This window comes from Schistocerca americana, chromosome 5 (assembly GCF_021461395.2).
Source record: "Schistocerca americana isolate TAMUIC-IGC-003095 chromosome 5, iqSchAmer2.1, whole genome shotgun sequence".
Classification (NCBI taxonomy): domain Eukaryota; kingdom Metazoa; phylum Arthropoda; class Insecta; order Orthoptera; family Acrididae; genus Schistocerca; species Schistocerca americana.
In genome coordinates, this window is record NC_060123.1 from 577,304,287 (window position 1) to 577,376,375 (window position 72,089).

The 72,089-nt window shown below is 40.2% G+C and overlaps 1 protein-coding gene across 1 annotated transcript; it reads right to left on the reverse strand.

Annotated features, from left to right (window-relative positions):
• Positions 1–31,474: 31,474 nt before the first annotated feature.
• Positions 31,475–59,662, reverse strand: LOC124615661 (store-operated calcium entry regulator STIMATE-like). The gene is made up of 5 exons (XM_047143689.1): positions 59,326–59,662; positions 37,471–37,615; positions 33,278–33,399; positions 33,003–33,199; positions 31,475–32,898 (listed from the first exon to the last, which is right to left on the reverse strand). Exons 1-5 carry the CDS (start codon positions 59,447–59,449, stop codon positions 32,674–32,676), a joined length of 813 nt encoding a protein of 270 aa, XP_046999645.1. The 5' UTR covers positions 59,450–59,662; the 3' UTR covers positions 31,475–32,673.
• Positions 59,663–72,089: the final 12,427 nt, after the last annotated feature.

Sequence of the window (72,089 nt, forward strand, 5' to 3'; positions counted from 1 at the left end):
CCGGATTGTGATCCCTCGGCTATCTCGAATGAGAATGTCCGCCAAGTTCCAACGTTGCAGGAGTCACAGCTGTGTGCGGTCGGCCGGCACGCAGGAGATGGGACAGATTTGAGCGGCCTCGTTGCGATGATGACAGACGCCTCCCCAAATACACACCCTGCTTTTGTTCACTGCCAGATCTCCATAGACGTTCTAAAAGCGCCTATGAATATCTGCGATGCTCTGGTTTTCCGCCAAAAGAAACCCATTGACAGCTCTCTCTTTGGAACGATCCTTCGTTGCAGACGCCACCTGTGGGAAATTCATGAAACTAAAGAGGGGCTGAAGGGGAATATTTCACAATGTCCCACAGCAAATTTCGCATTATTTCATCCGAAATTGACAGAGGAAAAAAACGTATTGCATCACTTATTGAACGCTGCTCGTATTATAAGACAGTGGCTATTACGTTCGTTATATGTAACGAAGTGATTTTGGATAAAATATCGTTTAAAAAACGAGAATTATAAAATTATGAAAATGTGATGTTTTGTTTTGGTTTGTTTCTCGCACTCAGTTTAGCACAGAACCTGTAAACGGGAACGGCACTAATTCAAAGTGTTTTCCGAAATTTTCCGATCAGAACCAAGATGGCTGGGCATTTAAAACATTAGGCCCTATACAGATTATTTCCTTACACTGATCACGTACTTACGGATTTCACGCCCTCTGCCTGCTGACACTCACATGAGGCTATTACTGCAAGAGTCAAGCGATACTCGATGGAAGCCTTTTCACCTCATTATTTGCGGTTGTTAAACGTACGGGAAAGAAATAAGATGCAGTACTGGTCACAGAACCAGAGCTTTCATCAAACCAACGTACGAGATCCCTGGTAATTTCATGAAAACATAAGAGTAGCCTATTTTGTTCCCGATGATGTCACATCAGTAATTCTTCGTTCTCACAAAACTTATTCAAATTTCCTTTTTTTATATAATTCCATGTCTGAAGTGTTGTACTTTGGAATACCTATAAATATTTTGTAGGCCTATTCAGTCAAAAAAAATGGGGGCCAGCAATGATCACTGTTGTTTTGATGACCACGGTTTAAAGGTCACTGAAGGAGAAATACCGGAAAATTAATTTTTCAAAATTTCACACTCTAAATGTAAAAAATGTTATTGTAGTGTACCTAAAGTGCAAATGAAGGCTCAAAGAAAGAATCTTCAAAGAGGCCTGTTGAACAAATTAAAAAAAAAATAATAACTTTGGTGGCTTTCTGTAGTCTTCAACGGTGCGAAGCAGCATAGCTGCCAACGCACGTGGCAGAATTATGTACTGAAGTGTCCAATCGCTACGTTCTTAGTATCCTCAAACGTACTAGACAGTAATTAATAACTTTACAGCTAAGTTGTTTTTGCAGCTTTTTAAAAACGTTTCGCCAACGTTTCTACTTACACCTGTCGTTTTTACCGTTGTGATCTAACGTAAGAAACAGAAGTGATTCAAGAAATCCCATACCAAGATGTAACATGAAACACAGGGGTTTTCCTATTTTTGTAATAGTAAATAATGACCCATAATTCTATTGTTGTTGTTGTTGTTGCTGTGGTCTTCAGTCCTGAGACTGGTTTGATGCAGCTCTCCATGCTACCCTATCCTGTGCAAGCTTCTTCATCTCCCAATACCTACTGCAACCTACACCCTTCTGAATCTGCTTGGTGTATTCATCTCTCGATCTCCCTCTACGATTTTTACCCTCCACGCTGCCCTCCAATACTAAATTGGTGATCCCTCGATGTCTCAGAACATGTCCTACCAACCGATCCCGTCTTCTAGTCAAATTGTGCCATAAATTCCTCTTCTCTCCAATTCTATTCAATACCTCCTCATCAGTTACGTGATCTACCCATCTAATCTTCAGCGTTCTTCTGTAGCACAACATTTCGAAAGCTTCTATTCTCTTCTTGTCCAAACTATTTATCGTCCACGTTTCACTTCCATACATGGCTACACTCCATACAAATACTTTCAGAAACGATTTCCTGACACTTAAATCTATACTCGATGTTAACAAATTTCTCTTCTTCAGAAACACTTTCCTTGCCATTGCCAGTCTACATTTTATATCCTCTCTACTTCGACCATCATCAGTTGTTTGCTCTCCAAATAGCAAAACTCCTTTACTACTTCAAGTGTCTCATTTCCTAATCTAATTCCCTCAGCATCACCCGACTTAATTTGACAACATTCCATTATCCTCGTTTTGCTTTGTTGATGCTCATCTTACATCCTCCTTTCCAGGCACTGTCCATCCGTTCAACTGCTCTTCCAAGTCCTTTGCTGTCTCTGACAGAATTACAATGTCATCGGCGAACTTCAAAGTTTTTATTTCTTCTCCATGGATTTTAATACCTACTCCAAATGTTTCTTTTGTTTCCTTTACTGCTTGCTGAATATACAGATTGAACAGCATCGGGGAGAGGCTACAACCCTGTCACACTCCCTTCCCAACCACTGCTTCCCTTTCATGTCCCTCGACTCTTTTAACTGCCATCTGCTTTCTGTACAAATTGTAAATAGCCTTTCGCTCCCTGTATTTTACCCCTGCCACATTCAGAATTTGAAAGAGGGTATTCCAGTCAACTCTGTCAAAAGCTTTCTCTAAGTCTACAATTGCTAGAAATGTAGGTTTGCCTTTCCTTAATCTATTTTCTAAGATAAGTCTTATGGTCAGTGTTGCTTCACGTGTTCCCACATTTCTACGGAATCCAAACTGATCTTCCCCGAGGTCGACTTCTACCAGTTTTTTCATTCGTCTATAAAGAATTCGTGTTAGTATTTTGCAGCTGTGACTTATTAAACTGATAGTTCGGTAATATTCACATCTGTCAACACCTGCTTTCTTTGGGATTGGAATTATTATATTCATCTTGAAGTCTGAGGGTATTTCGTCTGTTTCATACATCTTGCTCACCAGATGGTAGAGTTTTGTCAGGACTGGCTCTCCCAAGGCCGTCAGTAGTTCCAATGGAATGTTGTCTATTCCCGGGGCCTTGTTTCGACTCAGGTCTTTCAGTGCTCTGTCAAACTCTTCACGCAGTATCGTATCTCCCAATTCATCTTCATCTACATCCTCTTCCATTTCCATAATATTGTCCTCAAGTACATCGCCCTTGTATAGACACTCTATATACTCCTTCCACCTTTCTGCTTTCCCTTCTTTGCTTAGAACTGGGTTTCCATCTGAGCTCTTGATATTCATACAAGTGGCTCTCTTTTCTCCAAAGGTCTCTTTAATTTTCCTGTAGGCAGTATCTATCTTACCTCTAGTGAGAAGCCTCTACATCCTTACATTTGTCCTCTAGCCATCCCTGCTTAGCCATTTTGCAATTTCTGTCGATCTCATTTTTGAGACATTTGTATTCCTTTTTGCCTGCTTCATTTACTGCGTTTTTATATTTTCTCCTTTCATCAATTAAATTCGATATTTCTTCTGTTACCCAAGGATTTCTACTAGCCCTCGTGTTTTTACCTACTTGATCCTACCCCCATTACTGTCAATTGTTCCCTTATGCTCTCCCTGAAACTCTGTACAACCTCTGGTTCTTTCAGTTTATCCAGTCCCATCTCCTTAAATTTAGTTTCTTCAGTTTTAATCTACAGTCCATAACCAATAGCTTGTGGTCAGAGTCCACATCTGCCTCTGGAAATGTCTTACAATTTAAAACCTGGTTCCTAAATCTGTGTCTTACCATTATATAATCTATCTGATACCTTTTAGTATCTCCAGGATTTTCCATGTATACTACCTTCTTTTATGATTCTTGAACCAAGTGTTAGCTCTGATTAAGTTGTGCTCTGTGCAAAGATCTACCAGGCGGCTTCCTCTTTCACTTCTTAGCCCCAATCCATATTCACCTACTACGTTTCCTTCTCTCCCTTTTCCTACTCTCGAATTCCAGTCACCCATGACTATTAAATTTTCGTCTCCCTTCACTACCTGAATAATTTCTTTTATCTCATCATACATTTCATCAATTTCTTCATCATAGGCAGAGCTAGTTGGCATATAAACTTGTACTACTGTAGTAGGCGTGGGCTTCGTGTCTATCTTGGCCACAATAATACGTTCACTATGCTGTTTGTAGTAGCTTACCCGTACTCCTATTTTTTTATTCATTATTAAACCTACTCCTGCATTACCCCTATTTGATTTTGTATTTACAACCCTGTATTCACCTGACCAAAAGTCTTGTTCCTCCTGCCACCGAACTTCACTAATTCCCACTATATCTAACTTTAACCTATCCATTTCCCTTTTTGAATTTTCTAGCCTACCTGCCCAATTAAGGGATCTGACATTCCACTCTCCGATCCGTAGAACGCCAGTTTTCTTTCTCCTGATAACGACGTCGTCCTCTTGAGTAGTCCCCGCCCGGAGATCCGAATGGGGGACTATTTTACCTCCGGAATGTTTTACCCAAGATGACGCCATCATCATTTAAGCATAAATTAAAGCTGCATGCCCTCGGGAAAAATTACGGCTGTAGTTTCCCCTTGCTTTCAGCCGTTCGCAGTACCAGCACAGCAAGGCCGTTTTGGTTAGTGTTACAAGTCCAGATCAGTCAATCATCCAGACTGTTGCCCCTGCAACTACTGAAAAGGCTGCTGCCCCTCTTTAGGAACCACACGTTTTTCTGGCCTCTCAACAGATACCCCTCCGTTGTGGTTGCACCTGCGGTACGGCTATCTGTATCGCTGAGGCACGCAAGCCTCCCCACCAACGGCAAGGTCCGTGGTTCATAATTCTATTACATATTGGAAAACTCAGATGGAGAAGCCTCAAAATCTGAAATACATTTTATTGTTTTTCCATTCATAGCTATGATGCAGGATGGTTTCAAAGTTTAAAGTGTTCCAAGTAACCTCAAAAGGTAGTAGCTTTTTTTCTGTATAAGGTTACATACGCACCGAGTCTACGATAGGTAAGTACGATCACACATGCTCGCGAATGTACGGGGGGTATCCTACAATCATCACTGTTGAAATAATGGAGGCGAAGACAATTTTGGTCGAATAGTATGAACTTCTGGCACTTCATATCACTTTCATATTTAGTTCTTCATTTTTAGCACCGTGGGGCTTCCAAATAGACCCTACGTGGTGCTAGTGATCATATACTGCAGCCTAAGGATTCTACTTTTTCGAAGTTAGGCGGCTATATATACAGTGTGATCAAAAGTATCCGGACACACCAAAAAACATACGTTTTTCATATTAGGTACATTGTGCTGCCTCCTACTGCCAGGTACTCCGTATTAGCGGCTTCAGTAGTCATTAGACATCGTGAGAGAGCAGAATGGGGCGCTCCGCGGAACTCATGGACTTCGAACATGGTCAGGTGATTGGGTGTCACTTGTGTCATACAGTATGTCTGTACGCAGGATTTCCACACTCCTAAACATCCCTAGTTCCACTGTTTCCTATGTGATAGTGAAATGACACATGAAGGGACACGTACAGTACAAAAGCGTACAGGCCGACCTCGTCTGTTGACTGACCGAGACCGCCGACATTTGAAGAGAGTCGTAATGTGTAATAGGCAGACATCTACCCAGACCATCACACAGGAATTCCAAACTGCGTCAGGATCCACTGCAAGTACTATGACAGTTGGCAGGAGGTGAGATGTGAGAAAACTTGGATTTCATGGGCGAGCAGCTACTCATAAGCCATACATCACACCGGTAAATGCCAAACGGCGCCTCGCTTGGTGTAAGGAGCGTAAACATTGGACTATTGAACAGTGGAAACACGTTGTGTGGAGTGACAAACCCAGTACACAAGCCGATGGCAGGGTGTGGATATGACGAATGCCCAGTGAACGTCATCTGCTAGCGTGTGTAGTTCCAATAGTAAAATTCGGAGGCGGTGATGTTTCGGTGTGGTCGTGTTTTTCATGGAGGGGACTTGCAGCCCTTGTTCTTTTGCGTGGCACTATCACAGCACAGGTCTACATTGATGTTTTAAGCACCTTCTTGCTTCCCACTGTTGAAGAGCAATTTGGGGATGGCGATTGCATCTTTAACACAATCGAGCACCTGTTCATAATGCACGGCCTGTGGCGGAATGGTTACACGACATTAACATCCCAGTAATGGACTTGGCTGCACGAAGTACTGACCTGAATCATACAGAACACCTTTGGGATGTTTTGGGACGCCGACTTGGTGCCAGGCCTCACCGACCGACATCGATACCTCTCCTCTGTGCTGCACTCCGTGAAGTATGGTCTGCCATCCCCCAAAGAACCTTCCAGCACCTGATTCAACGTATGCCTGCGAGGATGGAAGCTGTCATCAAGGCTAAGGGTGGGCCAACACCGTACTGAATTCCAGCATTATCGATGGAGGGCGCCACGAACTTGTAAGTTATTTTCAGCTAGGTGTCCGTATGCTTTTGATCACATAGTATACATAGTTATTGGTTTCTGGAGTAAAGTTCTTAAATTTCTCTTCCCAAAGGCGGATCAGAGCTGGTATTAGTGTATCTTGGCTGAGGAGTGCCTTACGCACTTCCTGCTCTGTTTCTGTGACCAGTAATGTGTCTTATTTCTGTATACAGGGTGTACATAAAGTCCGCAAACACTTTCAATTATTTATTGCAAAAAAATGTGTGTGCAATCTTATGGGACTTAACTGCTAAGGTCATCAGTCCCTAAGCTTATACACTACTTAACCTAAACTATCCTAAGGACAAACTCCGAAAGTTTTTTTTTTTCCCTCCCGGAGCTCTGCTTCATCACGTGGTAGATGCGGTTCATACACCAGATTTTTAATGTGTCCCCACAGAGAAAAGTCACACGGAGTGAGATCTGGTGATCAAAGAGGCCATTTCATGAAACAGCTGTCCCCTCCTGTAGCATGGCCGATCTATCGATGCAGCCGCTCTGTGTTCAGGTACCCACGAATTTCACGATGAAACTGGGCTGGAGCCCCATCCTGCTGAAAGATGAATGGAGAGTCCGATTGCATTTGAGGCATCAGCCATTGCTGCAACATGTCCAAGTAGGAATATCCTTATGAATGTCTCTTGTACGCGCTCCACATTCACTTCACTCACATTGGGACATCCGCTTCTCTTGCCGGGCGTAAGCAGCCCGCCGTAACGAATTTGTTGTGCCAGTGGTAAGTAGCCTTCCTTGTTGGTGGCTTCATACGGTACTTGGTTCTAAACACCCGTGGACAGCTGTAGCACACTTATTTCTGTCGAACTCCAACACATAGAAAGCTCGCTCTGCACGTGAGCTCGCTATGTTTGCGACTAGCGCTGATTATCGGCAAATTAGCAGACTCCGCTGTGGCGGTATACATGAATAAAAATTCTCAGGGTTCCTCTTCAAAATGACATATGTACGATATCTGTACAATTGTTGGTTCTTGTGTAATAAATAATTTAAAGTGTTCCCAGACTTTATGTACACCCTGTATTTCCCTTATGCTTATCAATCGCTAATAATGAGGTGGTGAAAAGACTTCCATCGAATATCATGCACTAGACTCTTGCAGTAATGGTAAATCTCTTGCTTCAGGTCAGTGTTAGCAGGCAAAGGGCATTAAATCCGGAAATCCGTGATCAGTATAAGTAAACAATCTGTACAATGTTTTAAACCCCCTGACATGCGGATTCTGATGCGCTGATTTCAGAAAAAAACTCCGAGTTCGTGCGGTTGCCATTTTCTGTTAAAACTAACTGCGAGAAATAAAGAAAAACATATTTTCATAACATTATAATCACAGTTTTTTAAAAAGATTTTTTTATCAAAATCGTCACATCATATACACTTCTGGAAATTGAAATAAGAACACCGTGAATTCATTGTCCCAGGAAGGGGAAACTTTATTGACACATTCCTGGGGTCAGATACATCACATGATCACACTGACAGAACCACAGGCACATAGACACAGGCAACAGAGCATGCACAATGTCGGCACTAGTACAGTGTATATCCACCTTTCGCAGCAATGCAGGCTGCTATTCTCCCATGGAGACGATCGTAGAGATGCTGGATGTAGTCCTGTGGAACGGCTTGCCATGCCATTTCCACCTGGCGCCTCAGTTGGACCAGCGTTCGTGCTGGACGTGCAGACCGCGTGAGACGACGCTTCATCCAGTCCCAAACATGCTCAATGGGGGACAGATCCGGAGATCTTGCTGGCCAGGGTAGTTGACTTACACCTTCTAGAGCACGTTGGGTGGCACGGGATACATGCGGACGTGCATTGTCCTGTTGGAACAGCAAGTTCCCTTGCCGGTCTAGGAATGGTAGAACGATGGGTTCGATGACGGTTTGGATGTACCGTGCACTATTCAGTGTCCCCTCGACGATCACCAGTGGTGTACGGCCAGTGTAGGAGATCGCTCCCCACACCATGATGCCGGGTGTTGGCCCTGTGTGCCTGTGGCGCTCACCTGCACGGCGCCAAACACGCATACGACCATCATTGGCACCAAGGCAGAAGCGACTCTCATCGCTGAAGACGACACGTCTCCATTCGTCCCTCCATTCACGCCTGTCGCGACACCACTGGAGGCGGGCTGCACGATGTTGGGGCGTGAGCGGAAGACGGCCTAACGGTGTGCGGGACCGTAGCCCAGCTTCATGGAGACGGTTGCGAATGGTCCTCGCCGATACCCCAGGAGCAACAGTGTCCCTAATTTGCTGGGAAGTGGCGGTGCGGTCCCCTACGGCACTGCGTAGGATCCTACGGTCTTGGCGTGCATCCGTGCGTCGCTGCGGTCCGGTCCCAGGTCGACGGGCACGTGCACCTTCCGCCGACCACTGGCGACAACATCGATGTACTGTGGAGACCTCACGCCCCACGTGTTGAGCAATTCGGCGGTACGTCCACCCGGCCTCCCGCATGCCCACTATACGCCCTCGCTCAAAGTCCGTCAACTGCACATACGGTTCACGTCCACGCTGTCGCGGCATGCTACCAGTGTTAAAGACTGCGATGGAGCTCCGTATGCCACGGCAAACTGGCTGACACTGACGGCGGCGGTGCACAAATGCTGCGCAGCTAGCGCCATTCGACGGCCAACACCGCGGTTCCTGGTGTGTCCGCTGTGCCGTGCGTGTGATCATTGCTTGTACAGCCCTCTCGCAGTGTCCGGAGCAAGTATGGTGGGTCTGACACACCGGTGTCAATGTGTTCTTTTTTCCATTTCCAGGAGTGTATAAACTATATAATATCGAGTGTTTTCGAATACAGAAAACAGTTTTGTTTCCCCATGATTATTTCTGAATTATGAAATATAACGAACCTGCGTCCGTGGCAGAAGACGTGTACAGACTTGAAATTCCAAGTGACACTATTGCCACTCGAGTGGCAATATCAACTGCCATATTCTAACCTCCTTAATTAATTTATTCCATCAACTAAGAATTATTCTGTGCACAGGGTCAACACATATTCTATCATGCGAATGACGAGACAAAATTAAGATATTGTGCGAATTTCAGAGTTAAAAGCTTTGTTGCTATCTAAAATATTTTTTTAAAAAAAACTTAAAAATTTACTTGGTTCTTTCATTATTTTGTTGCTGTCTGTAACCTGGTTGTCTTTCGTTGATAGTTGGAGTATGCTGACTGTTTAAGTTTTCAGGCCCATTGCGCCTCGTAGAGGAAGACATTTTATTCTTGTGTCGTTCGACACGCTTAATCCGCCAGTGTTTCGTCCTTTTACATTACAAACCAATCAACCAATCAACCGCCTCGCATTTTACGCGTCGTCCCCCACAACAATCATGCTGCTCGAATTTCACGCTGATCGGCACGCACCATGCAGCTTTAAGAGTTCTACCGCACTGGGATCCAGGGGAGGTCTCCTGGCAGAGACACGAGACAGAAGCGTGGGATGCAATGGCGCCTCCCGCACCTGGCACCTACCTGAGCGTGGCAGCTCTGCCAGCCTGGGGGCGCTGCCAGTGGAGTTCATGGCGGCTTACGGCCACTCCAGCACCTCGACGCGGGTAGCATTCATTTCACGCTAGGTGAGGAGAGCGCTACGTCAGCGTGACGTAGGCACGCGTCATCATGAGTTTCACGAGCTGTCCTATCGACTGTTGTGTGCGTCTTGAATCTGCACTGTTCATTGTTCTTAGTTGATTTACAACATGAGGGCAAAATTAAATGGAACTAGATGGTTTAATATTTGCAGCAACATTCGAAATTACTTCGAACTTAAGTTTCTCAGTTTAACGTTTCTGCCCACATGAATTATGTACAATTCATTGGCTTTTATAAAAATACGAAACACTTTAATTTCTCCCTATATCACGTTTTTATCCACATGATTTATGCACTATTAATCGGACTAAAAAATGCCTAGACACTTTCGTTATGGTTATGGTTCCTTCATTCAGATATTCTTTATATTCATGAAACACACAATAACATCCCACATTCTTTGCATTGCAGATTAATAATTAATTATTTCATGTTCCTATCCACAGGATTTAGACACGATTCATCGGATTTTTTTAAATAAAATGGGGTAGCATTCATTTCGGGCTACAAAAATAACAAGACACTTTCGTTATTGTTATGATTCCTTCATTCAGATATTCGTTATGTTCATGAAACACACAATAAATCCCACATTCTTTGGATTGCAGCTTAATAATTAATTATTTCACGTTTCTATCCACACGATTTATGCACGATTCATCGGATTAAAAAAAAAAAAATTGATCAAAGCTTTTTTTTTACTTTCGTTATGGTTCCTTCGTTCAGACATTCATTATGTTCCTGAAACACAAAATACCATCCTAAATTGTTGGGATTACAGCTTAATAATTAATTCAACTGGGAATTCGTTTGTACACATGTGTTTACATTTAGCTTTGACGTTATCGGTACAACCGCAAAGATCGATATACGCACTCATGTAGTCGATTTAGGTTATTTACGTCACGATGACGTAGTGTTACGACACTATGAAATAGGGTTCTCCTCACCTAGCGTGAGATGAATGCTACCCCCTGGACGCCAGCAGAGCTGCCGAGCGCTACCTGCCGCTGACCCGTACCTAGTTTTGTCCGCCCACAAGAGCTCTATGGATAGTTTTGACACCGAAACTTTTGTCTGTGAGGTTCAGATGAGATCAGCAACTTGGGACACTCCATCTCAGAATTATTCAAAGCGTGAACCGGAAAAAAAGTATTGGGAATTACGAGGGTTATAAATAAAGCTCAGTTCGAAGAATATTCCTTTCCACATTACAATCATGTTCAAACTACTTGCGATGGCTCACTTTGTGGAACCTGGCTGACTGGAGACCGTGGAAGTTATCGATCCTCAATTTCTTCACAACCTGTTCCTGATGCTCCACTCCAGCCGCAAGAGCTTTACACGACAGACAAAGAACGTTTGCTATCCGAGCTATACAGGGTGGTCCATTGATCGTGACCGGGCCAAATATCTCACGAAATAAGCGACAAACGAAAAAACTACAAAGAACGAAACTTGTCTAGCATGAAGGAGGAAACCAGATGGCGCTATGGTCGGCCCGCTAGATGGCGCTGCCATTGGTCAAACAGATATCAACTGCGTTTTTTAAAATAGGAACCCCCATTTTTATTACATATTCGTGTAGTACGTAAAGAAACATGAATGTTTTAGTTGGACCACTTTTTTCGCTTTGTGATAGATGACGCTGTAATAGTCACAAACATATGTCTCACAATTTTAGACGAACAGTTGGTAACAGGTAGGTTTTTTAAATTAAAACACGGAACGTAGGTACGTTTGAACATTTTATTTCGGTTGTTCCAATGTGACACATGTACCTTTGGGAACTTATCATTTCTGAGAACGCATGCTGTTACAGCGTGATTACCTGTAAATACCACATTAATGCAATAAATGCTCAAAATGATGTCCGTCAACCTCAATGCAATACGTGTAACGACATTCCTCTCAACACTAGTTCGCCTTCCGTAATGTTTGCACATGCATTGACAATGCGCTGACGCATGTTGTCAGGCGTTCTCGGTGGATCACGATAGCAAATATCCTTCAACTTTCCCCACAGAAAGAAATCCGGGGACGTCAGATCCGGTAAACGTGCGGGCCAATCCACCTGTCATGAAATATGCTATTCAATACCGCTTCAACCGCATGTGAGCTATGTGCCGGACATCCATAATGTTGGAAGTACATCGCCATTCTGTTATGCAGTGAAACATCTTGTAGTAGCATCGGTAGAACATTACGTAGGAAATCAGTATACATTGTACCATTTACATTGCCATCGATTAAATGGGGGCCAATTATCCTTCCTCTCATAATGCCGCACCATACATTAACTCCCCAAGGTCGCTAATGTTCTACCTGTCGCAGCCATCGTGGATTTTCAGTTGCCCAATAGTGCATATTATACCGGTTTACGTTACCGCTGTTGGTAAATGACGCTTCGTCGCTAAACAGAATGCGTGCAAAAAATCTGTCATCGTCCTGTAATTTCTCTTGTGCCCAGTGGCAGAACTGTACACGAAGTTCAAATGATAAGTGCACAGAGGTACATGTATCACATTGGAACAACCGAAATAAAATGTTCAAACGTACGTACGTTCCGTATTTTAATTTAAAAAACCTACCTGTTATCAACTGTTCATCTAAAATTGTGAGCCATGTTTGTGACTATTACAGCGCCATCAATCACAAAGCGAAAAAAGTGGTCCAACTAAAACATTCATATTTCTTTAAGTACTACACGAATATGTAATAAAAATGGGGGTTCCTATTTTAAAAAATCGCAGTTAATATCCGTTTAACCTATGGCAGCGCCATCTAGCGGGCCAACCATAGCGCCATCTGTTTTCCCCCTTTAAGCTAGACTAGTTTCGTTCTTTGTAGTTTTTTCGTTTGATGCTTATTTCGCGAGATATTGGCCCGGTCACTATCAATGTACCACCCTGTATAAGTTTTCCTCGAAAACTACTTTCATACCGAAATGGCACAGCCACATCTCCTGCTGCAGTAACAGATGCTAATGGGCCAGATACCTCAGACAGGCTAGAAATATTTTAGACCGATTTCCGACTTCTTGTCTAAAACTTTTATAATTTTAATTTCAGTTTATAATAACGTACTTTTCAAATAAAAACTGAAGAGCACTTCTATGTATAGTTTACAGTTACGACTAAAACTGTAAATATCGCTGCAGAAAACAAATAGCTACCGAGTACACAGGTCACAAAAATCTTTCCCTCTGATGAGATTACTTTCCTTAAAACCATGACTTTTTTCGTCAGTTAATTGCGGGAGATCTCCACTACCTCTTCAAATGAACAGTATGACGTTCTCGGGATATTGGAAAATTTAGCACTGTAGTTTCTTCAATCATTATAAAGCGAGTCGAATAACCCATTAATTTCACGATCAGCAATTAAGGAATGTGCCCAGAACTTCTTTTCCTGCATTCCCTTTTTATTTCGAGCTTGCACACAAAACATGTAGCTCTTCTACTGAGCGGAGACTGAAGGCATTCCTCTGGCGTCTCATGCTGCCAGACGTGAGCACTGCCAGCAGACCCACAGTGGTGTCACAGTGCGGTAGGGCCCTTAGCGCACGCGTTCTGCAGAGAATAAGACAAAGCGATACGTGCGGCTCTTGCAGTACGCTCCAATGAATGCACTCTACATCGCAGGCCTTTCGCTTGACTCGTTATTTGATTAATAGTCTGCGCAAGCACGGTGGAACTCGTGGCTGAGACGTATTCGCTACTTTGGTCTTCAGTAATACACACCTCAAAAAAAGCTTTGCATCACCTCGAATGCCGGCCGAAGTGGCCGTGCGGTTAAAGGCGCTGCAGTCTGGAACCGCAAGACCGCTACGGTCGCAGGTTCGAATCCTGCCTCGGGCATGGATGTTTGTGATGTCCTTAGGTTAGTTAGGTTTAACTAGTTCTAAGTTCTAGGGGACTAATGACCTCAGCAGTTGAGTCCCATAGTGCTCAGAGCCATTTGAACCATTTTTTTCACCTCGAATCCGAGAGTTCCGGAACCTGTACAGAAAACTGGAATAGAGGTCAACATAAACATCATTTCCGTCCTTTCCATTGCTCATGAAAACCACACATTGCATGTGGTACCACCATTGAGACCTTCAGAGGTGGTGGTCAAGATTGCTGTACGCACCCGTACCTCTAATACCCAATAGCACGTCCTGTTGCATTGATGCATGCCTGTATTCATTGTGACATACTATCCACAAGTTCCTCAAGGCACTGTTGGTCCAGATTGTCCCATTCCTCAATGGCGATTCGGCGTAGATTCCTCAGAGTGGTTGGTTGGTCACGTCGTCCATAAACAGCCCTTTTCAATCTATCCCAGGCATGTTCGATACGGTTCATGTCTGGAGAACATGCTGGCCACTCTAGTCGAGTAATGTCGTTATCCTGAAGAAAGTCATTCACAAGACGTGCACGATGGGGACACGAATTGTTGTCCATGAAGACGAATGCCTCGCCAATTTCCTGCCGATATGGTTGCACTATCAGTTGGATGATGGCATTCACGTATCGTACAGCCATTACGGCACCTTCCATGACCACCAGCGGCGTACGTCGGCCCCACATAATGCCTCCCCAAAAAAGCAGGGAACCTCCACCTTGCTGCACTCGCTGGACAGGCTGTGTAAGGCGTTCAGCCTGACCGGGTTACCTCCAAACATGTCTCCGACAATTGTCTGGTTGAAGCCATATGCGACACTCATTGCTGAAGAGAACGTGATGCCAATCCTGAGCGGTCCATTCGGCATGTTGTTGGGCCCGTCTGTACCGTGCCGCATGGTATCGTGGTTGCAAAAATGGATCTCTCCATGGACGTTGGGAGTTAAGTAGCGCATCTTGCAGCCTATTGCGCACATTTTGAGTCGTAAACGACGTCCTGTGGCTGCACAAAAAGCATTGTTCAACGTGGTGGCGTTGCTGTCAGGGTTCCTCTGAGCCATAATCCATAGGTAGCGGTCATCCACTGCAATAGTAGCCCTTGGGCGGCCTGAGCGAGGCATGTCATCGACAGTTCCAGTCTCTCTCTGTTATCTCCTCCATGTCCGAACAAATCGCTTTGGTTCGCTCCGAGACGCCTGGACACTTCCCTTGTTGAGAGCTCTTCCTGGCACAAAGTAACAATGCAGATGCGATCGAACCACGGTATTTGTCGTCTAGGCATGGTTGAACTACAGACAACACGAGATGTGTACCTCCTTCCTGGTGGAATGACTGGAACTGATTGGCTGTCGGACCCCCTCCGTCTAATAGGCGCTGCTCGTGTAATGTTGTTTACACATTTGGGCGGGTTTAGTGACATCTCTGAAAAGTCAAACGGACTGTCTGGAAAACTTTTTTCGATGTGTGTAGTTAACGGTGGCTTGCATTTCGGATGCACTATTCTTTCCTATTATTTTTCCACTATTTTTATTGCTACCGAAAAATTGAATGAATATTGACATAAATTACTACGTGATAGGCCTCTATATTACGACGCCACTTATATAATCAAGGAATTCATAATATGGTCGTAAAACATGACATGTTAAAGAACAAAACTCTACAGGCATAGGCACATTAATCATAGCAGCTCACTTTTCATACTTCCCGAGTCATAACGTTCTTCCCTCCAATAATATTTGAGTCAATATTGGAAAATGGTGAATTTTAATTTTAATCAATATGGCTGTCATGATTCCGGTTGATGTTTTTGATGTGGGAGTCAAAGTCTACGGCAGTGCTCTATTTTTTTCGAAATTATTTAAAAATTTCCAGTTCTTTGAAATGCGTCACTATTTTATAAGAATGCTTTGAGGTATGAAATATAAAACAACTAAAATATGAGTTAAAACTAACAATTAACTTCTTGCCAGTTCTACTTTCCACAAAACGTTCTCCCTCCCCCTACCCTCCGCCGGCCGCGGTGCCCGAGCGGTTCTAGGCGCTTCAGTCTGGAACCACGCGACTGCTATGGTCGCCCTTGGATGTGTGTGATGTCCATAGGTTAGTTAGGTTTACATAGTTCTAAGTTCTAGGGGACTGATGACCTCAGATGTTAAGTCCCATAGTGCTCAGAGCCATTTAAACCCTACCCTCCTTGTTTGTGTATACTAAATATGGGAGTTTATTTCTTTCCTCTCCTTTTCATTTTTCAGCATTTGTTTGACTGAGAGTTGGCTCCCAAAATGGCAAAACTCCAAACCGCAATAAGGCTGAAGCAACTACATCATCTGGTTTTCCCCTAAGCCAACCACAACACGGTTCACTATCTGGCTTGTGAATCAGAAATATCTGCTGTGTTGGAAAAACAGCACAACTATTCCTATCGTTAAGATGAATGAAAGAGTACTAGCAGGTAATCAGACCCTGATATGGTCATTGGTGTGACAATTGCTTTCAGAATGTGCAAGACACTTGATATCAGTGCATTTTATCACCATCAGATTGTAGCTACCTAATGCGTGAACAGTCTGTCTTTGAGGGCAAGCCAGGAAGATTTTCATTTACCATGTTAGGGTTTACATAGATGCTGTACTGTGAGTGTCTCAACTTGGGAAAACTGCCACTGCAAGAGATGACTGTGACTGGCAACAAGGAGTAGGCGACATATGTCATTTACTACCACAGATTGTAACCAGGGGTAGATGAATCACAGTGAAGCAAATCATGTGTCAGTTCAATTCTGGACAACAGTAATTGGTGAGGAGCCTTACTATTCACAACAAAATTCTCAGTAAAGGTACAAGACATCACTGCACCATAGGTGAATATCTGCCCACTGTGTGTAACTGAGCACAAACTCTAACTAAATTTATATAGAAAAACTGTCACTGGATGCTCAGAGCATAGGAAAAGGTCACCTGGATTGAAAAATTAGGTACACATTGTAGCATGCCAATGAGTATATAGAAAACCACATAAGTTTATGTATCCCACTCATCAAAAGGAGACTGCTCTCTATATGCTCATGCTCAACTGGAACAGAAACTACGCCATATTGGAAGGGGGGGGGGGGGCACTTCTGTCACCACAGCAAATGAAATAGTTCAGTATGTCATGTAACTGCAATGTTGCCACACCTTGCACTGGCTGTTGACATGATAGCAGAGTTCAGGATGGTCACTGTGTGTGTGTGTGTGTGTGTGTGTGTGTGTGTGATGTGAGCATATTTAGTATCTGCCAGATCATCAGTGCATGATATAACAATGTGTTCAATGTGCTTGTCATAGTAGTTTTTCCACATTCCTATTTTCTTATTCATTATTAGTTTTGTTCCTGCATGCCCTCTAACTGGTTTTGTATTTATAACCCTTTATTCACCTGACAAGAAGTTCCGCTCCTTCTGCCACTGCACATTGCTGATTCCCACTATGAATAACTTCAACCTATCCATTTCCCTATTTAAATTGTGGAACCTACATATCCGATTAAGGTATATAGCATTCCATGCTCCGACATGCAGAATGCCAGTTTTGTTTCACCTGATGATGACACCCTCCAGAGTAGCCCCATTTGGAGATCCAAATGGTGGACCATTTAAGCTTTGAAATATTTTACCAAACAGTAGAGCTGCAGGCCTCGGGGAAAATAACAGCTGTAGTTTTCCCTTGCTTTCAGCCATTTGCAGTACCAGTGCAGCAAAGCCATGTTCACATATACTGCAAGGTGAGGTTAAACCATGATCCAGAATGTAGCTCGTGCAATCAGTGAAAAGGTTGCTGCCCCTTTACAGGTGAATCTGGTCTCTTTACAGACACTCCTCCATTATGGTAGCATCTACAATAGAGCTACCTCTATTGTTGAAGCATTCAAGACAGCTTTGCAATTTCTATGGTTCAGGGGTCAGTAGGAACATTGCTGTAATGTTGATAAATGAATTACATAAATTATTAAATAAAGAATGTTAGTGCCTCATACAAGATCCACATGGTATGATTTTTTTTAACCTCAAATACAGGAAATCTTTTACAATATGGGAATTTTGGCAACCTGTTTACGTGCCTTCCATTAATAAGTTAAAGCAAATGCCAAGATGGTTCCAAATCTGGCTTTTGTTCTGTCTAATGAGTCAGTTATTAACAGGACATTAAACTTAACATTCCTTCCTATTTTGCATTAGTTCAGTTACTGCACTCCACAGGTGATATGCATCTTCAGAAATACAATGCACCAAGCTCATCACTCTGAACAGTGTAAGAATGGTTTGAGGAGCTTGTGTGGGACCCCAGATCACCTTACCTGTCATAATGAGGACATCTGGGACACCAAACAAGATGTGTGCAAACTAAACACAGCTACAATTAATCTCTATAAGTTATGGGTAGTAGTCGAGTGCTCATGGATCAGGATGACTCCTCGGCAGTCACATAGCATTCATGCCATGGTGTGTCGCCACTAGTTTTTTATGCAGTATGTTACACCAGTGTTACATCAAATCATTGCAACCATCAAAATCACATCTGACCAACTACATGCTGCTACATAGATGTGTCTAGCTCAACTGCTTATGAGTGTATAGTGGAAGAACGCATAAAGTGTATTCTTTCATTACATGGACTGATACATATAAATATTGCAGTCACCATCAGATCTACGTCATATAGTCCTGCTTCTTAACACACATTACACTCTATTATTGTCACTGTTTCAACTGTAAAAGGGAGAACAACCATATTTATTAAAAATTCTACAATTCTAATTCAACCAGTTCATTTTACTTCATTATTTAACACATATTTGAACCAGCAAGGTTAGGGCCTTCAGGCCCTCTCTAACATCTAACCAGACTTCCTCAGTAAGTAAACATTCCAGTATGTGTGATATATGTGCAATATATAATTATAATGATAGTACAGGTAAAGCAGTAGTAGTAACAATAATGACAATATAATGTAAGAAATGTCAGTCTTATTAACATTAAGCAATTTCCTCATTACATTCTTGCCAATGTGGGTAGTCACATCTAACAGAACCAAAAAAATAAATGTTGAGAAGAAGTTGACTGGTCAGAGGAAGAGCATGAAATAGTAGGATAAGAATAGCAGTTGAGATGGAAAGAAGAAAACAGAAGTAGTAAGGGATGAGAAAAATAGAGACTGGTGCCATGCCAATGGTAAGAGAGAAATCCTTGATCTTATCTTGAACGCAGAGCAGTTTTGCATAAGGTGCAAGTTACAGAGTGATTTGTTCCATAGTCATATGGCTGAAATGGAGGAGTTGGAGAAAGATTGAGTGTTGTGCAAAGGTAGAGCCAAGATGCTAGACATATCTGATCTGGTATTGCAAGTGTAGAATGACAGGTATTAGATATGTTAGGATAGGCACTGAGTACTCAAGTGACTAAGAAGCTGATGAATAAAACAAAGCGAGTGAAAAATCAAGCCACCTATCCAATCACATCCAAACTTGCTGAGAGTAGGGAGGACTCATATGGATAATCATCAGTTTGTTCTCTGCAACACATACTAAAATACACAAAGCTGTGGCATGAGTTATTTCCCATTTTAAATTGGAGGGATGTTTGGTGTTAAGACCCTTTCAGGTCAGTCTACAAATAATTACATTTCATACATCTAAAGCTGATGACATATTAGTCTCACAGATAAATTAAGGAGGAAGCCACATGTTTTAATGGCTTCAAGATCATGAGCAAGGAATGAACAGGTGTACTAAAATACCGATCCAAGAAGGTGGTGACAAGTAAGGCTTGTAGTGTATTGTTTGACTGATGTGAACTGCCTTCAGAAACTTCCAAAATTTGCAGTAGCTAAAATTTCTAATGTCCAAGGAACATAACACAGTCATACTTGGCTTTTAGATGATATAGTACACCTGTGTCAAGTGTCACCCAAACCGTATGTGACAATCATTGCAATAAAAAGCAAGTTGTACTTGCACTTATAGTGATCTGTAGATTATTAACTGAATTCAGATTCACTTACCAAACAGAGTTCAACAGATTGAAGCCATGTATCATACAGCTTTTTACAGTATTATACTGAACAAAAACTGGATGTGGTTACCATTAACTTGGGCAAGTAGTCTCAGCAGCAACTATTAGAAAGTTGTAAAGACTGAAATAATTTCCTTATTCCAGGTTTCTGGAAAGTAGTAAATATACAAGATATATAGAATTTCAGACAGAACTAAACCCTGTGGCAATCCATTGTTAAGTTTGTGATATATGCTATGGGTAATGTATGTTTGAATTTAGAAAAATTCATTACCAGCATATCATCATAATTTACGTCTAGTGTTAATCCGCTCATACTGATAAGCATAACTTCTTCAGGATAAAAGCAGCTACCTGAAAACTAACCAATACTCAAGCAGCTTTTGCACCTATGTCTTCAAGTAACTTCTTACTGACTTTAGAGGCCAGCTATGCACTGGCAAAGTTAAAAACTAATATAATATGAACATCAGTGTTAACTAGAATTTACATCCACAAGTACAAATATACTGCTAAATTTTATAGGAGTGGCTGATGAGGTACTCTTTAACTTTCTTTCTGTATGTTAGAGGCTTCTGATTTCCCAGCTGACATTTGCTCAACAAAACCTCTTTCTACCTTTTTTTATGTATCCACAGCCCACCTACCTTGTAATAAGATATAATCCATTTTGTAGCACTTCATTTCTAAAAATGGATGAGAAAGAACAGCTCCATCATCCCTTTGAAAAGTTATAGTTAAATAACAAAATCAGTCAACTGGTTACACACATTACTTGTAAAGTGTCAGAGTAGCTAGTCACCTCACTGAACACTCCCCCATTTCCACCTGCGTCGCGTGCAACATTGATAGCACATTAAATTAACCATAATGTTGCAAATACGAGTGGAAAAGTTGCCTTGAATGCCTTAAGATGGTAAAAAGGGCGCCAATTTGTATGGAGGAATGCACTACAGTCCTGGCAGCTTAGCAATGAGGGCACCAAACACACCACTACTCTACTGCTTCAGCACTGTTTAGCTACACTTTGCTAATGCTAGGGGATGTCGTCATTGGCTTAGATTAGTGAAGAGTCACAGTTAGTTCTTTGGGGTCTCCCCCATTCATGGTGGTAACTGATGCCAGATAGTGGTTGCCTGGCTCAACAAACATTCGAAAGGAAAGTCTTTGATGCCACCATCATCCCATTGTTTTCATTTTTGCTCAGTTTTTCACAGACTGTATTTGAGTTATGTAGCCGTCTGCAGTCGATTTTCACTGCTACCACTGCATTGACATGTTGGAAGTTTCAATGAGGTAAGCAGTCCCGTCAATCTCCCTTGTGGCATACTACACCATTTCCCCTCCAGTTAGGTAGGTGTGTGCGTGCGTGTGTGTGTGTGTGTGTGTGTGTGTGTGTGTGTGTGTGTGTGTGTGTGTGAACAACATCCTTTCTATCTTATACTGTGAATATACAAAGCAATGGAATTTGGGATTTAAGAAATCTCTTGTTGCTATTGGTAATAGCAATCTTAGTTTTCCCATCTTCCTCTGTGAGTGTACAACCACAGCTAAGAGTACTCGTGGTATCTTTTTACACTATGGCACCATCTAACTAAATACAGTCACTAGTAATTTTCCAACATACGATGTGCCAACAAACAGGTGATAAATTGGGTGAGAATTTTACGACTATAAATTTTCAGGCAAGAGAACTGGTTGAGATCAATTCATTGCATTCAATCTTGTAAATTTGCAATCTGACAAATAACAACAAAATGAAAAAATTCAAACAAACTAAAACTATTTAAACTGATTTACATGTATTTATTTCATGATGTGCTCGAAATAGGGAATGTGTACAAACAGACTTTATAAAGGCTCAGTAGCGTCACCTAACAGAAACCTATAGGACAAATGTAAGGATTTAGAAGCATATTTCACTAGGGGAAAGATAGATACTGCCTCCAGGAAAATTAAAGAGGCCTTTGGAGAAAGGAGAAGCAGTGGTGTGAATATCAAGAGCTCAGATGAAAAACTAGTCTTAAGTAAAGAAAGGAAAGCTGAAATGAGGGTGGAGTACATGGGAGACGAACTTGCAGGCAATATTATATAAATGGAAGAGGATGTATATGAAGATGAGATGGGAGACATGATACTGCAAGAAGAATCTGACCGAACATAGAAAGGCCCAAGTCGAAACAAGGTCCCTGGAGTACATAACATTACATTAGAACTACTGATAGTCTTGGGAGAGCCAGCCATGACAAAACTCTTCCATCTGGTGTGTAAGTTGTACGAAGCAGGCAAAATACCTCCAGACTTCAACTCTCAGTTTGATAAGTCATGATTGCAAAATACTAACACAAATTCTTCACAGGAGAAGAATGGAAAAATTGGTAGAAGCTGGCCTCGGGGAAGGTCAGTTTGGATTCTGGAGAAATGTAGGAACACACATGGCAATACTGACCTTACAACTTCTCAGAAAACGGGTTATAGAAAGGCAAACCTACATATATGGCATTTGTAGATTTCGAGAAAGCTTCTGACGATGTTGACATAAGCTCTCTTCAAAATTCTGAAGGTAACAGGGGCAAATTACAGGGAGTTAAAGGCTGTTTACAACTTGTAAAGAAAGCAGATGGCAGCTATAAGAGTGGAGGGGCATGGCAAGGAAAGGAATGAGACAGGATTGTAGCCTGCCTCCATTGTTATTCAATCTGTACACTGAGAGAGGGGGGGGGGGGGGGGGAGGAGGAGAAAGAGGAGAAGGAATTAAAGTTCAGGGAGAAGAAATAAAAACTATTATGATTGCCAGTGACATTGTAATTCTGTCAGAGACAACAAAGAACACTAAAGAGTAGTTGAGTGGAGTGGGTAGTGTCTTGAAAGGTGAATATAAGATGAACATCAACAAAAGCAAAACAAGGATAAAGGAACGTAATCTAATTGAATCAGTTGAAGCTGAGGGAATTATATTTCGAAACAAGATCTCATAGTAGTAGGAAATGAGATCTTAAAGTAATAGATGAGTCCTCTACTTGGGCAGTAAAATAATGGATGATGGCTGAAGTAGAGAAGATATAAAATGTAGACTCGCAATGGCAAGAAACGCATTTCTGAAGAAGAGAAATGTGTTGACACTGAATATAGAGTTAAGTATTAGGAAGTCTTTTCTGAAAGTATTTGTATGGAGTGTAACCATGTATGGAAGTGAAACATGGATGGCAAACTGTTTAAATAAGAAGAGAATAGAAGCTTTTGAAATGTGGTGCTACAGAAGAATGTTAAGGATTAGTGGGTGGATCACTAACTAATGAGGAGGTACTGAAGAGAGTTGGGGAGAAAGGAAATTTGTGGCACAACCTTACTAGAAGAAGGGATCAGGTGATAGGACACATCCTGAGACATCAAGGGATCACCAACTTGGCATTGGAGGGAAGTGTGGAAGGGTAAAAATCGTAGAGGAGGACCAAGTGATGAATACGATAAGCAGATTCTGAAGGATGTAAGTTGCAGTAGTCATTCAGAAATGAAAAAGGCTTGCAGAGGATAGAGTAGAACCGAGAGCTGCATCAAAGCAGTCTTCAGACTGAAGACCTCAACAGTGGCAATGGAATAAGACATGAATAAAATATTTTGTTTTCAAGTCCCATCATACCTAATAAAAGTCTCAAGCTTTTGGCACCTGCCCCCACTGTCATCATCAGGTGCACTGTTCCGGGGTGGTGGGATCAAATTATGAATAAACAAGACGACAAACTGTGCGCCTTCTAGCAGCTCCAGTTCATTGTGGAATCATGTAACAACAGGTGGCACAAGAGCTGATGCCACAATTGAAAGTGCCTTCCCCACCACCCTATAAGCATCAAGTATCTCTCTTTGTTTTCGCAGTGTCCAAAGCCCTTCACCAAGCCTTTCAGATTGGAGTAACCCTAAACACAACTAAAATTATTGCAGTTTAATATAATGGCCACACCATTTAATAATTGAATCACCATATGAAGATACATGAGAATGTTGACATTTCCTCTTGAGACTCTTACAAGGGGACCTTCTCGGAGGTGCATTGAGTTATCAGCTCCCACTTTGCCTGCTTATAGTGTGGGTAGGCACCTATCACACACTAAAATTGTAGGTGCCAATGCAGCCTCGTTTTTGAAATATTGCCTGTTGAAGTTTGGGCAGCTCTTTATATACAGAAAAGTTGTACTATTGTGGCAAGTGAGCGAGTAGCCAAGTGGCAAGCGAGCGAGACTCCCATCTAGGCGACCCTGGTTCAAGACCCGTCTATGCTGCTTTTGTTTTTTCAAATACTTGCTTTAATTTATAATTACTCATTGAAATTTTGCAAGGAATTGATTAAAAAGATTTACAAGCCTCTAGAAATCAAAATTACAAATTGAATGTCACATTTTGTTTCAATCTTTTGCATTTTTTTTAACAGGAAATTAACCATAATTAAAACACTGGCATATATAAATTTGCCTATTTACCTGAAAATTGAGAGAAGTTGTTAAAATATTTCTTCAAAAATAGTCAAACCCGTCATACAAATGTTGGGACAGGGTCCTAGAAAATTTTATACCTGTCAGATCGTTGACGCGTCGTCGCGCCTAATCCTGTTTATGGCCTGTGAGCATCGGCTTTACCCTATTTGTACCTGCCGTTCAACGAATAAAGGGACTCTACTGTCTGCGTACAAGAGTAGCACCGGTTATAACTGCCGAAACTATTGTAAGCTTGGCTTTGAAGTGTGCAGACATTTATACTTTAAAATGGAGCAAACTGCAACTTGTTCACGAGTTGTCAGCGAGTGCAATTTTGACAATATTGAACATTTGGTGGACGACCAAGGAGGTCTTCTGTGGGCTCCACCTAACAATGAAGAACAGCAGGAGTTGACAGACGCAAGGCATTGTCTATGGCAGTTACTTATCAAAAACAACTTTATACTGGAATCAGTGAGCTCCAACATCAGCGAGTGATCTTCATGAATCGGCAGAGAAATGTTCAAATGATTTCTAGACATGTACGGGACTATGACATTCATGGACCACGAAGTGTTATTTTCCAACAATGAAGAGGTTGCGAGTCCTTCTGAAGCAAGCCATGATGAAAGTGATGCATGGAAAAAACGAGAAATAGAAAAAACACCTATTTCTTTGGATTCTAATGGAGAAGATGCTGGAGATGAGCAGACCAGAATCCCATATGCAGTGAAAGTCAAGGCCGTGAAGATGGCAGAACTTCATCTAATGTGGTCATTGAAAACATTACAAAAACATTCAATATAATTATTGAAAAGCAAAACCCACTTGTTAAAGTGGAGATTCGAAACTGCAGTAGGAGGGATGCGAAATGATAAATTGGAAGTAATCAATTCACTTGTTTACAACTGGTTTATCAAGGCGAGAGACCAGAGAGCAGGCCTCGTAACAACACAGATGCAATCACATTGTCTGGAAAACTGCTGCCTAAAGTATTTGTTTGCCTGCAAGAAGTGACTGGAACATTCGGCCCCGAGTCCAAAAAGATGTCGACAGATATACGGAGAAAACCAGAATGTTCACATCACAGTGACAAAGTCCGGAAAACTGCATAAACATACAAAAAGTATTTGGATGAAATATTTCAACCATACATGGAAAATAATTAATTCATCTACATCGTTGACACGTGGTGTGGGCAAACTCCATGGACTTGCATCAAATGAAATTCAATGATGAAGATGGCCTACCAACTTGTTCTCTATTGATACCACCGCAGTGTACACCGTTTTGTCAGCCATGCAGTGTGTATTTTTATCACCCAGTAAAGAATTACATTTGCCACTTCCAAAACTCTCCGTACCTATTGCAACACAACATAGAAATCACATCCACGGAGGACATGGTAAAAATCCATTCACTGGTACATGACCAACTGCAGGCTCCGATATATAAAAATAGGATAAGGTACGTGAATAAAGCATTATTTTCAATTTTTGGATAGCTTGCTTGGATTTTCAGATATGCTACAAGTTCATTGTTAATATTGTTACAGATATGCCTGGCATGTTGTGAAGCTAGATCCATCGCAAAAAGAAGTATTCCACAACATCAATGCAGTGGCATTTCCTGTGGACCTGAGAAAATACAGATGTGATTGCGACGAAAATGAATGTGCATTCGTACAATGTTCATGGTGTCAAAAGTACAAATGTTTTGATTGTTTTTATAACAAGTATCATCCGTCTGAATGTACTCATCAAAATATTGGAAATATCGATTAACTTTCCATTAAATGAAACATATTTTTAATCCCTTATTTGTTGGTATTTTTTTTATTCCCTACCTCAATGGAACAAAATTAAAAATACAACAAAAAAATTGAACAATAATAAAATATTTCAAGAAATTACATTACGGTTAATTTCCTGTTAAAATAAAAAAAGAAACTCAAAAGATTAAAACAAAATGTGACATTCAATTTGTAATTTTGATTTATAGAGGCTTGTAATTCTTTTTAATCAATTCCTTACAGAATTTTCATGATTAATTATAAATTAAAACAGGCATTTGTGGGGAGGGGGGGAGGGGGGGGGGGGGAGGAGGAAAGGAAACAGAAGTAGCATAGACGGGTCTCGAACCAGAGTCACCTGGACGGGAGTCTCGCTCGCTTGTCATTTGGCTTCTCGCTCACTTGCCACAATAGTGAAACTTTTCTGTATATAAAGAGCTGCCCAAACTTTAATAGGCAATATTTCAAAAATGAGGCCGCATTGGCACCTACAATTTTAGGGTGTGATAGGTGCCTACCCACACTATAAGCAGGCGAAGTGGGAGCTCATAACTCGATGCACCTCCCAGAAAGTCCCCTCATTAGTGCATCTACATCTACATGATTACTCTACAATTCACATTTAAGTGCATGGCAGAGGGTTCATCGAACCACAATCATACTATCTCCCTACCATTCCACTCCCGAACAGCGTGCGGGAAAAACAAACACCTAAACCTTTCTGTTCGAGCTCTGATTTCTCTTATTTTATTTTGATGATCATTCCTACCTATGTAGGTTGGGCTCAACAAAATATTTTCGCATTCGGAAGAGAAAGTTGGTGACTGAAATTTCGTAAATAGATCTCGCCGCGACGAAAAACGTCTTTGCTTTAATGACTTACATCCCAACTCGCGTATCATATCTGCCACACTCTCTCCCCTATTACATGATAATACAAAACGAGCTGCCCTTTTTTGCACCCTTTCGATGTCCTCCGTCAATCCCACCTGGTAACGATCCCACACCGCGCAGTAATATTCTAACAGAGGACAAACGAGTAGTGTAAACTGTCTCTTTATTGGACTTGTTGCATCTTCTAAGTGTCCTGCCAATGAAACGCAACCTTTGGCTCGCCTTCCCCACAATATTATCTATGTGGTCTTTCCAACTGAAGTTGTTCGTAATTTTAACACGCAGGTACTTAGTTGAATTGACAGCCTTGAGAATTGTGCTATTTATCGAGTAATCAAATTCCAATGGATTTCTTTTGGAACTCATGTGGATCACCTCACACTTTTCGTTATTTAGCATCAACTGCCACCTGCCACACCATACAGCAATCTTTTCTAAATCACTTTGCAACTGATACTGGTCTTCGGATGACCTTACTAGACGGTAAATTACAGCATCATCTGCGAACAACCTAAGAGAACTGCTCAGATTGTCACCCAAGTCATTTATACAGATCAGGGACAGCATAGGTCCCAGGACGCTTCCCTGGGGAACACCTGATATCATTTCAGTTTTACTCGATGATTTGCCATCTATTACTATGAACTGCAACCTTCCTGACAGGAAATCACGAATCCAGTTGCACAACTGAGACGATACCCCATAGGCCCGCAGCTTGATTAGAAGTCGCTTGTGAGCAACGGTGTCAAAAGCTTTCCGGAAATCTAGAAATACGGAATCAACTTGAGATCCCCTGTCGACAGTGGCCATTACTTCGTGCGAATAAAGAGCTAGCTGCTTTGCACAAGAACGATTCACAAGAACCAGGCTGATTACGTATCAATAAATCGTTCCCTTCGAGGTGATTCATAATGTTTGAATACAGTATATGCTCCAAAACCCTACTGCAAACCGACGTCAATGATATAGGTCTGTAGTTCGATGGATTACCCCTAGTAACCTTCTTAAACACTGGTGTGACCTGCGCAATTTTCCAATCTGTAGGTACAGATCAATCGGTGAGCGAGTGGTTGTATATGATTGCTAAGTAGGGAGCTATTGTATCAGTGCAATCTGAAAGGAACCTAATCGGTATACAATCTGGACCTAAAGACCTGCCTGTATCAAGCGATTTCAGTTGCTTCGCAACCCCTAAGGTATCTACTTCTAAGAAACTCATGCTAGCAGCTGTTCGTGTTTCAAATTCTGGAATATTCCATTCGTCTTCCCTGGTGAAGGAATTTCAGAAAACTGCGTTCAATAACTCTGCTTTAGCGGCACAGTCGTCGGTAACAGTACCATCGGCGCTGCTCAACGAAGGTATTGACTGCGTCTTGCCACTTGTGTACTTTACATACAACCAGAATTTCTTCGGATTTTCTACCATATTTCGAGACAACGTTTCGTTGTGGAACCTATAGCCCGTGCCAAATTTCGCGCGTCTGTAAATTTTAGTCAATCTTCGGGATTTCGCGTTCTTCTGAACTTCGCATGCATTTTCCGTTGCCTCTGCAACAGCGTTCAGACCTGTTTTGTGTACCATGGGGGGATCAGTTCCATCTCTTACCAGTTTATGAGGTATGAATCTCTCAATTGCTGTTGCAACTATATCTTTAAATTTGAGCCACATCTCATCTACATTTGCATAGTCAGTTCGGAAGGAATGGAGATTGTCTCTTAGAAAGGCTTCTAGTGACACTTTATCCGCTTTTTTAAATAACATTATTTTGTGTTTGTTTCTAGTGGATTTGGAAGAAACGGTATTGAGCCTAGCTACAAGGACCTTGTGATCACTAATCCCTGGATCAGTCATGATGCTCTCTATTAGCTCTGGATTGTTTGCGGCTAAGAGGTCAAGTGTGTTTTCGCAACCATTTACAATTCACGTGGGTTCGTAGACTAACTGCTCGAAATAATTTTTGGAGCAAGCATTTAGGGCAATCTCTGAAGATGTTTTCTCCCTACCACTGGTTTTGAACAAGTATTTTTGCCAACATATCGAGGGAAGGTTGAAGTCCCCATCAACTATAACCATATGAGTGGGGTATTTATTTGTTACAAGACTCAAATTTTCTCTGAACTGTTCAGCAACTATATCATCGGAGTCTGGGGGTTGGCAGAAGGAGCCAATTATTAACTTAGTTCGGCTGTTAAGTATAACCTCCACCCATATCAATTCGCACGGAGTATCTACTTCGACTTCACTACAAGATAAACCACTACTGACAGACACAAACACTCCACCACCAATTCTACCTAATCTATCTTTCCTGAACACCGTCTGAGACTTCGTAAAAATTTCTGCAGAACTTATTTGAGGCTTTAGTCAGCTTTCTGTACCTATAACGATTTCAGCTTCTGTGGTTTCTATTAGCGCTTGAAGCTCAGGGACTTTCCCAGCACAACTACAACAATTTACAACTACAATTCCGACTGTTCCTTGATCCAAGCACGTCCTGTATTTGCCGTGCACCCTTTGAGATTGCAGCCCACCCTGTACTTTCCAGAGGCCTTCTAACCTAAAAAACGGCCCAGTCCACACCACACAGCCTCCACTACCCGTTGTTGTGGACTGGCAGGAGCCAACCCACAGGGTTTGAAGGAAGCCGAAAGGCACGCGTTTATGCTCACGCAGGCTGGTGTGAGGTCTGGAACAGGACAAGGAAATATGAACTTAGAAAAACGGACGCAGACGGTGGAAATACTTAACTTTAATCCATTAATGTTGAATGCAGCTCTTGTCTTTACATTCTTTACATTATCAATAGCAACTGATAATGGTGCCTTGCTAGGTCGTAGCAAATGACGTAGCTGAAGGCTATGCTAACTATCGTCTCGGCAATTGAGAGCGTATTTTGTCAGTGAACCATCGCTAGCAAAGTCGGCTGTACAACTGGGGCGAGTGCTAGGAAGTCTCTCTAGACCTGCCGTGTGGCGGCGCTCGGTCTGCAATCACTGATAGTGGCGACACGCGGGTCCGACGTATACTACCGGACCGCGGCCGATTTAAAGGCCACCACCTAGCAAGTGTGGTGTCTGGCGGTGACACCACACCCGTGTTGCCGCCAGCTGAGTGTAGTGATGCCAGAATCAATACATAGACTGTAATTTGACTGCTGTTTTGTTATACCCATTTTCAGATACAACATTACAGGACATCTGATAACAGTGCATGAATCACTTTTTTTTCCTTACTTTTACAACAGCACAAAGGGTGCACGGAAATGATGTGCAATATTCTGTGCAATAATACTGCAGTACATGTGCTGTAGCAAGAACAAACACGATTTATGGAACATAGTACTTTATAAAATGGCTCTGAGCACTATGGGACTTAACTTTTGAGGTCATCAGTCCCCTAGAACTTAGAACTACTTAAACCTAACTAACCTAAGGACATCACACACATCCATGCCCGAGGCAGGATTCGAACCTGCGACTGTAGTGGTCGCGCGGTTCCAGACTGTAGCGCCTAGAACCGCTCGGCCACGCCAGCCGGCGTAGTACTTCATAGAGCAACACATGAGAGGTGGTGCTTAGCACAGAACACATTGACTGGACAACAGTAATACACCGTAAATAGGTTGAGCACTCATATGCAGTTGCTTAAATAATGCCGTTCCTTTGGTGCGCACCAACCCAGATGGCCTCTACAAGTGAACCTGCGAACTGTATGGAGGTGCACACACTGAAATTGCGTGTGTAATGAGCATGTATTGGCATAGTCACAAAAGGTATGTCATTGTAGTGGCAATGAATATAAAATAAACAAGCAAATGTGGGGAATTCTTACTCTATTCAGTTCATTACATACTTAACACCCAAAGGTGCACTATGTAAAGGTGGCCATGATACGGCTATCTTTAGCAGCAGATAATGTGCCTAATAGCAGTGCACCATTTCAGTCTCCTTGTGTTTTATTTGTTGAAAAAGCATACGACTGGTTTGTTACCTGCAATATCAAAGAACCATTCAAAACCAGGAGTTAAGATTCATTTCCATGCTACATTCCTTGCAATTTTCTCGAAATATTTCCGTCATGCAATAAACCACGGCAACTACAAAAAATCATAGATAGTATTTATTTCTTTTCTGTGAACTGAAAAGAATTAACACGGCACTGGAATATTATATTACACTGTCCATAAATATTTGCTTGTTTAATTCAGACAGAAATAAAGATGACTTATGCTCAAGGAGGTTTGTCAATTAAAATTAATAGTAAGTCAATAATAAAAGAAATTTTGGGAAAATTTTTCATGGAGAAATTACTTCACAGATATCTGTATTGGCATTGCCTCATTTATTTCCATGTAATATGTAATTTATTAAAATGATTCTTCTTGAATCACAGTTTCAACAGTATTCTCATCAGAACAAAATAACTTTCTCATCAAACACAAAATTTATAAATTTACTCTACAGCAAAATTTCCATGTACTCTTATTGCTCCACAGCTACTTTCATTTATGTCATTTTATGTTTGTTAAATATCATAACGAAATCATAAATGAAATGAATGACACCTGCAGTTAGTAAATTCATTGAGCAGACTACTCTCTACAAAATATGTCACATTTGCGCACACAAATGTGGTAGAGAATAAAACCTGCCTCAATGCATTGATACATGGACGGCTATAATATAGCACAGAATCAGTCAAATTTATCCATACTAGAATTACAGTATTACTCAGGCTTGATAAAATTTATCCAACAACAAATGTTGATCTTGAAAATAGACTGGACGGCCCACAAAAATTATTTTTATCTAGACATTTTTAGAAATCATAGAGGCAGCTGTGACAGTAGTAAACGATTCTGATGAGAGTATACACTTGCAAAATTGTAAAATTACACAATTTCAACACTCCAATAAAGCTACAAAGGAATACAGGAGGAACTTCTGTAGATAATTACACAAACTGAACATGATCTGAAATGCATTTCCAAAGACAATATATAAAAAACATATTGTATTTTGTTTGTAAATTGTACACAGACGAAACAAAGAAAAATGACACTCATACTCTGAGACTCTACACATTAGGCCTTCTCAAACAGGCCTATGTAAAATATCAATTAATGGTAATAAATAAGAAAATAAATAAGACTATAAAATGTACACAATTCATTATCTGAGCCTGCGAAACTACAATGAACATATCACATATTATAAAGCACATATTTTATGAATCTCATAAGATCTTGCAGGACAGTATTGCTATATATTGTCATTACTACAAAACAGTTGAATGTACTGCAGACCTCATCCTCTAATGAAAGGAACATTGAAAAAATATACTGTTTAACTCATTAAAAGAGCCACCAATTTACAAAACTGGTTATTAGTATAGTTATTTGGTATAAAATATTCCATATGATTTGTCAGTCTAATACTCGCAACTCCTTCCAAAGAGAATGCGATTGTGGAATTCAGAGAATTAGTCTCATATTTTTGTTAGAAATTTCCAATCCAACACTAGGTGATTGTAGCATTTGGTAAACGTTGTTGGAGACATTCATTAGCTCCCAAGAGCTCTTCATCTGCAGACAGCAGAACATCAGATTCTGAATCATCTCGTTTTGCCCTTTTCAGTTTTCTGTATCTTATCTTTACCTTCTCAAGAAGACCCTTATCACTCTTGTAGCTTTTAAAATGAGTATGTCTCATAAGAAAATTGTCTGTGACCCAGAATATCAATGCCTGTAATGATGAAAATTTATATACATACTAAGTCACATGAAGCAATTTTATTAATTTCACTTGTTCATGTAATAAATACAAGAAAAATTTTGAATAATACTTACGTTTACAAAAAAGGGAATGATAAATATCACTAAGGCCAGCTCCACCTTCGGATTTGTTATTGGTGAAAGTATGAAATCCCTTACACTGTTCCAGAAGCCAAACTGGATCAGCAAAGTAATACATGCCTTTACTATGATCATCAACAGTACATACAAGCAACACTGCGCTAACCAGGCATTAACAGATGGGGGTTTGCCTGCAAACAAAATGTTGTTATAATGATGAAATTAGAGCTTAGAAGGTTAATCTTTAGACAAAGGATAAGTCAACTTACCATATTCACCAAAGTTAATAGCTTCCCACTTGTTTACTTTTGATAGATACTGTGACAGCCGAATGCCTATATAAATTATAAGCAGCCCAACAGAGGAGTCCAAGAGAAAATTAATTATGTACCTGAAATACAAACTCAGATTAATACTGTCACCTTCTATAGATACAATCTGTTACATTACCACTAAACAAAACTTGTATGACACTATAACTGGTAATCCTGAAAGACAAAAAGAGAATGAAAATGTGTTTAGCAAGAATGCTGAAGAGTACAAGGGTAGACTGCATAACAAATGAAGATTTACTGAACTGAGCTGGGGGAATAAGAGTTTCACAGGACAATTTGCCTAAAAGATGAAATACATTGGTATCACACAAGCTAAGATATTATGGAATAATTAATATGCCAAGGGAAGGAAGGGTAAGGGTAAAAACTGGAGATGATAAAGGCTTGAATACAGCAGGCAGGTTCAAATAAATGTAGGTTGTATTAGATTTACAGAGATTTAAAAAATCACAGTGCTGCATCAAACCAGTCATTGACTGAAGATGATAAAAAACAAAGCTGTTAACTAAAATTGGCAACTCATTTTCTAGTCTGAATAATATTAAAGTATTGAAGAATAAAAGAAAAAAATACTGACTTTTCAGAGAATGTTTATTTAAGTTCTTGATATCACTAATATGGCACAACAACTACACCAAGCTTTGAAAGTCAAATGTACAAACTATCTATCATTAGCATTTGTTGAATAATCTGCTACAGCTGTCCTCATTTTAACAATTAGTAAAAAGAAGACAGTTTTCTGTTTCCATAAACTACACTAGCCCTAAGATAATGCAGAATCAAAGGACTGAGATAATGTACCAATAGTTAAAAAATTATTTTAAGGACATACATTTCCCTCTACAATACTGTGCACTTTACATGTTTTCATCTGTGACCACAGTTTAGGAATGCCTTTCATCTGTACCATGTTCATGAAAAGTGTTGCCATGTCTGAATCCAACTGTCAATTCCTTAACTGTTGAAAAGACAGAATACATTCCTTATAAACCTTCAACCTTTGATACTTTTTTATTACCAATATACAGACCAAAATACACTGAGCAGTGACATTAATGTGACCACCACATATGTTCGACGTCAATGTGCAATAACCGCTCACAGGTGCCAGGTGGCAGCACTAGCAGTGGAGGGTATATAAAGCCTGCAGGGCAGGACGGGTGCAGAAAACAGTCCATTTGTCATCATAATGCTAAAACAGAATGATTTAGCTTATGCCTAAAAGAACAATCGTTAGCTTTCAGGTCAAGAGTGTAAGCAGTTCTGAAATGGCTGAGGTTTTAAATTGTTTGTATGGCACTGTCATCAAAATATACCATGCAAGACAAAATGGTACTATCCATAACCGGTGCTGGGGCAACTGCGGTGCACCACAGTCCACAGATGACGAGGGTGAATGACAGCTGCAGAGATGTGTATGGGCCAACAGATGTTCAACGGTTGAGAAACTGACCACCCAGAGGAATCTAGGGGGCTACCATCAGTATCTCCTCAATGACAATTTGGTGAACATTGCTGCCTCTGCAGCAGGCGCCAGGTTCATGACCCATGCTGACTACTGTTCACCGGCAACAAAGACTGGAATTTGCTTGCCAATACCACAACTGACATCCACTAAGTGGTGACAGGTGGTCTTTTCAGGTGAATCAAACTTTTGCCCAAAAGACATATGGCCTTTGGCATGTGCACCATGAAATGTCTGAAAGCAAACAAGGAGGGAGCATTATGGTCTGGAGAATATTTCTGTGGCATTCGCTGGGTGACCTCGTCATTCTGAAAGGCACAACAGATCAATATATATGCGCCTATCCTCCCAGACCATGTCCACCCCCACATGCAGTCCGTTTTTCCTCGGCACAATGGCATCTACCAGCAGGACAATGCAATTTGTCACACAGCTCACAGTGTACATTGTGATTCAAAGAGCACAAGGATGTGTTTATTGTACTCCACTGGCCATCACATTCCCAAGATTTACATGCAATCGAGAATCTGTGAGACCACCTCAATCAGGCTGTTCTTGCCATGGTTCCTCAACTGAGAAAACCTAGTGCAGCTGGCCATGGAACTGGAGTCAGCAACACTTAACAACCCTGTCGGTACCTTCCAGAACTTCACTGACACACTTCCTGCACGTCTCACAGAGATCTGTGCTGCAAAAGGTGGTTTTTCGTGCTGCTGACAGGAGGTCACAATCTGTCTGGACAGTCTGATATCCAAAGTTTCCCACTGAAAAATCTTTAATTCTGGTCTTACTTTTGCATTAAAATCCCTCACTATTGTCTTTAGTGGAATTTGTTTTCATTTGTGTGTCATTAACTCTATAGAAATCTTCGACTACTTCATCAAACTGTGTAAAAATTAGTGCACACACACGAATAGTTTCCACAGATAATCTTTAATTTATTTTTAAAACAAGTGTGATTTACCTCGTATTCACGTCCACAGTCTCAATTTCTTTCAGAAAAAAACCACTTAGTCTCCCACAGACTGTTTAATTTACTGAAAAAAACTGAACTTTATTTCATTGTTTATGTTGCATCACTAGCCAGGTTTCAATAGGTGGCTGCAATGTGGCATGAAAAGTGTACACAAATAAGTAAAAATTAAATCAGAACAAAATTACTGTAGTTTCACATGGAGAGCATTGTGTTCTCATAGTTCTTTTTATTGTATTTATATAAAAGGAGTTCTGTATAGGAACAAATTCCTGTTCCGATAAAACATGAGTCAGTTTTAAATATTACAAGACTCCTCATCAACATAATCTGCATCTGAAAATGACCACAGACTAAATCAGGGTAGTAAAATGAAATAAGTGTTAATGGAAAAGTTCAATTTGTTCCAATAAATTAAACAGCATATCACAGGAAAAATGCTTTTGACCTTCAAAAAGGGTCTTATTAATCTGTCAGATTCCTTCAAAATCTTTAGTCTTAGTAAATTACGTTGTTCAAAATTAAGCCCATATTGAATTCCATTTTTGCTCTGTTTCTCTGTAGCAAGACTTACTCCCTGATTACAGTTCTAAACAGTGTTTATATTTTTCACCACACCATTGATAAATCCATTCCAGTCCAGTTTGTGTTATTTGACCTATTTCTGTCAATGCCAAACAGCAAGAACAGTTTTCTACACCTTCCACTGTCTTACCCACCTATTTTCACCGCCCCCTCCCTCCCACCTCTGTTACGTTCAATGCACTTAGCCTTTCACTCTTATTAACTCACGCATGATGTTTAAGCAGTAATCTCTGTCATACATATTACAATTATGCTCTCAGGTTTTCAAGGTTCATCTGATGCAGCCCCTAACAATCAGTATTTCCTTCTCATCCCGTGCAGTAAGTCTCTGCCGACCAGTGGTACTGGGTGACTTTCCTGAAATCTACCCCTTTTCTTAAACTTCTCCAGTCCTTTCATTTCATCCCTCTTCCTTCCCCTTCAACCCTTCTGCCTCAAGGAGCCACTGACTCTGAAAGCTTGCCTTATTTATTACAACCTTCTTTTGTGTGTATGTGTTCTGCCACTGCTTGGTGTGTAGATTTTTTATCTATCCAATTAATTTCCAAATACACATTTCTCAGCAGAGACCTTAAAATTTGTTATCTCTGCCCACCACCAACTCTCCTCAATGTTGCTCACTGTTAATGAGCAGCAGCTAAGAGACTGGATCCAGAGCATAATACCGTACACGAATGGCAGAAATTCACAGCCAAATACAAATCCTTTGTCCTATCGCTGTGCCATGAGCTGTTTCATTAGATCCATTCAGAACAAACTGAGCTGCTTATATGAGTTGGCTAAGTTGTTTGGTACTGAAAGGTATGTAAGAGATTGTGTGAAGTTTGGAAAGTAGGAGACAAGTACTTTCTCATGGACTGTTATTAAATCACTATAATTTAATAAATCTAAAAAGAAAGATGATGAAACTTACCAAACAAAAGCGCTGGCAGGTCGATAGACACACAAACAAACACAAACATACAATTGTGTGTCTATCGACCTGCCAGCGCTTTTGTTTGGTAAGTTTCATCATCTATAATTTAATAAAGTACATAAGCCAATAACAACTTATTGCTGTATATGAATATCCGAACATATATGCAATACTGATCCCTTACTTACCATGTGCAAGGATCACCATGGAATGTGCTTGCCAAATACACATTTGCAAGATGTATTACTAATGCTCCCATTCCCTGTTTAGAAGTATCATAGAACCAGATAAGCCATGGGCGTCTTTCATACCGTGGCTCACAAAACCGTTTCACTGTATAAACAGAAAAATAGTTTTAAGGATACAAGAAAACCCAATCCACCGAAAAAGAAAATCCTCTTTTTTTTCAAAAATTATGCTCTAAAATGTTAAAACTAGTTAAATATCAATTAGTCTTATTTTAACAAGAAAATACATAATTTCTGTCACTACTGCTTACTAACAGTCATTGGACAAGAGTCATAGCACAAAGCTTAGTTTGAGTTCGTGAGTGACATGTAGGAAGGTGTTTCTTCGTCTCTCTTTTTCCAATTAGTAATAATATAAGAAATAACTGGGCCAACATCAGCTCAAACATTTCATGCCTCAAACATTAATAGTCAGCTTTCAGGAGATACAACAAGGAAACTTAGCTTGCCAGGCAACAGAAAAATTCTAACAACTGTCACTCTTTGAAACCAAATCAAAGAAAAGTGATACTGTGTCTGAACTGGAAAGAACTTTGCAAATAAATGTTACATTATCACCTCCAAAATATAAACACAGAAATGGCCACAATACGAAGTTGCCATTTACTTGATACATTACATCTGAACCTATCTTTCCAGGATGCGTTGCAGCATGAAGTTTATCATTCTCACACTGGCACTGTCATCATCTGTCCAGTTAGTTAACATATTGAAATTATCATCACGAGAATTTCAATGGGAACTGGAGCAATGTTGGTGTGATAGCAGTTCACCTACTCTTAGTAGAGTTGAACATGTGAAAACAAAAAAAACTACAAGTAACTGCAATTATTTTTCTGTGATCATTGTGGTGGTAGTGATGGCTTCTCCTGCTAGGTGCCTCCAAAGCATCACACTGTTGAATTATTTGACCAACCATCATTCGTGCTGAAATGTCAGTTAGGCCAGAGCGCCCTTTTTTTTAAGTTATTTCATGTGTTTGGTGACTTGCCAGGTGCAAATATGAAAGGACATATCAACACAAAACTTTTGTCAAAAATCATTACATGCAATAAGGTGTGGTGTTTTGGTTAAGACTCACAAACTGGGACCACCTGACAATCAAGAGGGAGGCTGGTTTATCCCACAGCCGAAGAAAGCGGGAAAAAAAAAAGAACCTACAACCTCTTCAATTTTCTGTTCAGTTCTTCTGTATATTATTTTAGTCAATTATTTATGAGGATGATATATCAGACAGTTATGGTTTCCCCATTTTTCTGCTCATGCTTTCTTATTCTACATTCACCAGCAAACATGGTGAGAACACAAACATGGTGAGAACACAAGCACGAGTGTCCAGGCTTATTACTTGCTGAAATGCCATGAGAGATTTTTGCAATTATGATGGTCCCTTAATTACACATGGTCCACTCCCATTACATTAGGACAATGTTTATTGTTTACTATTCATGGAAATTTTTCAACCTCAGCCTGAAATCTTCCTCGTGGTCTTCCATTTTGTGGTAAGTTCCATGAAAGGGTTTAGAGGGAGAGGTATTACTCCTATGATTAAACTTTGAGCTATTTAATCATTTGTCAATTTTCATCATGAGCTGAAAAATTAAGGTTCCTTGTTGTAGGTCAGTATTTTAATCTGTAAACTGCTGCCCAACTGATTCTGATAGCTGAGTCACATATCACATATGATGACAATCTGAAATGGAGACCCAACCACATGAATACAGACCCATATCCAACCATATCTATCATTAAACTCAATTTTCTGATAAGGAAATGAGTAATAGTATCTGCTTTCTTGTAGTAATTTAACACTTTGGTTTCAACAGTAGTGTAGTGGTGCCCACAGCTGGCTCTGTGATAAGGGTTGTGCCAGCAGTAACTTATAAGTCTGGGTATTCAACAAGGTATCAAACCACTGTATCTGCTCCACACTGACACTTGGGCTGATCTTCCTGTCAGAAGACATATTCATGTATGAACTGCATGCATCCAGTGTGAACGTGAAATAGGACAATGGACCCACCTCAAGAAGTGCGATGACATTGACTCAAATTTTGTGATTATTCAAATTTGGTCAACTCAGGACCATGTGAAATAGACAATTTATGACAGTCTCTCTTCTAGATTCCCAATACTACTACTTTCTTGCTCTGTTGCTCTCTTCTTTCTTCTGTCCAAGACCCCCTCTCTTCTGTCTGTTATTCCCAACTCCTGTAGATATTTCTTAAATTCTACAAGTAATGAAATTTTGGTTTTGGATTTTTGTCAAAGATGATTAAGATTTTTTGTCAGTCTCGTCATCCATTCTTTTTAAGTGGCAATAAAATTAATCCAGCACTTTCTCATTGTATTTATTATATTTTTACACCTGTTTTCATCTCAAAAGGTTTTGATATTTCACCTAAAATTTTAAATTTGGAAGTTGTATTATTTGGTTAACGATTGCCAGTGTTTTACTGTCAGCTCCAAATTCTTCTAGGACATTGTATATGTATCTCTACTGACTAATATCATAGGGTTTTCAAAAATCAACAAAGGATGCATAAAGATTTTGGGCTCGAAGTTTCTTGTATCTGATTATTAGATTTAATACCTGCACGACACATGATCTTCCTCTCCTAAACTCTCATGGTATTCTCCTAATTGTTCCTCCATTGGATTTTCTAATATATTTTCCAAAACTTCAGAAAGGATTTTGTGTGTCACTGGGGCGGAGAGATATCTGTTGGTAACTGTTTACACTTGCTTGTCCCACTTTAGTCTAATGGTAGAATAACCAATATTCCCAATCTTATGGTATTGGTTCAGTCTCCCACATGTACTCAATTCCTTTATATAGCTGCTTCACAGTTCCATTGTCCACATTTTTCTACAACAGCTTTATCTTTTCACAGAACTTTATTGTTTTTTTGTTCTTTAACAATTTGTCACTTTTACTCCCATTTACACAGAAGAAATCATCTTAGATACATCCTTAAATTGGTTTCAGGAATTGGTAACATCAAAGGCTTTGCCTTAAAGACTGCCCTGGCTAGCCCATGCATCCCATAATTTCCAGAACGCCAATGTGATTTCATATCCAAAGCAAGTCATTGGATGATGCTTATTCTGTACAGGTCACTTAAGAACGATTGGATGTCATGTATCAGGATGATATGGACACTACTGAGAAAGTCACTGCATACAAGAGCTCAGATGCCATGAATTATTATACTGATGAGAGCTTGTAGTAGAGACATCCATTCTGCTGTATAAATGCTACTTTCATTCAGTATAATGTGGTATTCAAAGGTACTATTATTTTTTCCTTCCCCTCTGGAGCAATCTGTGTAGATCAGGCTGAACTGAGTAGATCCGAAAACGGATAAACCTGCTGCTGCATCAACGATAATGCTGTGTTGGAAATCAAATTATACTGCAGGACAAAAGGATATGCCACAGTAGTAATTACGGTGTTAGGATAGCAGTGTGAGTGTCCTAGGTAAAAGAGATCACTAATCAAACAGTGGCAAAATATTATATAGTTGGTCAACTTTATTTAAAAACAATTTCTATGTAATTGGATGTCTGTGTTATGGAAGCAGGCTGAATAACAAGGATATTCTGGTACTCTACTTATTTTAATTCTATAATAAATTAGGAGTTGTTGGCACCATCTGTTCAAGGAAGACCTTTACAGGCCTTTGTAGAAAGATCCTGTTGCAAACCAGATTTCGCTGAATGTACAGAACATAACAAATCTAGACTGTGTGACCAAGCTGTAGGTGATACTTCCACAATCTAGATGGGTTGAGAATGATTATACACTATTATGAGAACTGTGCTATATTATAAATGCACAAATCAAAACCAGTGCCCAGTGCCGTAGACAGAGCTTGGACAAAAGGAACAAGGCATTATTGGTAAAGCTCTATTATCAAAACAACAGTAATGCTGCAGCTGCAATTAGAGAATACTGCCGGGTGAAAGGATTACAGATGGGTCCTCTTTCTCCACCTGCTGTGTGTGTGATGAAGTAGTTTGAATCAACTGGAGAACTGGGTGTAGTTTCGGGAAGAGGCAGGTGACCAGTTGCAACACAGGTGGTTGATGAAATCACTGTTGCTATGGCAAACAACGCTGCATGCAATTCCTGATCGTGAGGCAGTGCGCGTGCTGTGTCATGACAGATGAACATCACATGGTCAACTGTATGGAAGGTGCTTTGAACCATTCTCAAATGGCATCCGTACAAGATCCCTATCATACAGCAGCTTGCACCATATGATGTACAACGACGTGTTGACTTCGCTCTCCACTTTCTCGTAAGGATTGAAGTTGACAAGGGCTGGTCTTGGACTATCTTATGGACAGACAAAGCTCATTTTCCTTTGGCGGGTGAGGTGAACTCTGTGCTTCAAGGTCCTCTTTACAGGAACGTGTCACCGTATGGTGTGGCTTCATGGCTACGTTCATCATAGGCCCATTCTTTTTTGAACAGGCTGGCACTCAAGGACCAAAGACGTGCAGCGTGACTAGCTAGGTTACTGTGATGTGCTTTGTCATCGTGTTATACCCACCCTACAGAGGCACATTGATCTCAACAGTTTTCATGCAAGATGGGGCCCCACCGCACATTGCGAAGTTCACCTGCTTCTCCAAAACACATTTGGAAATGATTGAATTATGATCCAACTGTTTTCAAATGCTTGGCCAGCATGATCACCTAAAATCGCCTCCCTGTGACTGCTGGTTGTGGTGCTGGCTGAAGGATAAGGTTTACTCGGAAACATTCACACATGTGCTGATCTGAAGAGCAGCATATCAAGAGAAGTAGCCAGCATACCTACAGACATGCTTCGTTCAGCTGTACAGAACGCAATCCTGCACTTTCAAGACTCTTCTCAACACTGATAGTGTCATATTGAGCCTCTTTTGTAGTTGAACCAGTATGTAATGGTATGATGTACTGTAGCAGCACATTAGAAATGTTTCAATTTAACTGAGTCTGTATTATTTCTCTTCCCCACGTCCTTGACATTAATGCTACCAAGTCTGGTACTCTTACAGTACTTAGTTTCCATTTTATAATGTGTTGAATAGGGAAAGTTTAATTATAACCACCCAGTATTTGGTAAAGGCTTGGGGGCTGAACTGTTAACTCCTGTTACATGCAGCCAGTGCAGTTTACTATGACACACTGCTTCATGCAACAAACTGTATGATGTGGAGTGCTGTGTATGCCATAGAAACGAGCATTATGCCAGCCTGTGCGAAGAACGTGCTTGGCTCATGCATGGCAAACCGTGGGTTCCCCAAAAGCTTAGCCAGGGCAGAACAGCCTTAAAGTTTTCTTGTAAATAAGACTTTAGTGAGACTGAGTTCTGGTTATAGTTTAAATATGTGGTTATAGATAACACATTAAAGGATGTTTTAAATGATACTTTCGTTATGTAGAGTGTATATTATAGCAATGTGAATAGTAGCAATGTAGTGTGTCAAATTTCGTAGAAAACAGTGGTATCTTGTTATGCGATATTCCACATATTTGGTAGGCTGTGTACTTCGATATAGGATAATCTGGTGGTCTGAAGACCACTGAGGAATAGTTAGTGAATATCAGTTACCTCTCAGATTTAAGACAGACGTAAATAGTTGTGGTAAAGTGTAAATCACGTAACCGAAGTTTAATGGATTCCTTTTAGCACTCATCTGGATGACCTCCAACTTTTCTTTATTTAAGGTCAATTGCCAATTTTCGCACCATACAGATATCTTATCTAAATCTTTTCTCAATTTATTTTGATCTTCTGATAACATTAAGAGGCAAGGGTTCAAGAGGCAACAGTCTCAGATGATTAGGATTTCCTGCCTTTACGTCATAAGAAACTGCTCTAATACAGCAATATGCGGAGGTACCACACAGATTTGAGTGGCTGTGATGTCATCAATTAAATCATCCAAGATCCCTTGAGATACAGTGAACACGATAGCAGAAAATCTGCCTACATTACTTTCCACACTAGAAATTTGACATAATGGGATAATGAGTCAGACATTAAGAACGATTATGGAGTATCAGAGCAGGTATACAAAGGGCAAAGGAGGGTATCTGAAAAGCAGCTGTGACCCTGTGAGTTATGTATTTACATTTTTGGTGAATTGGCGATTTCTTATGAGGTGATAGTATTACGATGATGTGCTAGGGCAATGATTACATTGTATTGTGGAGGATGATGATGTATTATTCGTATTATTTAACTCTTATGAAGATGAAGTTTTTGTTCAAGATTCTTAATCATGAAGATGTAATGGATTCATTGAGCCATAGTATAATAATTTTCTTACCAGTCAATACGCCTGAGACTGCGACCTTAGCAATGCTACCATAGGCTCCTTTGTTTTGTAAATAGTTTTCCTCATTTGTTATGTCATAGTGATAAGGCAACAGGATAGTATGCGTAGAGATTAACACAAATGAGTTCCTGCCGGTCAAGAAGTATATACACGGTGGTCCATTGATAGTGACCGAGACAAATATCTCATGAAATAAGCATCAAACGAAAAAACTACAAAGAATGAAACTCGTATAGCTTGAAGGGGGAAACCAGATGGCACTATGGTTGGCCCGCTAGATGGTGCTGACATAGGTCAAACGGATATCAACTGCGTTTATCTAAATAGGAACCCCCATTTTTTATTACATATTCGTGTAGTACGTAAAGAAACATGAATGTTTTAGTTGGACCACTTATTTTGCTTTGTGACAGATGGTGCTGTAATAGTCACAAACGTATAAGTTCGTGGTATCACGTAACATTCTACCAGTGAGGATGGTATTTGCTTCGTGGTACATTACCCATGTTAAAATGGACCGTTTACCAATTGCGGAAAAGGTCGATATCGTGTTGATGTATGGCTATTGTGATCAAAATGCCCAACGGGCGTGTGCTATGTATGCTGCTTTGTATCCTGGACGATGACATCCAAGTGTCTGGACTGTTCGCCGGATAGTTACATTATTTAAGGAAACAGGAAGTGTTCAGCCACATGTGAAAAGTCAACCACGATCTGCAATAAATGATGATGCCCAAGTAGGTGTTTTAGCTGCTGTCGCAGCTAATCCACACATCTGCAGCAAACAAACTGCGCGAGAATTGGGAATCTCAAAAACGTTGGTGTTGAGAATGCTACATCAACATCGACTGCACCCGTACCATATTTATATGCAACAGGAATTGCATGGCGATGACTTTGAACGTCGTGTACAGTTCTGCCACTGGGCACAAGAGAAATTACGGGGCGATGACAGATTTTTTTGCACGCGTTATATTTAGCGACGAAGCGTTTTTCACCAACAGCAGTTAACGTAAACCGGCATAATATATACTATTGGGCAACGGAAAACTCACAATGGCTGCGACAAGTGGAACATCAGTGACCTTGGCGGGTTAATGTATGGTGTGGCATTATGGGAGGAAAGATAATTGGCCCCCATTTTATCAATGGCAATCTAAATGGTGCAATGTATGCTGATTTCCTACGTAATATTCTACCGATGTTACTACAAGATGTTACACTGCATGACAGAATGGCGATGTACTTCCAACATTATGGATGTCCGGCACATAGCTCGCGTGTGGTTGAAGCGGTGTTGAATAGCATATTTCATGACAGGTGGATTGGTCGTCGAAGCACCATACCATGGACCGCACATTCACCAGATCTGACGTCCCCGGATTTCTTTCTGTGGGGAAGTTGAAGGATATTTGCTATCGTGATCCACCGACAGTGTCTGACAACATGCGTCAGCACATTGTCAATGCATGTGCGAATATTACGGAAGGCGAACTACTCGCTGTTGAGAGGAATGTCGTTACACATATTGCCAAATGCATTGAGGTTGACGAACATCATTTTGAGCATTTATTGCATTAATGTGGTATTTACAGGTAATCACGCTGCAACAGCATGCGTTCTCAGAAATGGTAAGTTCACAAAGGTACATGTATCACATTGAAACAACCGAAATAAAATGTTTAAACATACCTATGTTCTGTATTTTAATTTAAAAAACCTACTTGTTACCAACTGTTTGTCTAAAATTGTAAGCCAAATGTTTGTGACTATTACAACACCATCTATCACAAAGTGAAATAAGTGGTCTGACTAAAACATTCATGTTTCTTTACGTACTACACGAATATGTAATAAAAAATGGGGGTTCCTGTTTAGAAAAACGCAGTTGATATCCATTTGACCTATGGCAGCGCCATCTAGCAGGCCAACCATAGCGCCATCTGGTTTCCCGCTTCAAGCTAGGCAAGTTTCGTTCTTTGTAGTTTTTTCGTTTGGCGCTTATTTCATGAGATACTTGGCCCGGTCACAATCAATGGACCACCCTGTACATAAGAGGTGTGCAATAGATGCACTATGAGAATGTGTGAGATGTGAAGTTTATCATGTGATGGGTTTATAGAGAGGCTCTGTGTCATTAATACTAATGAATTTGGGGACAAAAGTTAGCTGCATTAACATGCAAATATTAATTAGGAAGATTAGTGAGTTTATCCTGACAGGATGCATCCTTGGTCCTCATTCCCTTCCCATCTGGTGAAATGACAGCTACAACTGGAATAAAAAGAAAAGGTGGAAAAAATAGTGCAAACAAGGATCTAGAGATCCTGTGTCTGTTAGATAGTGGAATGAGTGTAGAGAAACGAGGGGAGGGGGTGAAGACACCAAAGTGCAAAGATTATTCAAGAGCATGTCAAGATGGAGAATGCAAAGGCTAAAAGCAACTGTGATGTACCAGGGCTTCTATTTCAGCCAATTCACAACTGGCAATCCAGTTGGCTGGGTTTTTTTCTGGGAGGAAGAGAATGTAATGGCACAAATGAAAGCCAGCACCTAGTGCTGCAGACAAGACACCAAGATCTGGGCACTGACTGTCACAAGCCAATGACCTATGCTGATAGAAGCACCCTCCGCTAAGCAACTGCTTCCACACCAACGTACTACAGCGAGTCAATGTCTACCCAGGACACTGACCACCCCTTTTGGGAAGCTTCCATGCTACGAGGGTTCATAAACAAGGAGGAACGCAGTCAGATGGAATGGTCAGCTCCAGACAGCTGAATTTAAACCCTTCGGTCAGATGAACACATCTTCGGCATGGAAGGGTTATCTTATGACACCTGCCGCGTGTCACTTATCGCTGTGAGATCAAAAACATTCCACTGACACAGTCATAATTAGTACATCTGAGCTATTCTGTGCCAGAGAATAGCATACGTGTGACATGGCCAATATTCTGCCACTTCAAGACCCCCTGCTGAGCAAAATGCTGCTTTCTCACAGTCAAGAAACAAACGCACGACCAACTGACTCCATGCTGCCGGAGCCCACCAGCCACTTCTCTAGCCAACGGTGGCGGGGTTGGCTCTGGGCAGTATCTTCATCATCTGCCTCCCTACAAGACATCGGTGACTGCCGCACACCAGAAGTGCAGCTATGTTCAGTTTACCACCCACTGTGGCATCCGCAACTGAAGTGTCCACATTCATCGAGTAAGCAGCTTTCTTCCAGCTGAACATATACACCATAGGCTGTTCGTTATGCCTGCTGCTCAGATGCAGGATAACACCGGCTGACTATAGTCCTTGCCCTACACAAGGGCTCTCCCATATATCATTGAACAAACCTAAGAGAATAGTACAGAGCTGTTACATTAACACTCATGTCTCTCTACAGCCTGAGTCCCTCACCTGCTACATTCAATCTTCCTCTGCAATCTACATGACCCCGAACAAAACTGCTATATTCTGGAGTTACCTTATTTCTCCCTCACCGTCACATAAATCCAATGCATCCCAGGTGAGAGTCAAGCCCTCCTGGAAAACCCTAAGACTGCTCCCATCACCCAGTAGCGTTATTACACAATCTGCCCATTACATTATACTCCCCAGTAGGTATTTCAGAGATAAAATAACGAGTTAAGATTCTGCATACAAGTAGACTTCAGTTGCTTGATGTCTGGTACTGAATATTGAGGAATAAGCACAACTGGTGGTGAAAACACTTTCTTACAGTTGGTGATAAAATTATACTTTGGGGTGAGTGAACAAGTCCATCTCAGTAAAAATGCATAACCTGGGATTTCACGAATGAAATAAAGTTTCTATGGTTCTTTATCATATGTCTGTGTTGCAGAAAAAGCTATTTAGGGATGACGTTTTACATCTACATCTTCGTGATTACTCTGCCATTCACAATAAAGTGCCTGGCAGAGGGTTCAATCAATCACCTTCACGCTGTCTCTCTAACATTGCACTCTCAAACAGCGCGTGGGAAAAACAAGCACTTAAATTTTTCTGTGCGAGCCCCAGTTTCTCTTATTTTATCATGGTGATCATGTCTCCCTATGTAGGTGGGTGCCAACAGAATGTTTTTGCAATTGGAGGAGAAAACTGGTGATCAAAATTTCATGAGAAGATCCTGTCGGGGGGGGGCCTTTGTTTTAAAGATTCCACTCCAATTCACATATCATGTCTGTGGCACTATCTCCCCTATTTCACAATAGTACAAAACGAGCCACCATTCTTTGAACTTTTTCAAAGTCATCCATCAGTCCCACCTGATGCGGATCCCACACCGCACAGCAATACTCCAGAATAGGGTGGACAACCGTGGTGTAAGCAGTCTCTTTAGTAGACCTGTAGCACCTCTAAGTGTTCTGCCAATGAATCGCAGTCTTTGGTTTGTTCTACCCACAACATTATCTATGTGATCATTGCAGTTTAGGTTATTTGTAATTGTAATCCCTAAGTATTTAGTTGAATTTACAGCCTTAAGATTTGTGTGACTTATCGCGTAATCAAAATTTAGTGGATTTCTTTTAAGTACTCATGTGAAGAACTTCACACTTTTCTTTATTCAGGGTCAACTGCCACTTTTCGCACCATACAGATATCTAAATCATTTTGCAATTCGTTTTGGTCATTTGATGACTTTACAAGACAGTACATGACAGCATCATCAGCAAACAATCTAACAGGGCTACTCAGATTGTCTCCTATTTCGTTAATATAGATCAGGAACAATAGAGGGTCTATAACACTACCTTGGGGAACACCAGATATTACTTCTGTTTTACTCTATGACTTTCCGTCTCCAACTATGAACTGTGACCTGTGAGGAAGTGTCGAAAGCCTTCTGGAATCAATTTGACATTCCCTATCAATAGCACTCATTACTTCATGAGTATAAAGAGCTTGTTGTGTTTCACGAGAACAATGTTTCCTGAAGATGAAGTAAATATTCCTGAATTCCAATCAAGAACAACTGCCAAGATGAGAAACATAGAAGTAGATATCCTCGGTGTAGCAAAGCAGCTTGAATCACTTAATAAAGGCAAGGCCTCCGGTCCAAATTGTATACCAGTCAGGTTCCTTTCAGAATATGCTAATGCAATAGCTCCATATTTAGCAATTATATACAATTGCTCTCTCACAGAAAGTTCTGTACCTGAAGGCTGGAAAATTGATCAAATCACACCAATACCCAAAAAGGTATGACTAAGCAGCTAAAGTTCTGGATTTCATTGTCATTTCATTCTTCGAGAGCTGCAAGATCACCAATGGTATCTGTTCTTTCGGACAGGTCCAAAAGAACACATACCGTCTTCATATATTTACTGTGAGCGTCCAATGGCAGCATTCTGCATGCATTATAATCTACATCCTTTGATGTGTGGGGGAGTAGAAGCAGTTAACATGATAGGTGGTTCCTTCTGCAGCCCATAGGGAGGAAGTGGTTCTGGATGTAAGACAACACACCAACAACTGTTCAACAGCATCAAACAAAAGAGTGATTTACTAAATGGTGACCTGTCTACAAATAGCTACAATCTGCAATGATTGACGATGACCCCTGTCTACAACACGTTGGCTGTGGATGGTATCTCTAATGGCAGTAGTTTTCCTCATATTGACATTTTCTTGGTAGTTCGATAGTGGTAAATGAAAAGTCCCGAGCATTCTTGATCTCAGGGATGAACTGTCCCTTGCACCATACTCCCAAGACATGACCACAATATCTGACAGATGTTACACATCTTTCCCATGTTGCATGCAACTGTTATGCCATAGGCCAGGGCAAGTTCCATGGATATCCCAGTCATGTGACATGATGAACTAGTCCATTGCCCCGTAATCAAACAGCACTGGATTTTTCTTTTTAGTTTTATTCCTTCTTTTACATTTGTTTCTTTCACCGAGGTCAAGGTAGATGCAAGCGCCCACACACACACACACACACACACACACACACACACACACACACACACACACACACGTGCGCACTCGCACAACAGTCAAAGTTTTAAGTATGACCATAACGTAGCACTAAAGTTTCAGTGTGTATAAGAACATGTACCTACACACACATGAAATGTTAATTACACAATAATTTTTTGAGGTGCTAATTAAAACTTTGTGACTATCCTGACATGCCAGATCTACAATAATGCCTCTAAAGCAGACAACAGTAAGAAATAGTTTACTGACATCTGTAGCTAAAAGTTTGGTGAACGAGGCAGATAGATCACGCAATGGAAATAATGATTAATCCAACAGATCTACACTATTCTGCAAATACCATATTGTTTGTGACTGAGGGTACTTCATGCATCAAAATCATTTACTGTCCTTCCGGTTCCATTTGTGGATAGTGTGCAGGGACATCAATCATTCGAGCTGCAGTTTTACCTTTATGGTCACTTTACAAGTTGCATATGCAAAGAAATAATATGTTGTTTATGCTTCTTGCAACATATCCTCTTACAATTTGCTCTACAGGGCACATTATCTCTAGTGTCCGTCACCCGAGTTGACCATATTCATGAAACACTTCTTAGTAAATGAACATACGATTGAATGGTCTGCTTTTCTTTGGGTTATTTCTATGAACCTTACCAGATAAGAGCAAGAGACTAAGTAGCAATACTCAAGACTTAGTCAAATAATGGTTTCCTATGGCAGCTCCTTTGCAAGTAAATTACATTCCACTAGCACACTTCCAGCAGATCTTACACTGGCATCTGCCACTTCTACAACTGGTTTTATGTGGTTCTTCCACTCTTCACAATCTCGAAAACATATTCTTAGGTATTTAATTTCCAGTTACTTACATCCAATTGGGTAATCAAGCAATAAATAATACTTTTTGCCTGTTCATCCAGAATACATTAAATGTTTGAATGTTGAGAAGTAAATCAAATTCCTTACATCAAAATTCAATTTCCTAAAGAAATACCATACGTACAGCTTCTGACACTATGCACCAGGTTGTAAATAACTCATTTTGAAAACTTATTTCCTTCCTCAGGGAGGAAAAAGTGATATCTTTTGGGATGTTTGGCAGAGTGTGTAGATCACTCAGACTCTAAGATGAGTGCAACCCATTTGTCATGAGGATGAGTGGACATAAAGGTGAAGGAAGACGCAGTAGGAGAGTGGAGATCAGAGAAAACCTATTGTTAGGGATTATGAATCATCTAAAATTCTCTAAATGAATTTGTTAATTGCCTTCTGAGGAAATTTCTGAGGACATGTGGCTCTACTGACAGTCTTAATGATGATGGCACACTTTTGGGTAAAAAGTTCCAGAGATAAAATGGTTCCCCATTTGGATCACAGAGTGGAGACTAATAATCAGTAGGATCCAGTCACGAGGAAAATCATAGTTGGCATTCTACAGATCAGAATGTGGAATGTTATATACCTTTGTGTGGAACATAGGTTAAGATCTTAGAGAATTTAAAAACAGAAATGTGCAGGGTGTAGTTAGATATAATGGGAATCAATAAAATGCAGTCGCAGGAAGAGGTCAATAGAGGATTAACAACACAAAATCAAATAGGGATAATACAGGAGTAGTTCTAATAATGAATAAGGAAACAGGAATGAACAGCATAATAAACTCATTATTACAGGCAAGACAGATACAACGCAAACATCCACCAAGCAGTTGTAGCACAACTTTATATGCCCACATGATGTGCAGATGAAGAGATTGAAAGAATGTATCACTGAAATAAAAAATTATTCTGCCAGCAAGGGAGTCAAAAATTTAATTGTGGTGGTGGAATGGGACTGGAATTCATTATAAAGAATTACAGACAGATGGTAAAATAGCAGAACGACAACGATGGGGAGAAACTGAGTGAAAGCAGATGCTGGTTAGAAGAATTTTAACAAGAGTACTAATTAACCGCTGCTAACATGAAAGAAGGTTGCATATGAGGATAAAACTCAGAGACATGGGATTGTTCGAGATAGATTATATAATGATGCAATAGATTCTGAAAACAGATTTTAAGCTGCAAAACAGTCTACAAGGGCAGATATCAACTCTGTCTATAATTTACTGGTTGCAAACTCAAGATTAAGAAATAGTGGAAAGGTTCGAAATTAAGGATAAGCAGGCAAAGGGAATGCAGATTGACAAAGTGTGAAATTGCTAAGAAGAAATGACTGGAGAAGTAATGCAAAGCTGTAGAAGCTTACACAAGTGCAGGAATAATAAATGCCACCTAAAGCAAAATTAGAGAGACCTTTGGAGAAAAGAGAAGCACCTGTATGAATATTAAAAGCTCAGATGGCAAAGCAAAAACAGGAAGGGCTGTAGAAACCAAAGAAACTTTAAGACCATCTCTTAGAAATTGAAGTCAATAAATTGGATACTGTGAGCATAATTTGCCCAAGTACTGAGAGATCTAAGTTGAAACAAATCCCCAGGAGTAGATGACATTTACTGACTTCTTTGGGAGAGCCAGCCATGACAAAATATCCCACCTGACATGTGAGACAGATGATATATAGCCAGACTCCAATTCCAAAGAAAGTAGTTGCTGACAGGTGTGAAAATCACTGAACCATCAGTTCAACAACTAACGACTGTAAAATGCTGACAAAAATTATTCAGACACACACGGGAAAACCGATCGAAGGTAACCACAGGAAGCTCAATTTGGTCTCTGGAGAAATGTATGACTATGCAAGACAATACAGACCTTACAACTTAATACCAATATATTTATAGGATGTTCTTAGTGTTCAATGCAATACAAGCTTTGAAATTCTGAAGGTACCAGGACATAACACAGGGAGCAAAAGATTATCCACAACTTGTGCAACAACAAGACTGCAGTTATAAGAGACTAAAGGGAAATGTAGTTGAGAACGAAGAGAGACACGGTTGCAGCAAGATCAACTGAACCTACCAATACCATATGTTGACTTCACTCTGCGAAGTACTGATGATATAGCATGTGACATTATACACATGCAAAAAGAAGAATGGACACTGCAAAACATTTTTGTAATTTCTTGGAAACTAGGTTCTGGTGGCAGACTGATCTGTAGCATAGCCCAAGGTATACGAAAGGACAGGTTAGATTAGATTCAGTTTTCATTCCATAGACCCAAAAAAATGAGACGATTCTCATGTGTGTGGAACATGTCAGAAAGTATAACAAAAACATTTGAATATAATATTTACTACCCTGATCATCTGTCAGGAGATTGTTGAAACAGGTGAATACAACAATGCGGTAAACTGGAACAGCTAATATTTATAGAATTAACTCGCTGTCAGAATGAAACAATGTTATGCACTATTAATAAATTTATCATACACAAAATTACCAATCTTCACTGTTGTGACCAAGTGCTGTCAAAACTGAAATCTAACAGACATATTTACTTAAGTTGGATTAACAGTATCTGTTAAGATATTCATCTATAGAGTAGAAGGAGTTGCCTATCAAAAAGTCTTTCAAACTCTGTTTAAACCATGCTTTATCTGAAATCAATTTTTCAATGGTTGGTGGCAATTTATTGAAAATGTGTGTTCCTGAATATTGGACCCTTTTTTGGACCAAGGTATATCTTTATGTAGATTGTCCTTATTCCTAGTACTGATTCTATGTAGTGAGCTATTGCTTGAAAATAGAGATGTATTACTTGCAACAAATTTCATTAAGGAATAAATATAATGAGAATCAGTGCTTAGAATACAAAGTTCCTTGAACATGTTTCTACATCGTGGTGTTGAATTTACACCACAAATGATTCTTATCACACACTTTTGCAGCCTCAAAAGTTTTGCTCGGTTTGATGAGTTGTTCCAGAATATGATCCCATATGACTGTAGTACATGACAGAATGAAAGTAAACAAAGTAGGCCTATGCAAGTTTTTTTATATTTATATCTCTTACACCTGACTTCATTCCCACTGCAAATACAGAATTGTTTAAGCACTTAATCAATTCTGTGGTATGCCCTTCACAACTGAATTTAATATCGAGTTGTAATCCCAAAAACTTAACACTGTTAACCTCTTCGATCTGTATGTCCTCATATGTAATACACATGCAGGAAGGAAGTCTCTTACAGGTTCTGAACTGCACATAGTGGGTCTTCTCAATGTTTAATGACAGTTAATTAATTTTAAACAATTTATTAATGTAAGTGAAAATTTTATTGGCAGCTATTTCTATATCTGTACTTGACTTGCTACTTATTGCAATGTTTGTATCATCTGCAAACAAGATAAATTTAGCATCTGGCACTGTAACAGATGAGAAGTCATTAATGTACACAAGAAAAAGCAATGGACGCAAGATGGAGCACCACATGTAATTAATTACCAGTTGGATGAAGGCTGACTGCTTACTGCACAGGTATTTCGGAATGACAGCCTTTGTATCCTGTTAGATAAGACTCAAACCATTTAACAGCATTGCAGTAACACCATAATATTCTAATTTACTTGAGAGAATGCTGTGGTTCACACAGTTGAAGGCTTTTGACAGGTCACAGAAAATGCCAGTAGCCTCTAATTTATTACCTAATGAATCAAGTACAGTCTCACTGTAAATGTAAACAGCTTTCTCTACATCAGAACCCTTAAGAAATCTAAACTGTGACTTGGACAATATATTACTTGCAGTCAGATGTTTAAGGAGACTGCTTGAACACAGCATCTTCAAACATTTTTGACAAAGCCGGCGAAACTGAAATTGGTTGATAGTTTGATGGTATCTATTTATCCACCTTCTTCGACAGAGGCTTAACTTCAGCATACTTTATCCAGTCTGGAAAAGTCCAGCTGATACAAGATTGACTACACAAATAACTGCGAGTACTCTTTGATTAACTTAGTTGACTTGTTATCATACCAACTCAAATAATTATATTTTAAAGATTTTATGATGAATGCTACTTCTTTTGGAGACTTGAGTGCCATTCCCATTTTACTGAAGTTATTTTTAAAGTCTGGTCTCAGATACTCCATTGCACTGTTGTTGTTGTGGTCTTCAGACCAGAGACTGGTTTGATGCAGCTCTCCATGCTACTCTATCCCGTGCAAGCTTCATCTCCCAGTACCTACTGCAATGCACATCCTTCTGAATTTGTTTAGTGTATTCATCTCCTGGTCTCCCTCTACGATTTTTACCTTCCACGCTGCCCTCCAATACTAAATTGGTGATCCCTTTGATGCCTCAGAATATGCCCTACCAACCGATCACTTCTTCTAGTCAAGTTGTACAACAAATCTCTCTTCTCCCCAATTCCGTTCAATACCTCCTCATTAGTTATGTGATCTACCCACCTAATCTTCAACATCCTTCTGTAGCACCACATTTCGAAAGCCTCTATTCTCTTCTTGTCTAAACTATTTGTTGTCCACATTTCACTTACATACACAACACTTTCAGAAACGATTTCCTGTCACTTAGATCTATACTCAATGTTAACAAATTTCTCTTCTTCAGAAACTCTTTCCTTGCCACTGCCAGTCTACATTTTATATCCTCTCTACTTCGACCACTGCGAGTTATTTTACTCCCCAAACAGCAAAACTCATTTACTACTTTAAGTGTCTCATTTCCTAATCTAATTCCCACAGTATCACCTGATTTAATTTGACTACATTCCATTATCCTCATTTTGCTTTTGCTGATGTTCATCTTATATCCTCCTTTCAAGACATTGTCCATTCTGTTCAGCTGCTTTTCCAGGTCCTTCACTGTCTCTGACAGAATTACAATGTCGTCGGCAAACCTCAAAGTTTTTATTTCTTCTCCGTGGATTTTAATTCCCACTCCAAGTTTTTCTTTTGTTTCCTTTACTGCTTGCTCAATATACAGATTGAATAACGTCGGGGATAGGCTACAACCCTGTCTCACTCCCTTCCCAACCACTGCTTCCCTTTCATGCCCCTCGACTCTTATAACTGCCATCTGGTTTCTGTACAAATTGCGAATAGCCTTTCACTCCCGTCACCTTCAGAATACGAAAGATTATTCCAATCAACATTGTCAAATGCTTTCTCTATACAAAAGCTAGATATGTAGGCTTGCCTTTCCTTAATCTATTCTGTAAGATAAGTTGTAGGGTCAGTATTGCCTCACGTGTTCCAACATTTCTACGGAATCCAAACTGATCTTCCCCAAGGTCGGCTTCTACCAGTTTTTCCATTCGTCTGCAAAGAATTCGCGTTAGTATTTTGCAGCTGTGACTTATTAAACTGATAGTTCAGTAATTTTCACATCTGTCAACACCTGCTTTCTTTGGGATTGGAATTATTATATTCTTCTTGAAGTCTGAGGGCACTTCGCCTGTCTCATACATCTTGCTCACCAGATGGAAGAGTTGGCTCTCCCAAGGCCATCAGTAGTTCCAATGGAATGTTGTCTACTCCCGGGGCCTTGTTTTGACTCAGGTCTTTCAGTGCTTTGTCTAACTCTTCACGCAGTATCATACCTCCCATTTCGTCTTCATCTGCATCCTCTTCCCTTTCCATAATTTTGTCCTCAAGAACATCGCCATTGTATAGACCCTCTACACACTCCTTCCACCTTTCTGCTTTCCCTTCTTTGCTTAGAACTGGGTTTCCATCTGAGCTCTTGATATTCATACAAGTGGTTCTCTTTTCTCCAAAGGTCTCTTTAATTTTCCTGTAGGCAGTATCTATCTTACCCCTATTGAGATAAGCCTCTACATCCTTACATTTGTCCTCTAGCCAACCCTGCTCAGCCATTTTGCACTTTCTGTCGATCTCATTTTTGAGACGCTTGTATTCCTTCTTGCCTGCTTCATTTACTGTATTTTCTCCTTTCATCAATTAAATTCAATATCTCTTCTGTTACCCAAGGATTTCTATTAGCCCTCGTGGTGTATTTCTTTCCCCCATTCTTGTCAATCGTTCCCTAATGCCCTCCCTGAAACACACTACAATCTCTGGTTCTTTTAATTTATCCAGGTCCCATCTCCTTAAATTCCAAACATTTTGCAGTTTCTTTAGTTTTAATCTACAGTACATAACCAATAGATGTGGTCAGAGTCCACATCTGCCTCTGGAAATGTCTTACAATTTAAAACCTGGTTCCTAAATCTGTCTTACCATTATATAATCTATCTGAAACCTGTCAGTATCTCCAGGCTTCTTCCATGTATATACTATATCCCATACGGCTTTTATTTTGTTGCCTGATGTAATTATTTTTCTCGTAATAAAGCTGCTTTGATTTCTGAATTACTTGCTTCAACATTTTGCTGTGTTGTTTGTAATGCATTACAATTCTAACACCAGAGCTCTTCCTACATAGTAGATACAGTTTCCTTTTTGTCCCACATGATATCTTTATTCCTTGTGTAATCCACAGTTTATTTTTTGACTTGTGTGTGATTTGAGTTACCTTTAGGGGAAAACGAAGCTGACAATTTTGTTGAATGCTAGATAAACCAACAAATGTGAATATAAAATAGTAATTGTGGTTCAATACTGATCAATAGCATATCCCAAAGCCTAGATTAGATAGAAAAGTGACAGTTTGTTTTTGAGTTAGTGAAGTAGTATAAAAGGCCTCAGTTTATCTTTGTTGCCCAATATTATTCAACCTGTACACTGAAAAACCCCAAAAGTAAATAATGGGGAAATTTGGAAATGGAACAAATGTTCTGGGGGAAGAAATTAAATATTAGAAGTTTGATGATGACATAGTAATTGTATCACAGATGGTAAAGGACACTCAAGACCAGTTCGACAGAGTGGATAGTGTCTTGAATAGGTTCTGCTCTCTTTGAACTGTTTATCATCCACCTTTTACTTCTGTACAAGGCTGCACTCCTGGTAAATGGCTTCAGGGAAGAGTTAGATACCAGCACTACTGAAACATTTAACTTTTCTTTAACAGCTCCAATCATGAGGAGGGAGGTGTGTGCATTGTGGGCGTGACATGGTGACCGCCCTCCTGTTAATGAGTCACATAGCCTGGCAGCCGGCCACTGTGTGGTGGTGGACAAGGTCAGCAGCACACGGGTAGGCCCCAGTGCTAATGGATCAGCTCCACATACAGGAAGTTGTGTAAAGCAAGGTGATTGTGAGGCAATTAGTTTAGAAAATTAGAAACTAAAATTGGGAGTTTTGTTATTTGAACAGAAAAATAAGAGACACTGGTGTAAGTAGAGTGAATATAAATTACACACTGGCAACAGCAAGAAGAAAATTTCTGGCAAAACAGTAAACACTGAAAAAAAGTCAATGTTGCTGTAGTAATGGTATCTAAGTCTTTTCTGAAGGCATTTATCTGGAATGTAGTCTTGTACAAAAGAAAAAGGCATGTGATAAAGAGTTTAGACAAACTTTTTCAAATATGATGCTGCAGCAGAATGCTAAAGATTAGATGGGTAGATGAGACAACTGATTTGGAGTTAGTAAATCAAACTAGTGAGAAAAATATTTATTGTACAAACTGCCTACAAGAAAACAATGGTTGACAGGTCACACCCTGTGTCATCAATTTGGTAATTGACAGAAGTGTAGGTGTAAAACCTTAGGAGACCAAGGCTTTAGAGTAAAAACGTTCAAACTGATATAGGTTGCAGCCGGTATAAAGAGACTTGCAAAGGATAGACAAGCATGGAGATCTACATACAGCCAGTCTTTGGACTAATAACAAAACAACAAATATGAAAGTTGAAAATGTTTGCATGTATTCTAATGCAAGATACAGACAGAAAGAGGTACAGGGTTACACAGTGGGGAAAAAATTTGGCTTAGTACGGATTGAAGATTTGGAATTTATTTTTTAGCAGAAAGGAAACTAGAGCCATTAGGACAAAAAAACGTTCACACTATGAGAAAATAGTATAAAAAATCCTAATCTAATGTGACAGCAGTACCTAAATGAACAGCAAACTGTCCTCATTAGATACTGAAAAAACATGCCCATCTCATATAGAAGTTGTTTCTTTCTTACTGTTATTCTCCATAGGAAGAGACTGCGCACAGGTTTGATTTGATGTATCTTCTATTATTTATGAGTAATGTAAGGGAGGCAAGTATCTGCTTCAGTACAATATAACAATCTCACCATACCACAATTGAATATAACATTAGAGAGAAAGTCATCTCTACGACTACTGTATCTTCATTGTTATCCATCCGATATTTGAAAGTACGTTAGGCAGCTCATCTCCGTAAATGTAATACTCCCTCACAGACACGGGGTGCTAGTATCGTAATGACAACAGGTACCGCTATTAAAAGTGACGAGTCAAAACTTACACCAAACTGAGTCCTGAAAGATGTCATTTGGCAGTTTCGTCCTGACTATTTCTGCCTCCTCGTATAATTAAATTCTAACAAGTACTAGACCGTATCCTCCACCACACAAAAATTAGGGAAATAAATATCTGCCACGCAAAAGCAAAGCGAACTACTGTATCACAGTTTTACATACTTACAAATAAGGCACGTAAAGGCCAAACAGGCTAACAGTATCTGTAGAAACCATCCAAGAGAATCAGTGAGAGCATTTTTTCCGCAGTGTGGGTCGTCCAGCTTCACTTCAACATTTGTTGTATTCATTTGTAAAAGTGAAAAACACTTTTAACTTAAGAACATTATTTTATATTTAACGGCTAGGAGACACAGACCGTAATTTTTACAACAGTATGAATTATGAAATTAATGTGGAGCTGGTCGCTGTGTCTCACAATATTACTGACTCCTCTTATGACGCTGCTTATTCACTGTACGCAACAACCACCATGCTATCTTCACAACTGACATTTAATCCAAAGATGTTTCAAGGTATTAAGCCACAAACCAAAGATTTTCATACTGCCATAGCCCACTCAACCACGGCCGTCTGTATTAGAGGCCGGAGGACTGAAATGTGGCAACGTTACGTTAAGGCCTACCGCATGGCTGTGGCTATAAGCCAGCGAACGGAAGCAGTTGTTTACGTACTTTCACGGTGTCTGTTTTATCCGACATTACAGTGTAATTATGCTATACTGGACTCTGCAAAAATTATAGCAGGTAGTCGTGACTACAGTAGAAGATATAACACAATGTAAGTATACAATTCTGTGAAGTTTGTAGTAATTTTACATGTATATGTGCAAGTGTGCTACGTGTACGACTTTCGTCTACACAATTGCAACAAAAGTTCTACTATATTCTAGATACAATTCGAAAATAAAGTTTTGAATTCACAAGGTTAGTATCAGAATCTTCTCCTAAGTGATTTGTGTTAATATTATTAATATTTCTACACATTTGATTCTATTGTAGACTTGTGTTTCGTGATGTCCAAGCAGTAGAAAAAACCAGTCCACTCAAATTCTCATTTGCTATTTTTACATAATAGTATTTTGATTTAAGATGTTAGCAATTAATGCATCATTCTATTTGCAGATGCCAGAAAAATGTTGTGTTCCTGGTTGCAACAGCAACTACAAATCCAGCAGTGAAGAGGGTTACATCTCAGTGTTCAGATTCCCTACTGAAGAGGAAAACAGAAAACGATGGACAAGAAATATCCCCAGAAAGGACTCGACTCCATCAAATGGAAGTGTTGTTTGCATTAAACATTTTGAAGAAAGTGACGTATCAAGAGTGGAGATTTACAAGGATTCTGATGGGAACTGTCACGAGTTTCCTCGTCAAAGGCCAGCTTTTACCAGAAGCTGTGCCAAAAATATTCCGTGGGTTACCATCGTATTTAAGTAAGGTGCAGCCTCCAAGAAGGTGTTTGTCATGTTTGTCATTTATATAGGAAGGAATATGATAATACATTCCAAATAACAGACTGAAATAATTGCAAGTCTGCAAATAATGTTAGTAGGCAACTCACAAAATTGTTTGCTGAACTTGTATATCCAAATCTCGGGTAAGAAACGTCATAATATGAAGAACATGTGAAAAGTTCATCGTTGCAAGGAAACGAGAATAAAATGCGTAATTCCGACATAAAGTCGGCGTAATACTGCGAGAAATTAGCTTTTCTAGGTTACTGTCTTATTTATAGGGACCAAATCTACAAAAAAAAAGTGATTGCGTATTTATATCTGACACGTCTTCTCCATTCGACGAAATCTAAGCTTTAGTCTCGGCCTAGCTGGTCACGCTAGCCAGCCTACTGACGTCACAGGCTACGTCGTTGTCAGCTTGACGACTCCGGCCTCTAATACAGGCGGCCGTGACTCAACACAAAAGCCGGAGCCACAGGATAGCATAACAGTCGTGACACTTCGCCTGGATTTTGTTGCCTACTGCTCCAGCAGCGCGCCAAACGGCCAGTAAGTAAAACTGTGGAGCTCGGCACGATCGTGAAAGCGAAAGCGAATGTTAATTGCTTATTTTGATTTATGTAATAGTTTTCACAACGGGATCGTCTGTAGAGTAATAAATAGCAGCAACAACAACAAGAATATGCCACATGTCTTTTTTTACGTTCCCTAAGGACCCTGAGAGGTATATACTATCGTGAACTGTATCGTCAGGATTCGCTTGCAAACTACAGGTGCATTAATGATTTACTGTTTCGTTTTAGGAGCAGAATAGCTAGTGAATAGCAGACGAAAAGATCTTATGAAAAAAGATCCTATTTACCTTTATTGTTCCCTATACTTCGAACCAAACCAGTTTATGGATGCAGACAATAACAAACTCGTGTGGAATGCAGTACCCACACTGTTTGACATCCCAATAAGCTACCTCAACTGACGATGAAGAGGAAATTGCCATAAAGGTTTGATAATGCGTCTAAAGCAGTAAAACAGTCCTATGGCACAGAAGCAGCCAGCTCAAATCTCCATGCCAGTGCCACATTCCTCTGAATCGTCAACACAGATCTGCTTTGACGATGAAGTGATCAGTTTAAGTGCAGTTATTTGTGTCCTGCAAAAGCGTGTGAAGTGTCAGAATGTGCAAATCACCAAACTTCGTGCAAAACTATTACAGGACAAAGAAAGTGCCTCTCATTTTAAGTATAGACAGCAACAGAAAGTGTATCATAAGGATCAAGTAAAAAAAACAACTAACTAAATTTGAAAACCATAGGATCCTGATATTTAAAAACAGATGCCCTAGATTTGTTGTTAAGTCAGATGAATATCATTGAAGGAGAAACGTGCTGCAAGATGGAAAGACGAAAATAAGCTGTTTACTTGTTGTATATCATAACCTCACTTTGAACAGTTTTGTACTGGGCTAAGCAAAGTGCCATTGAATTGATGTTCGATTTAGAGTGAACACTTGTTCATTTGAGCAGCTGCCAGAGAGTTACCTTCAGGAGCCAGAAAACTGGTGTTAATACACATGTTCAGCTACTTCGCGTTTCCTGCTTGGAATTGCAAACATACTGGTGCATCATGTGACCATGTGAAACACTGTGGCATGGTAGGTCTGTTTGAGCAGTTGCCAGAGGACTACTTTGAAGAGAAAGAAAACAGGCTTTCCTGTGCACACTCAGCTTCAGTGACATAGGAACACCGTGCTCGGTGTATGCTTCTCATCGTATTTCTGTTTGGAATTTCGTGGGTACTAATCATCATGTGACCATGCGCAGCACTGTTGCATGCTGTTCAGAGAGGACATAGGGAGTTACTGTACTTAGAGCAATTGTTTTATCATATCCTTTCCAGATGAGAAATAGAAAATAATGAAGCAGTTCTTGGCATAATATTCATTTCAAAACTAGACTCTAGAGGAGAAAGTACACTAATACACTCCTGGAAATGGAAAAAAGAACACATTGACACCGGTGTGTCAGACCCACCATACTTGCTCCGGACACTGCGAGAGGGCTGTACAAGCAATGATCATACGCACGGCACAGCGGACACACCAGGAACCGCGGTGTTGGCCGTCGAATGGCGCTAGCTGCGCAGCATTTGTGCACCGCCGCCGTCAGTGTCAGCCAGTTTGCTGTGGCATACGGAGCTCCATCGCAGTCTTTAACACTGGTAGCACGCCGCGACAGCGTGGACGTGAACCGTATGTGCAGTTGACGGACTTTGAGCGAGGGCGTATAGTGGGCATGCGGGAGGCCGGGTGGACGTACCGCCGAATTGCTCAACACGTGGGGCGTGAGGTCTCCACAGTACATCGATGTTGTCGCCAGTGGTCGGCGGAAGGTGCACGTGCCCGTCGACCTGGGACCGGACCGCAGCGACGCACGGATGCACGCCAAGACCGTAGCATCCTACGCATGCCGTAGGGGACTGCACCGCCACTTCCCAGCAAATTAGGGACACTGTTGCTCCTGGGGTATCGGCGAGGACCATTTCCAACCGTCTCCATGAAGCTGGGCTACGGTCCCGCACACTGTTAGGCCGTCTTCCGCTCACGCCCCAACATCGTGCAGCCCGCCTCCAGTGGTGTCGCGACAGGCGTGAATGGAGGGACGAATGGAGACGTGTCGTCTTCAGCGATGAGAGTCGCTTCTGCCTTGGTGCCAATGATGGTCGTATGCGTGTTTGGCGCCGTGCAGGTGAGCGCCACAATCAGGACTGCATACGACCGAGGCACACAGGGCCAACACCCGGCATCATGGTGTGGGGAGCGATCTCCTACACTGGCCGTACACCACTGGTGATCGTCGAGGGGACACTGAATAGTGCACAGTATATCCAAACCGTCATCAAACCCATCGTTCTACCATTCCTAGACCGGCAAGGGAACTTGCTGTTCCAACAGGACAATACACGTCCGCATGTATCCCGTGCCACCCAACGTGCTCTAGAAGGTGTAAGTCAACTACCCTGGCCAGCAAGATCTCCGGATCTGTCCCCCATTGAGCATGTTTGGGACTGGATGAAGCGTCGTCTCACGCGGTCTGCACGTCCAGCACGAACGCTGGTCCAACTGACGCGCCAGGTGGAAATGGCATGGCAAGCCGTTCCACAGGACTACATCCAGCATCTCTACGATCGTCTCCATGGGAGAATAGTAGCCTGCATTGGTGCGAAAGGTGGATATACACTGTACTAGTGCCGACATTGTGCATGCTCTGTTGCCTGTGTCTATGTGCCTGTGGTTCTGTCAGTGTGATCATGTGATGTATCTGACCCCAGGAATGTGTCAATAAAGCTTCCCCTTCCTGGGACAATGAATTCACGGTGTTCTTATTTCAATTTCCAGGAGTGTATTTGCCCGGCTAGCCACGTGGTGTAACACGCTGCTTCCCAAGAGGGAAGGCTTGATGGTCCCTGGCGTAAATCCGCCGGGCAGATTAGTGTCGAGGTCTGGTGTGCTGGCCAGCCTGTGGATGGTTTTTAAGGCAGTTTTCCATCTGCCTCAGTGAATGCAGGCTGGTTCCCATTATTCGGCGATTGCTGAATAAATGCTGTCTCCACATATGCGTACACCATAGTTACTCTACCACACAAACATTAGGGTTACACTCGTCTGGTATGAGACGTTGAGACGTTCTGGAAGGGGTGGGGGAGGGTGGTCTACTGGGGGCCGAACTGTACGGTAACCCTGGGTTTGGTGTGGGACGGCGGTGGGGTGAGTGGACTTTTCTAGCCTGCTGTGGGGTTGTGAACCACAGAGGGCTGCAGTGGGGACAAAGACTGGCCATAGTTTTTAGGTCCCCAGTTCAATACACACACCCTAATATTTTACTGTGTGATGACTTTCAGGTAGATTTTTAATTCATACTCTGCAATACTGTTGTGTACCATTATGAAGTAGGCTTACATCTTCATAGCAATGTAAAAAGCTAGTAAGAAGGAATTCTAATTTCTTGCAAAAATAAATAAAGTTGCTTATGTAGAACAGAAGTAAGGACAATAAGTTATTTCATGGCTATTTCAAACCATACAAAACTTAGCAGGGTCATCTGTGAACCCAAGAAACTGAATAACTGGGAGTTGATGTTATAAGGTAGGAATAAACAGAAAGCTATGAACAGAATTACATGTTAAATCATAGTGTGCTGCTAGTCTATAAGTTATCAAAGAATGGCATTATGTAAATTTAAAATGAAACAACACAAATTAAGAACTAATGTCAAGTGTTGAAAAATGTCTTCGGATCGAAAAAACATCGTTTCACAGAAGGTATATTTGTAAAAGGTACCATTTATTTTGCTAAAACTGTCAGTATACGTGAAACAAAATATTTTACTCAGTACTACTGACGATATTTGCATATGTTCGTACAAATACAGCATTAAGAGATCTTAGACCGCGAAATAAAAGAAACAAGACATAAGAAAATACTCCAAGAGCATCGTAATTCCGTAAAATACACTAAAATGTATTATTTAGCTTAAAGTTCACATTCGCATGCCCACATTCACACTGAAGTACCTGATATTAAGCTCTTCATTGTAGTTTTTGGGTGTCAATTTGCTTCCCTGTTGTGACATAATTCCATACATGCTAGAAAATTAAAATGTGCATTTGAAACTTAACGAACAGCTGAAACTAATCAGTAGTGTAGAACAGAACACTTTACTTCGAATTAATTGACAGCCTTTGCAGAATAGAAGATAGATGATTAATAAAAGTCAAATTTCTTTAGCAAACAGACAAAAATAATTTCATTGTTCTGCAAGACAATGAATGCTTTATTTACTAATAACATGGAAATAAAATAAAATCAGAAAACTGAAGCTAATAATATATTATTTTAGTCTTCTATGATTATGCGAATATATTTAAATTCAGTTGGTAGCTCCCACTCAGAGAAACCCGTTTTGTTTGCATTTGATATGAGAGCTGTTTTCACGAAGATAAAACAGCAAAATAATGAAACATAAACATGGGTCAAGTGGAGGCAACATCACACTACAACTCAGACTGCTCTGCACATGCACGAATTTGGCAGCTTAGGTGTGACAGAAAAATTTTTTCAGGTAGCATCTACTCACTGCTCAAACAGATAACAGCCACACTCGAAGTAGCCAGAAGCAGGAGAAGGTGCTGCAAAAATGTGAGTCTAGCTCCCAACATGTGCCTGAGCCCACAGACAATTCCTCAAACGAACCTGTTGTTACATATCATTTGTGGCAGAAATATGCCAACTGCAAGTGCCATTGGTTGTGACTTGTTGAGTATCTGTCTCTTCACGATCTTTGTGTATACTAGGAAATAAACAGCCAAATTATGTGACAAGGAAGAATATGAATGTTATTGCTCCTCATTTTACTTGCAGGAATTTAAGCTGTCCTTTTAGGTTCCAGCCTTGTCACACTCTCCAAAATCATCACATATTAATTAACAGCCAAATTTTTGTGACAAGGAATAATATTAACGTTATTGCTTCTCATTTCACTCGCAGCAATTTAAGCTGCCTTCTTAGGTTCCAGCCTAACTATACACGCTCAGAAATCACCACATGTCCGCAATTAAACAGTCAAATCTATCCATCGTTTTCTAATCAGACAGAAATGTAAATAACATCGAACATTGCACAGCGTACATGTCTTACATTTATAAGAAAGTCCCATAATCCGTTAACAATGCTAAGATGAAAAAAATTAGCATATAGCAGTAAGTAAACCTACTTCCAATTTATGAAAATTTAAGCACTGACAAATTCGCAAAATCTCCAACATGAAAATCGAAAAGTGCTGCTGACAACAGATGTCAACAACACTAATAAACCATTAACAGTAAAAGCAGGAAGTACATCTGCAGTAGCCCCTTCTGAAATTCCTGCAGGTTTTCGGGCCTCAGCCGACCGAAGTGGCTGTGCGGTTAAAGGCGCTACAGTCTGGAACCGCAAGACCGCTACGGTCGCAGGTTCGAATCCTGCCTCGGGCATGGATGTTTGTGATGTCCTTAGGTTAGTTAGGTTTAACTAGTTCTAAGTTCTAGGGGACTAATGACCTCAGAAGTTGAGTCCCATAGCGCTCACAACCATTTTTTTTTTTTTTCGGGCCTCAATTCCTTCGTTAGTGGGGAATGTATGACACAGCCTTCATCCCATCTTCCCAGACACAAGTGAACCCGACAGCATCTGGTTTTTCATTGTCATTATTTTGCTCTAGTCCCCAGACAGTGCCCAGGCAATGGTTCCACCAACAACTGCTGCCTCCATGTGTAAAATGCTGTGTAAATGTACATTTAGATAAACATACTCTTATGCTAACAAGTGTCAATATAAAACGAATAGTTCAGCCAATAATTCAAAACAGTAAGAATATAATTCTGTGATACTTACATGAGAGAGCAACAATTACTTAATAAATGATAATAACAAAAATAAAAATAATTACTTAATAAACTGGCATCTTAAGCTCTCAGAAATTTTTAATTTCAATGAACGACTTTACAAAAAAAAGCTACAGTCCCCTTTAAGATTCATGCAGTATTACCATCTAGTGCACATACAAGCATTTGCACCAGGACTATCCTGCATACATTGTGTAATCAGGTGATGTGAACCAGCCTGTAGTTCCAAATATGCATGCTTGGGTAACTATTGCATGGGTGTGCACCATAGGTGCATTGTGTAATAGAGGTTTAATACACCCTTTACTCTAACGTATATATCGCATCTTTCGTTGTTTGGGCACTTGCAGTGTTAGTTGACCCCTTTGATCTTTTTGTATCACTCAAATGCTTCTGATTTAGATAATGGAACACTGCAAGAAGTACATATTTCTTTCATGCTTTGCACTATGTGATTTGAGAATTTATTGTCATTGTCAAGTACAAATATTTACGTAAGTTTAAAATGCATTAAACCAATCTTGACCACAATAAAATATTTATTTGTAAGGATAACCATTTTAGTCAGAATGTGATCATATTTAGACAACAATAGGTAGTGGATGTGAATGGAGAAGACATTGTGATTCCACAAATATCAAATAATATTTTATTGTAGGCAAGACTGTTTTTAATCAGTTTTACCCATTTTAACTAGATCAGTGATTTTGTTCAGGAGAAATGTTCCCAAAAATTATTTGAATACCATTCTGTATAGTGTTTGTATGTGTGTTGTGCCTCTCTTGCATTGTACTATGTCTTTTTGTAGTTATAAGGCTCTGTGCCATCTCCATTATGCAGAAAACAACACACACAGTATGAAGTGTCACAAACAGTGTGAGGGATGGTTTGACTGTGTGTGGTTTTCTGTGTAAGGTAGGAGCCATAGTACGTTATAACCTCAAAAAGATGGCTAAAGTGCAAGAGAGGCAGAGCAACACACACCACACTAATGTAGATATTTGCTCTGAACATTGATAAATTCTTGAAACACATCACGTTAAGCAAGATAAAATAATAACTTGTGCAGTATTTCATTATTTAAATAGTAAATGACACAGTTGCAGGCTTTACAAAAACATCAATGATGATGAATAAAATTGAGTCAACTGTTTCCGCTTTCCACTCGTGATCGGTACCTCTTGGAGCAGCATTGATGCAAAATGTTAAATGAGAATTCTGTATTATTCTTGACGTTTACCACTTATCTCATTAACATCCTGCTTCTTGATATATTTTGATTAGATGTTTAGGACGACAGATTGGATAGATTGTTGCAGTGGATTTGGTAACACAAATTTTGTTGCTGACTGACAATACAGAGCAAATACTTAGGAGCAATGTTAATTAACTACAATGTACTTAATGCCCTAACATTACAAATGCTAGAAATTATCTAGTTTTAAGTAAAACTATGACTGGTTTAGTTGGTAGGCACTTGTTATAAATCGAGATGCAGCTTAATTTCACCAATATATGTGTAACAATATAGTATAAATATTTCTGCCTATGCCACCTCCCCTCTAAAGTGAGCCAAGTTAATGTGTACATGTCATTTATAGCAACAAGTATGGTATGTGACACACAATTATTGGACCTTGTGATCTGATCCTTGTGTGGGAGAGGGAAAATTTATTCATTTTGAAAGTGGAATTAACAGAGGACAATAGGATCCTTTTGCTTTAAATACTCCAAGATTCATATATACTATGGATTTCTGCAGAAAAACCTCTCAAAGAATAAAATTACCCTTGGATGTGTTAAATTTTCACAAGGTTTAGCTGTACTGTCCCTACAAAAGGCTAGCAGGAATCTAGTAGTTATTTTCTTCAAGAAGGCTGTGAGACTAAACACAAAGAGCACTGCACATGCACATGCTTATCTGTTTGGAGCAAAGGTATTAAACACTTTGAAGCATGGAGGTATAAAATAAAAAGAGAGGCCCTGATGTCACAACTTTGAAGCCACGAAATTTAGTTGGTAGTATCTTGATCTCACCATAATACCGCCTTTCTAAGCTTGTGTGTATTGGATAGTGTCAAGTTTTTTGAAGGATTTTGAGCTGTAATGGCGATGTGCATAGTGTTTGGGTGTATGAAGCATTCTGATTGTGACGTGAAATCTGAAGGAATAACATTTCAAGTGTAAGTTGTCTCGGTAATGTGTTATTTTGCCAGTTTTGTTGCCAACAAGCTTGTACTGCTTCTTTACTTACACTATAGCATACTTTTTTCTGGTATTGTTTCACATATTTTCAAAAGAAGGAGGTCGGATAGCTGTGCTGGATGCTACTATGAGGATAAAGAAATGGCGAATGTCTAAATGGTGCTCTATATGTTCTCAGCATTTTCGAGAAGAGGATGTTGACAAAAGCTCACTTTGAACCGTTCGTCTTAGGAAAAATGATGTGCCATCAAATTTTCCAGCTCTCCCAAACCATTTCCAAAATGTTTGTTACTTCATATATTTCAAGTTCATTTTTGTGTCAACATATACAAACCACAGTCAATGGAAAAATCTTCAATGATTTTCTTTCTCAATATTCATGTTCTGAGATAATATACTCATTTTAAAAGCCAAAAGTAATTTAATAGGCCTAAAGGAGTAGTATTCAGCCTGTGTGCAATGGTGCACCATGAATGACTGCCAGGGGCACCAAGGATTTGTTTCATAGTTAACAATGAGAAGACAGTAGAGGGAAATTTCATTTCTGGTATAACCTGTGTGATCTTGGAAAAATTCCACTTTAGATGTTGACCAGCCTACATAATCAGTCATAACCTCAAATTTTGATTTGATTTATTGGTTCATCTCTAAGCATTTACCATACAACTTATCTCATTTCACATAGATCGTGTAGGCACATAATAAGTCATACATTTCTAACATGCTGAACAATTAATATATGTGGTTAATAGTGAATACACTCAATAATCATTAAATATAAGTACATCATGCAGAAACACAAAAGGAAAAACACTATGTGTAACACAATACAAATACTGTGAAAAACATTTTAACAAATATAAGTGAGATATGCTTGGCACACGTTAATCATTAAGTATTGGTGCCTTCGGAAAATAAAACACAACAGTACTATACAATAACATTTTCAGAATAGCTCAAGTAATATATTGGTCATATCATACAGCAGCTCTAGTTGACCAGATCAATTTTATTACATATTTTGATATCTGCTATTGTAGTGACAGTTTTTTTTGTTTAGACCAGCTTTTTGCAATATATCTGAAGACATCCAGTGATACATTGTGTGCTGTAGGTGGTTGTTGTTGTTGTGGTCTTCAGTCCTGAGACTGGTTTGATGCAACTCTCCATGCTACTCTATCCTGTGCAAGCTTCTTCATCTCCCAGTACCTACTGCAACCTACATCCATCTGAATCTGCTTAGTGTATTCATCTCTTGGTCTCCCTCTACGATTTTTACCCTCCACACTGCCCTCCAATACTAAATTGGTGATCCCTTGATGCCTCAGAGCATGTCCTACCAACCGATCCCTTCCTCTGGTCAAGTTGTGCCACAAACTTCTATTCTACCCAATCCTATTCAATACTTCCTCATTAGTTATGTGATCTACCCATCTAATCTTCAGCATTATTCTGTAGCATCACATTTCGAAAGCTTCTATTCTCTTCCTGTCCAAACTATTTCTCGTCCATGTTTCACTTCCATACATGGCTACACTCCATACAAATACTTTCAGAAATGACTTCATGACACTTAAATCTATACTTGATGTTAACAAATTTCTCTTCTTCAGAAACGCTTTCCTTGCCATTTCCAGTCTACATTTGATATCTTCTCTACTTCGACCATCATCAATTATTTTGCTCCCCAAATAGCAAAACTCCTTTACTACTTTAAGTGTCTCATTTCCTAATCTAATTCCCTCAGCATCACTCGACTTAATTCGACTACATTCCATGATCCTCGTTTTGCTTTTGTTGATGTTCATCTTATATCCTTCCTTCAAGACACTGTCCATTCCGTTAAACTGCTCTTCCAAGTCCTTTGCTGTCTCTGACAGAATTACGATGTCATCGGCGAACTTCAAAGTTTTTATTTCTTCTCCATGGATTTTAATACCTACTCCGAATTTTTCTTTTGTTTCCTTCACTGCTTGCTCAGTATACAGATTGAATAACATCGGGGAGAGACTACAACCCTGTCTCACTCCCTCCCCAACCACTGCTTCTCTTTCATGTCCTTCGACTCTTATAACTGCCATCTGGTTTCTGTACAAATTGTAAATAGCCTTTCTCTCTCTTTATTTTACCCCTGCCACCTTCAGAATTTGAAAGGGAGTATTCCAGTCAACATTGTCAAAAGCTTTCTCTAAGTCTACAAATGCTAGAAACGTAGGTTTGCCCTTGCTTAATCTAGCTTCTAAGATAAGTCGTAGGGTCAGTATTGCCTCATGTGTTCCAACATTTCTACGGAAACCAAACTGATCTTCCCCGAGGTCGGCTTCTACTAGTTTTTCCATTCGTCTGTAAAGAATTCTCGTTAGTATTTTGCAGCTGTGAATTATTAAACTGATAGTTCGGTAATTTTCACATCTGTCAACACCTGCTTTCCTTGGGATTGGAATTATTATATTCTTCTTGAAGTCTGAGGGTATTTCGCCTGTTTCATACATCTTGCTCACCAGATGGTAGAGTTTTGTCAGGACTGGCACTCCCAAGGCCGTCAGTAGTTCCAATGGAATGTTGTCTACTCCGGGGGCCTTGTTTCGACTCAGGTCTTTCAGTGCTCTGTCAAACTCTTCATGCAGTATCATACCTCCCATTTCGTCTTCATCTACAACCTCTTCCATTTCCATAATATTGTCCTCAAGTACATCGCCCTTGTATAGACCCTCTATATACTCCTTCCACCTTTCTGCTTTCCCTTCTTTGCTTAGAACTGGGTTTCCATCTGAGCTCTTGATGTTCATACAAGTGGTTCTCTTTTCTCCAAAGGTCTCTTTAATTTT

Excerpts from the sequence above, each read along its gene's own strand:
- LOC124615661 (XM_047143689.1), bottom strand. The coding sequence starts at position 59,449 with ATGAATACAACAAATGTTGAAGTGAAGCTGGACGACCCACACTGCGGA. Across the intron at positions 37,616-59,325 it reads GGCCTTTACGTGCCTTATTT|TGAAACGGTTTTGTGAGCCA; the intron begins GTAAGTATGTAA and ends CTGTTTATACAG. Across the intron at positions 33,200-33,277 it reads TATTAACTTTGGTGAATATG|GCAAACCCCCATCTGTTAAT; the intron begins GTAAGTTGACTT and ends TTTTGTTTGCAG.